Genomic DNA, 71,361 nt, shown 5'->3' with positions numbered 1-71,361 from the left:
AGGATACTAATATACTTGAACTCTCTTCCATCACTGCTGATGTTCTCGCCTAGATTTGTGTGTCTCTTACTAAGTGGTTGCTTTATTTAGCTTTTTCTCTGAATTACTGCGAGATGTGTGCTTAGCTGTGCATGAACCCATATCAAAGTATCAGTACAGCAGAGTAGAGAGGCAAACTAGAAAAAGCAGCTGTGGCCCTTGGTGGTGAACAGTCTGCATTTCCCAGTAAGTGCTGGCTGGCTTTAGGCCAGGGTGCTGTGCCACCAGCCTCTCTCACAGGGGTCCCAAGGGCAGAACTGGGTGCAGCGGCTCCCTGAGAGCCCTGACGTTTGCAGTGGGTGCTGAGGAAAGTCTCTCAGACCTCAGCCAAGTAAAGTCCACCACTCGGAGGAAATGTGCTTTTGTGCTCCTAGCCCTTTCATGTCTGAATTTTGCAGGTGAAATAGCTAATTTGCATCCTGTCTCACTCTTTCCTATTACCATTTCCTGAAGTCATGCCACTTATGATTGCACCATCCCAGCCTTTCTTCATGTACTCTCTTGTGCTGCAGCAGGAGGAGAGACCAAGAGCAGAGAGCTTAGAGCCTGCCCTGAGCCAGCCCACATCCCTGCGCAGCACTGGCAAACACGTCCCAGGATAATCCAGCATTCTCTAGGTGACATCTGGGGACAAAGAGCCCTTTCAGATGGCAACACCTCTCTTGTTCCTTGTGCTGACCAGAGAATAAAGAAATGAATATTTGAGTTCTGGCAGTTTGGGACAGAACCTGAAGATAGTATATGCATACAAAATCAACAGCACCTTATTTTGGTTATATTTGTCATCCTGGCCATTAGCAAGGGCACAGCTAGGGCAAAAAAGGCCAGTGGAAACCTGGGGAGGTTTTCCCATCTTGGCAAGCCAGCATCTCTGTCACCCAAACACTCATGCAATTGAACTCCTCAGGCTGGGTGGCTTAAAAGCAGGGCAGGGAGGGCAGGCAGCTATTGCAGCACAGAGCTGAAAAGGACAGGAGGAGGAGAGGGTGCCTGTGGGAAACAGAGGGATCCTCATGCAGGATCCCTCTGAAAAATACTTCAGGCAGAGCTAAACACAGCAGAGACAGGCTGAGTCTGAAGGGTGCTAAATAGTGATCCCTCACATCTGCTTGAGGTGGCCCAAGTGGGGCTGAGGATTGGACTGGAGAGGATGGAGAAGGCATGAAAAGATCTCTCAAGGAAGTTTACTCTTGGTATGTTGGGTAAAAACAGACATTCAATCAAAATAGCTTTTTTCAAAAGGGTGCTTTTGGATTGAAATACTTAAAAAATATTTCTCTTCTAGAATAGAGTTCTTTTAGATACAAGTTGCTGTGAAAAGGTATGGCCTTTTCATGTCTAACTTTGCCAAATATTGATTTCTCCTTTCTGTAAAAGTAAAAGCTCAGCAGCAGAAACTACTGAACTAAATACTGAATTTCTGCTAGATCCAAAACATTGGTAAATATCCTAGCAAGACAAATGAATGCCAAAGTGTTAACAGGGGCTGAGATGTTAATTGGAAAAGATCTATTAGACCTTTCAGAGCTCTGCATGAGAGCTGCCTGCCAGAACAGCTACCAGCAAACACCTCTGAGAAAGCAGAGGGCAGCGCTTAATACAGGTGTGGCAAAGCATACCCATTCTCATCAAAAAGACAAAAGGAAGAGCATGCACTAGACCAGACATCATTTAGCCTCCCAGCCAACTTCTACAGCCATTAGAGGATACAGTTTGACAGATTTTTCTCTGTATCTGAAAAAGTCTGCCTGTCTTCTGCCAGCTCCACTACCATCTGTACAGTTTTGGCAAAGAAGAAAGAATGAAATCTTAGGGACAGTGATTTCCTGATAGGAAGAATCTATAACCCCTGCCCCACTCCACACTCCAAAAAAGCAGAAAGACCCAAAACTCAGAAGAGATTAAAAAACCAGGAAATTCCACTCAAAAAAAGTCCCATTAGTCCAGAAAACCACAAGACCACGATAACTAAATGTAAGTCATGCCCGGGCAGAATCCATCAGTAACATCAGGCAGAAAAATGTAAATTAAAAATAAAGTCAGGAGAGTCTTGGTGGATTAGCTGCATAAAACAGGGAAATCTGGATAGTTCACCTCAGGGAGGAATGCAATTAACTGAGGTGGTCCTATATCAATTAACAGGGTAAGAAAAAGAGAAAATTATTATAATGGTAGAGATTAAAGTGAAGTTTAGGTTGGAAAGATAAAGAATTTTGGATCTCCTAAGTAATTCAGGGAGAGCACTTGTTTCCAGTCCAGTTTCAGGGCTCAGAAAGGGCCAGAAGCCCAATTCATCTGAGGCTTTTGAGATTTGTTATATATTAACACAGTTTCAATAGTCCTTACTTAACAAGCCAATATTGCTCAATATTGCTCCAAACCAGGCATCCCAATGGCTAATTTGGAAATGTAGTTTAGAGAGGCTTACAGTACTTGATAGCTTAAATTTATACAATCAGCTGTGCCCAGAATCAAAATGCTGCAAAACCAGAAGAAAACAGGTTTTTGTTTCATGTGGATGTGGTTATCAATGCCCTGCAGCTCTGTTGTGAGGGCAGGCTCTGGGCTTCCTGGCAAGGCAGGAAGCATCTGTGGGGGACTCTGTCACACATCTGTCCAGGCAACAGCAACTGGGTAGCTGGCATTCAAAATCAATCAACATTTGGGGGATGGCTAAAGCCTTTGGAGATACCTTTGGCAAGCACACAGAGGAACCAGAAACTGGGGTGTGTGTGATTTCATGGGGCCCGGGAAGGGTGACTCTGCTGCCGGAGCTGTGACTGCAGGATGGTTTCAGTTTGTTTCCCCAGCAAAGCCATCCAAGCCTAGCTGAGGTAGGCGGTGAAATGCATCCTGGATCCTGTGGCAAGAGCTGCTGATACAGTCTTGTAAACCACTTTCTTGACCTCAAATTGCAGCTGTAAACACTTTTATCTTGCTTGATGTGTGGCTGGAGGTAGGATTTAATTTCCACTCTTCTCATGAGACAAGGCTATTAGCATTATTAGAAGCTGTTACTGTGATCTGCAGTGTCCATTTCACTAATACATTTATGTTTGCTTTCCAGCTTACCCTGAGATCCTCATTAGCCTGGAGGAGGGCTCAGCCAATGCCTCGCAGAAGGTGAGAAATTTTGGGACAAAAAGTGATGCCTGTGACTGCCACCATGCCACCCCAGCAGAGCCAGGCACGTGAGATGAATCAGGCATAGGAGGCATCCTCCAGACTGACTGAGCTCACAGGACAGCAGGCAAGGCATTGAGTTACCATGAGGTGCCCTTTCCTCTGAGCGACTGCCATCCCAACAGCAGTGAGCACAAACCAGGGGTAGCTAAGAACTTCTCTGTTGTACAGGCCTCTGTTTCAGTTTTGGTAATGGCAAAACCTAAAAGCTTGCTGAATTGCACTGGCCATGCTTGACATAAAACATATTTATGGCTCATATGACTGACAAGTAAGCCTCTCTGGCTATTAGCTATGGTGCTTTGCTTCCTGTTCCATCTCTCCAAGTTAAAGCTTTTGATCTGCAAGTATCTCAAATCAAGAAAGTTTTCCTTGGAAACAGAGCTTGTGGGCAGGCAGAACCTTGTACTACCCATAACCACCCACTTCACACAATCCATGGGTTTTCCACAATGCAGTTGGTTCTGCAAACTGGTATAATTTTCCTGGTGACCTATTTCTGGGTGTGGTGTTGGACATTGCAGGCTTTTGTCTACACTGTCCGGATGAATAGAGCAAGGGGTGCTGCTATCACAGGACTGGGCAATAGAAACCCCCTCAGGAGCCTCTGTCTGTTCTTCACCTCCAAACAAATGGAGACTTCTTTACTTCTATTTTCTGCCTTTTTTTTTTTTCAGGGCTTAAATCTAGTGAGGATATCAGATTTCTATTTCTTCATAGGAAGTATTGATAAAGTATTATGACCTAAAAGTGCCTGAAAAAAAGGGAATGATGAAGAGGAAAATAGGAGAAAACAATTACACTACAAGCTGAGGTGTTGTTTACCATGGCAGAGAAAGAGTTTCAGCTGGATAGTTTCAGTCTTCATACTGAATGATTAACTTCTGCTGGCTTCAATACATTAAGCTTGCTTTCAACTTAATGTGAGAACCACTTTCTTTGAATGAGGGAGCAAGAGAGCTTTGTGCTGCATGAGTAGCACATGCTCTTTTCTTCTGTTGAAAAGAAGAAGGCCATTTCTCTTGTAATAGTGTTTAGTACTTAGCAGTGTCATAACCTGCTAAATAAACATAATTGGGAATGTCCGGGCAGCGTGAGGATGAGGCCTCTCACCCTACTAGTGCCCAACCCTCTATCTAGCCTTGATTTTGAGGTCCTGCCCTTCTATTGTTTGCTGAGAAATTAAACAGAGCACAAACACAGATCTTTGGAACAACTGGCATAGAACCAGGACTACTGCATCTAAAGTATCCAATTCCTTGTGATTTCTGGAAATGTCATACATATTGTGTCTGATACAAAGGTATCCAATTTTGTATATTCAACATTTCATTGGGCTAGGCAGTCTTTTTCATGGGAATTGTCTCTTTATCTGCCTAATGAAGAAAGGGTTTACATGGTAATCAGAAAGTGTCTCAATCTCGTCACACACACTGTGCCTGTTACCAGTTCCAGTGTTTTTTTGTTTTTTGTGACAAACACAAAATGAGTGTTTGTCACTGGGAACAGGACAGTGGGGGTCATTCTACATCTCTTCAGCCACAGCACAGGACTGGAGGGGGTTGGAGTTCTGATACCCAGGGCAACAGGACTGTCCCTGGGCTCTCATTCAACAGTGTCTACAATCAGAAAAGTGATGGGAGTGGGCAAGAAACACAATAAAGAGAAAGCAAGTGCTTCCTTCCAGAGCAGGATTGTGAGTAAGTAAGCACTTTCCATACAGGAGTTTGGAAGCTGGCAGCCAAGAGGGAAACGTCAGAGGTTCACCTAATATACAGACATACATATATATCTGTGTGTATATATATATATATATATATATATATGTATGTATATATATATATGTAACCTAACAATTGCCTTGTGCTGCCCCACAGCCTAATGTGAGCTGTGTCATGAGGAAGGCATTTCCCAAGCCAAGCCTCCTGTGGTACATGGACAGAGCGAGCCTGACAGAGCAGCCTGGAGGTAAAGCAACCCATCCACAGAGAAACAGCACAGCTGCAGGAGTGGTTCCCAGGGAAAGCCATGACTCTTATCCACTTCTGCCACAGGGAACCTGTAGGTGTCTATGTGGCTGAAGAGGAGAGCACCAGGCCTCCTCAAAGGAAACAGCTGGCAAATGGCTGTGACCAGAGCCCCCTGCCAGGGATGGGAAATATGGCTTGGCATGACCACACCACTCTTGCCAAATCTTTGACAGTGTCTCAGCAAAGAAACCTGCGGCTATATGAGCCTGCTTTCCAGTACCAATATTTTGACACAGCTCTGACTTTTAGTTTGGAGTGTAACAAGAAGGTCTTTTCTTTTTTTGTTTCTTTCCCAAGAAATTTCTGTGGTACAAGAAGACTTGCAAGACAGTGAAGGTTTCTATGAGTTGAGATCAACACTGATGCTGCAAGGGACCCATAAGACACATAAGACATTCTCATGTGTGCGTCTGTTTCCCTTCCTGGGAAATGAAACAAGGAATATTTCATCAGAAGAAATATTTGTTTCCTTCAGTAGGTTTTTCTTAGATAGGACATATCTAAAATGTTAAGAATACCAAACACATGTATTCTCTTGTTCTTTAAGATACTGAAGAAATGCCAACAGTATAGAAGATTTATTTTACAAGTTCATAATGCAGCTTGAACTCTCTGGCAGGTTTTTTGGCTCAAATCTCTGCTCAAGCCTCTGAATGAGCTAAGAAACTTCTGCACAAACAAAAGAACTTGTTTGTTTAGCCAGAATCTTGCTGTACTTCCCGTACCCAAAAATACTCTAGCATAGCCACATGGCACCAGTGAGCTATTATAATTACGTGTTTCTCATTGAGCACTCTTGGCTCCCTGGGAAATCAAATCCTCACACTCAGGGCTATGTTATACACCTTCAGTAAAACATGTAAAAGGCTGCACCTCTGTGGACAGTGGAGAAACTCCCCTATAATCTGCACTGTAAGAATTAGGTACATGGTTAGGAAAGTGGGGAGAAATACTGTCCTGCTTTTTGGTGAAAGCAGGAGACTTGGCAGTACAGTTTTCAGGACTTCTGAGGATGCAGAATGACTGGTGAGAAGGGCAGACAGATCTCCTTTAGCACCCTCTTGTGCATGCCTCCTCTTCAGGTGCAAATGTATATTTATATCTTTTAATTTTTTTTTTATTATGTATGCTCCCTGCTGCACAGACAATACAGCTGAGCTGCTGACCCCTTAGCAGCATCTAGGGGCATGTCACCTACCATGGCAACTACTTGCAGCTTAGCTGGGTTCTCTTGTGGCTGTGTATATTCCTATTGATATGTTTTTCCACAAAGTAAGACTGCAGCAAAAGCCATAGCTTACTCCTCTGGAAACACAGCTTCAGAGGAGAGGGAGATAAATAATAATTTTTTCCCAAAAATTACTCATTTCCCCCAATTTGCAGTTTTCTAGAAAAGTATTCACATTGAAGAGCTGTCAGTTAAATAAGTCTGTGTTCTTGCCTGCAGGCTATGCTAATGCTAAGATAGATCCACTCTGTATAAAAATGTTAAAGTATTTAGATGTGACAGAGAGTAAAGAATTACATTAATTCTCAGCCATCCCTTCTGCGAAGGTGCACAGTATAACACAAGCCCAAACTAAATTTTCAGCCTTTATAACTACTTTTAAGAACTTTAATATTTCTCTTTTTTTTAATCTTTATTCTTTCTCTTTTTTTTCCTGTCACAGACAATAAGTCTAATGAAGCCTCAGCTGAAGTTTCTACTAGCACTGTTTCAGATGGTAGGATAAATTAGAGAATAAAATAACTTGGGTTGTGTTTGAGGTGTGTTTATAAAGTCCTAAAGATGTTGTAGCATTTACTACTCTAAATGGGTAGTAAGGAACCCCTCTCTGCAGCTTTGACTTCAGAGAAAATACTATAAACCAATATTTTTGTGATGTAATCTATTATAATTAAGACCAAGCACAATTAAACTCCAGCCTTGAGGGGCACTTAATGTTATTTCTGATGCTTCAGCTGGCATTTGAATATAGCTCTTTCAGTACTGAGCTAATAAGTAAAAATAACAGCCCTGCTAAATGGTTCTACCTTCTGCTTAAGCACAGAGCCAAGATCCTCAACAGTTTTGCCATGTTAAAGAACTGATATGTTTCTTAATTTGTCCCTGCTCTTCCCCTGCAAGTTTGTCTTATTATCAGCTTATTGCAGACAGATAAATGTTCACTCCACACTTCAGCTGAAGCCCTTTGGAAACATCTCTCCTGGAGCAGTTTGCTTTGCTCTGCTCTGCATGGGAGGCAGCATGTAGCAGGGGGTTACATGAGTTTGTCAGAGAAATGCTGTAAGTAGGTGGCGTGAAAAAAAAGTCTGGGTTTTATGAAAAAACTTCTGCAAGTGCAGGTTGTAGCAGGCCCTGGGGGCTCAGCCAATACCCCACTGGGCACCAGAAAACCATCCCAGATATCAGGGAGCCCTGAGAGCAGGAGCTTGAGAGCCTCTGCTGGCCTCTGCAAGGTGAACTCTGAAAGGAAGCCTAGCAGCTTGCACCTGGCCACCACCCTGCTTTGCCTTGCACACTCTGCAGGACTCTCTGGGAGCCAGACACATCTCAAAGAGCCTCACTGCTCTGGTTTTTAGACCTGTTGCATCTTTGGTAAGGAGTCCTTTATGTCAGCCAGCTACTGTGAAATCCCTGTTAGTGCCAGCAAGGCTAAGCTGAAATGCAAATGGAAGAGCAGCAGTCACAGGAGGTACAAGTGTCAGCACAGAAAAGCAGCTGGAGGGTGGATGGTCACCTGCCTATTCTAAGATCCAGTCTTCAGTCCCACCCAATGCCCTCCACACCTGCCTGACCAAACAGAGGTACTTTCTGGCTGCCTTCCCAGATATATTTTTCTAATGAAGTATGTGAGCTTTAATAGATCACTTCTTTCATGGACCTCTTTGGAAAGACATTATCCATCCTCCTGGCCTCCTCAGGACGTACTTTGCCTCTCCTACTGGGGAAAAAAAAAAAAGAAAAAAAACCAGACATCTCAGGACATATATGGTGCTTGAGCAGGATGGTGTCTCTGCTAAGCTTGCCTGTGTGGTTAACAGTTTTTAATTAGAAGGAATAATTCCCCCTCCTCTTCTCTGAGGACTCAGTGACCATTTTTCAGTGCAGAGTGTCTCTGAAATTTCCTCTCAGAGTTGCAGCATGAGAAGTGCCTCATGGATGAAACTGTGCAGGTGCCACCACCAGGTCATAAATGTTGTTTCAGCATCTGTGCTAATACGGTTCACCTCTTTGTATGGAATAAACCCACATGATTCATTTCTGGTTTTTAAGTTGAGGTGCCAGGATCTCCACAGGTTTTTTCCCCAAAACCTTTGTTTCCCTAGGGATTTCTCAGCACAGTTACCTCAGGTATTTCATGTTTCCTTCTAGACTATTTGGCTGAGTTGTGCATGGAAAGATTATTTGGAATTTAGGTGTGATACACTTTCTTGCTCACGAACCTTTCAATCACCTACTTTCCTAAAGCAGAACAAACACCTTTCTCATGCTGAATGTTTGCTTTGATTTGTTATAGACTTCGGTAATTCAACACTGACATCAGCTGTCATGACAGCCTCAGGTAAGGGGGAAAATATTCAATATATATAGGATCTCTACGTGACCACTGCCTAAATGTCACGCACACAGAGTCAGAGGCATGACAGGCAAAGGTCAGTATACTCTGGTATACTGGTGCTGCTGCTTGGGAGCTTGTGAGCTGTGAGGTTACCCTAGCAGAGTTCTGACAGAAATTTTGCTAAAACTGCCGTGTTAGGACAGCACATAAAACGGCATGCTGAATATCATATATCATTCTTACGTATTTTTATAAAATTGAATAATATGCCTATAAACTCTAAATAAGTTTGTCCCATTGTGACAGAGAGGTGCATGTGACAGAAAAGTTAAAGCCATCACTTTTCCTCAACTCAACAGCAGGGCATCATTCCCATTCATTAATTATGTAACTAACTCTGTTGTACCAGAGCATGGACTGGATAATTACATAGAACTACCTTCAGCAATTGAGAGAAAAACTCGCAAGAGCAGGTGATGTCCAGGTGATGTGGCTGTGGCCTGTTGTCATGGATGATTTCTTGCAAGGCCCTGGCTTAGCTGGGGAGCACCACATTCAAGTGCACACTCCACCCCTCAGCAGTCAAACCAAACCCTGTGTATAGAAGCACAAATAAACAATGCCTGCAGCCAGCCAGCAGGAAAGGGTCAGCATTGATAACATCAACTTGCCTTGCAACTGCCCACTGGAGTTGTGAAATGTGCTTTGAGCATTTAGCCTTAACTCCCACAGCAGGATTTCTGCTGCACAGTCTGCATTTACCTAACATCTACTGCAAGCTCTTTGATCTAGGTCGTTTTGTGATTTATTAACATCATTTTCTGAAGAACCTATCAACTAAATGTGATACCATGTTAACTGTCTTTAGAGAACCAGTCGACATCTGTGGCCTCTCTGGATTTCAGAAGTCAAGCAAATTTGACTCCTGCTTCCACAACACAAGGTAATCAAACTGTTTTCTCTATTGCTTCAACAATGTAGAAGAAAGACACATAAACACAATAACCATCTTACTTTTTTTGAAGCAAGAAATTTAATGTCCACTGAAGTTCTTTTCCTAGTGCTTTACACACTAGCCACTAACCACTGGTTACACTAACCACTGTCAGTGTAACCACAGTTCAGGAATAAATATATGAGAAAATACTGTCTTGATTTTATTTTTTTAATGTTCTAAGATACGTTCATTAATTTTGGCAACTGAACAGACATTGAGTGTTATTAGTGTTTACAAAGAAGTCAATTAGTGTTATTACAGTGTTTATGAAGAATACCTACTGTCTTTAGTTAAATATCATACCTAAATAGAACACTGGAGGAAGATACTAAACACAAGGGTTTGGCCTGCCCCCCCCCCACAAAAGAGTGCTCTTTGGGAGCTGAATCACTCAACATAAAGCCCAGGGGCTTGCAGAGGCTTGTCTGAGATATGCCAAGGCAGGAACACAGATTGCAGCAGTGCTGAAATGAAAGTTTGCTGCTTCCCACACTGCCTTCCCCATCCCCAAAACAGAGACACTTGCCTGGCTGACAGCAGAACAGCAAAGTTCAGTCCAAGTGGATGGAAAGCCCTTTCATCTCAACAAAAAAAATTCACAACTAAAGCTATAAATTTACAATGTGGAGAGAGGATTCTCCTCGCTGAATTATACCTTTTCCCTGGTGGAGGTGGTACAAGGTCAAACTCGTACTGTAAGACAGATCTGAGCCATTTTTCTTCTGCAAGTAGCCCGGGAAGCAATTGCCTTTTAACCAGTGGTCCCAACAAGTGCCAGTCATGGTATGACAGCCCTGGGTTAGCAATTCTCCTCTCTGGCTCACTGCTGATCTTCACACTGGTGCCACCATCAGCTTCTTGACCAAATCCTTTGGGTTGCAGTCAAGACAGGACACCAAGCCTAAGCCTTCTGTTTTAGTCTACTGGTTTGGTTCAGTTCCTGTTATTTTGCAAGTTTTTAATGAAAATCTAAGAGACAGCTGAGAATGGATATGAGAGAAGAGTGCACATATATAGGCAAGAGGAGGAAGAGGGGAAGCAAAACCAAGGCTGCTAAAACCATAGCCTGGTTTTGCTTAGCTTCCACAACTGCTCCATCACTGAGCCAGAGATGCTTAGGCTTTGAGTGGTCAGTTACAGCTGCAGTTCACCTTTGCAGGTTTGTTCAGATGGCTTGATATTTTTCCAAAATGAGACAATTGTTAAGAAATATGGATTCTTTCTAGTAAATGTGAAATAGTTCTCTTGGGAAAATGAAGGTCTACGTGCTAGCCACCATCTGTCTGTGTTTGAATATCAGCTAAATACCTAGCTGAGGTCTAGAAATCTTAGCACTTAAAAAAAGCTTTAAGGAAAATGTCAAATAAGTTGGTATTTGGCATCAGACATTGCAGATGTGACTCTTATACTCTAACTTTTTCAAAACTTCCTTTTGCTAGTTGGGAAAACAGTTCTGTTTCACTGGAGCTGGTGACATCCTGTCTAAATTCTGATTTAAGTATGTTTGTTCATTGCTCTACTGGTTTAAGGTCAAAACTAGCCAGTGCACTCAAGCTCCTGAGGTTTGCCTGAAACTAAGCTGAAATATAAAAATGTTTCAAATGTTTTGTCTAAGTTTATTTACCTATCTCAGTAACACTTCTCTTGAGTTTCTAGCTTGTGATAAGCTTTCAAACTAGACACAGCGTTGTGTAGTGCCTGTTTGAGGGAAGGCAGGATCTCAAGTAGTGAGCTACACATGTTTGACCTCATTAGTCAGAAAACAAGGAAGAAAGGGGGAGGGTGGGGAATGAAAAACAAGTGATATGGCTCCCTACAGCAATTTTTGCAAGCCTTTGTGCTTTTCAGCAGGAGCACTGACTTCTACCACAGAGGCAAAAAGCTATACCAGTGCCACAGCATCCAGTGAGACTTTGACAACAGCACATGAGTAGACAACACATCTCCTTTGCTTCACAGGACTGAAACAGAGGAGTTATGAAGCCAAAGTGCAGATGTGGCACCAGCTTAGTGAATGTTGGTTTGCAAACCTACAGTAAACTGGAGCATTTTGCAAAAACCACAGCAGCAGGTCCTCAGGTCCTCAATTTGTGATGTCTTTTCTCTGTCTGTGGTGCTTATTTTCAGCTGCTAGTTGAGGGTTCCCACATTACCATGCAAAAATTATTACTAAGCATGGAAAAGTTGTGTCTGAGCAGAGGCCAAAGTCATGTGGAGTAACATGTACCAGATTTTCAATACTTCACAGAAGCGATTTCCCTGTTGAGTTCTGCTGAGTTAGAAGATAAAGGCTTGGGTTTTCAAGTTGTCAAGGATTTGCAGTGGCAAAAGAGGAATGAAAAAACATTTGAGTATCCTGGTTTCATTAGACATATTTATTTTAATAATATTACAGTTGAGATAGTTGCTAGGCAAATGTAGTGAGTGCTGAAGGTAGTTTATAGATGAAATAAATTGCTGGAGAAGCTAAATAAAATCACAGAGCAGCACTGAAATAACGAGATAATGTGAAGTAATAAAGGCTAGCTAATAGAACATTGAAAGACAGCCTCATTAAAGATCAATAAATCAATTAAAAAACCCTAGGGGTGAACATTTTTTCACTAGTCTTTCCCTTTAGAAAATCTCTGCTCAGCAGTATAAAGCCCAAAGTGACTTCCTTTTTTAACATCTTGGTTTGTCTTTGTGCTTTTGGAACAGGCAGGACCTGTCAATGTGCTTTTGCATTTCTATGGGAGTTGTCTTTTGGCTGAGGCACAAATGTAGCAGCCACTTTCCATTTTGTGAATGTATTTTTGGTAGTGCACTGGTGCTTATCTACCCTTGTATAACCCACAACCATGCATTTATACCACAACCTTGTGACAGCTTCTAATGCTTCACAATTCTGCTCCTGCACAGCTTGCTGGCTGCAATTTTTGCTAAAAGCATGCTGAATTACTCTACTATTTACAGAGGATACCGTGCATTGCTCCACTCATCCCCACATCCCTGCCATTGCTTCCCTACACCTGTGCCTGCCTGAACACCAGCTAAGAGATAATGGCTTTGAAGGGTTCTCGGTCCAGCAGCTGTAATTGAGGGCAGTTTCAGAGTACACAGGCACCAGTGAGTCTGCTGAAGCATACACATCTATCCCTGTGCCCTCCAGGGCTCCTACAACAGTGATTACCATTATTATTGTGGTCCTGGGATGCTCTAACATAAACCATTATGTAAATAAGAATAAATAGTGCTCATCAATGTGCTGTATAGAGCACAGCGCTATTGGATCTCTAAGTGTATATCCTTTTTTTTTTTTTTTGTATATAACTTTGTAAAATGCCATGCAATTTACAAATGTGAGATGTGTCATACCTATTCACATAAAATCAAATACCTAATAAGCAAGTAGAAAAGAACTGAATTAATATTCAAAAATTTCAGTGAGTTTTTAGAGTGCTCTAAAACTGAACTGATTTTCGTATGTCTTTTTAATGCACACATACACATACATACACACACATACATACACTTGAACTCTCAACTTCTGTCAAAGCCAGCAAGCATCTCACAATAAAGAGATTTTCTTGGTTCTGTGTGGTTAGGCATTTACATCATCTAAAGCTGGGTTTTTGTCTTGTTTTATAAATCAGCACTTATATCAGAGACTTTCAGGTTCCTATGTTGTTTCATTTGTTGTGTGCATCAGAGAAAGTCAAAGAGTCCAAAATAGTCACAGTAGAGCATAATGAAGTAGTCATGTACAGGCTTGTAAGATAATTGAAGGTCATTATTTCTTTTTGTACAAATTTGAATGAGTCCACCACTGAATCCCCACATCAGAAGTGCCATGGGAGCTCTGGAAATGCTGTGCCATTGTCTAGTTTAGTATTTTAACTCTTTATCGTGGTTTGACATGGAAGTGAATTTTTTTTCCAGGAAGTTGGGTCAAACTAATCAGTGGTCAGGTTTGGATATTGGCACCTAGAGTGACCACTGAAAGTATGGACACGCTTCTGAGAACACAGGGGGTTAAAAGCAAGAACTCCCAGGAGAACTCTCTCTTTTAGTTCCGGTCGTCAGAGAGTGCAGACCTCCCCTGCCTGGCCTCAGGCTGGGTGGGGGAGGGGAAGCCACGCGGCCTTGTCTGGGTAGGCCGAGGGGCTGAGGGTCTGGAACCAAGCTAGCTCCTGTGGACGGAAGGGTAGAGAGAAGCGGAGATGCCTTTGCCCCCCCCCCCCCAAGAGGGAAAGAGACAGAGAGCCTGGCGGCACCTGGAAATTTGCCGGCAGAGGAGAAGGAGGGGGGGGGGGGGATGCCTACTGTGGGAGGCGGAATGCTGGATTGAGATATCAGCCGTCCAGGGAGTCTGAACTTTTAACCCTTTCTAGGAAATGAGGGCTTTTTAAAAATATTATTCCTCCTTAATTTATAGTAGAAGAGAGATAGTCTGGGAACTGAGATGTTAGAAGAAGAAATATTTAAGTGAGAAGAGATGATGAAGTAACTTTGGCTGGACTTTTCTTGTTAGCCATGGACTGAACCAAACTCTCTTGCAATAGAGACTGCATTTTAGAGGGATGCAGTGGTGACCCAAGGAGACCTGTTTCAGCTTCGAGCAGCACAAGAATGGCGAGAAACGAAGAAACCTGAAGAGGGAATAGTGATACCCTCTGTCTTCAGGAAGAAGATGAGTCCTGTTTTTAGACCCCTCGGCCCCAGGGGAAAATGGGGGGGACTGTAGTCCCAGGATGAGAAACTGAACTGTTATATCTTTGGGTCCGTGGCAAAGCATCCTTAAAGGAGCCCTATGAGCAGTCTGTCCATGCACGGTGGTGAGAGCACTGTGACATGGAATGGAGAGTGTCACACTGGCAAATTTTTTCTGGGCAGTTGCCATGTGTGACAGGGAAACACAGGGGGGCAGCTGTGTTTCCTGGGGGTCTGTGGTACAAGAGAGACTTCTCTCTCCCTTGATAGTTTGAGTATAGATTACCTGAAGGGTGGTGATTTAATCAAGAATCCTGGGTGATGTTTCATAGCTGGGTGTTTTTAGAATTAGGAGGAAGAGGGGTGGTTTAAAAGGTCTTTATCCTGGATTTAGTTTATGTGTTTTCTGTATTAGTAGTAGTTTAATAAAGTTTTTTTCCTTTGTTATTAAGCTTGGGCCTGCTCTGCTCTGTTCCTGATAACATCTCACAGCATTTATTTAGAAAAAGTGCATTTTCATAGGGATGCTGGCATTGCGCCAGTGTCCAACCATGACACTCTTATTTCAGAAGCTGTGAATGTGGAGATGGCTAGAAAAAACAGAAATATATCCTTATGGAGCACTGATCTTAAGCATCAGTAGGAAGGGGGAAAATTGTCTATAAACAGATGATAGATGATTTTTGTGGTTCAGACAGTACTTGACAGAGGAGACTGAGGTTTTGCTCAGTCATGACAAAGGCAGAGTCTTTATGTTGCTGCTAAGCCACTTAATATCTTTACGTTTCTCATTACCATCAAAGGGGTAAAAAGCTTATCATTCTCCCAGACAGCTGTGCTGCTCAAAGCTGGCTCAATGATGGCTTGCTGGAACATCTTAACAGTCTCTCTCTTTCCTTCTTTCTTTTTCTTTCTTTCTTTCTCTCTTTCTTTCTCTCTTTCTCTCCTTCCCTTCTTCTTCTCCCTCCCCTTCCCTTTCCTTCTTATAATATTTAATTTGATAAAAGCATATTTTTTATCCAACAGCAGGTCATAGGCCAAAAATGTAGGCATCTTGCCAAGTGAATTTTTTCACCCTGATCCTGGAATTTGATTTCCTGTTTTCAGCTGGGTGAATAACAGAGGGTTCAAAAGACAACCTTCTTTTTTTAAAAAACCAAGTAAGTTACTAAAAGTGTTCTGTGCCCATATCTTTATAGGTAACCTGTCCTACAGCATGACAGACCAGACAATTTCAGTTACCAGAGGAAAAGATTTCCTTCCTAGAAGCAGCCTGCTAAACAGTACTGGTGAGACATTATCCTACAAATCCTCTTCTTTCAGCATGCCACTGTAGAAGCACGAAACCTGAGCATCACGTCCATTTGACCAGGGGATTTCAAAAAAAGGGAAAAGAGATGAAAAGAGGAGTCACAGCTGCTGTATCCTCATATCACAGGTTGTCACAGACTTTGGCATTCCAGCCTTCTCCCTCCATCTGCAACAAAGTTCCAGTGCAGGCTTTCTTCCAGCAGCAAAATTTGGCCAGTGACACTCTTGTGCCCCAGGGCAATCTCGTGGCTCATGCAGCATGGTGGACTGGCCAGAGCACTGGTTGCCATGCTGGGTAAGACCCAGCCTGAGTGACACACCAGTGTTGCCAGCCTTGCACAGGGTGGTGATGCCAGCACAACAGGAGGTGACACTGAGGCATATCACCCATGGATCTCTCTGGCACCCAAGCCACTGCTGCACCCTCTGGCAGCTGGAGGGTGACTGTGCTCCTTCTCCTTCTTCTCCATACCCAGGACCTGAGGGCACCTCTGTCAGCACTGCCAAGGGTGCTGTGCAGAAGGGGGAAAGGGAGGGGAATCCCAGCACTGCAGGGGGAGAGACAGCTGGAATGGGACTGGGATGCTATGCTGCCGACAAGAGCTCACCTCAAAAGGCAGCTGAGCCCTTGGCCAGACGTTTTGGCAGGGTCTGGTGTCAGTGGTGTGAAAAACAAACCATTGGGAAGGAGGGCTGGGGTGGGCAGATGTGCCTGTCTGCACTGTGACATGCAGGTTCTCACAGAGCAGCTCACAGGGGAACAGAGAAAGCCAATGGGTTTTGGATTAAATGCTCTCTGGGCTATGCCTAAATAATTGTCAAGTGAACCAGTGGGTGGCTGAAATCAGCTCACACACCCAGTCAGAACAAAAGTGGGCTAAGTCCATAAATCAGAGCTGCAATGCTCGGAGTTTGGGATCCTCAGCCTGGTGATGAGGGGCTGCACTGACACCATGTCATGGGTTGACATGGAAGTGAATTTTTTTTCAGGAAGTTGAGTCAAACCAATCAGTGGTCAGGTTTGGATATTGGCACCTGGAGCGACCACTGAAAGTATGGACACACCTCTGAGAACACAGGGGGTTAAAAGCAAGAACTCCCAGGGGAGCTGTCAGAGAGTGCAGACTCTCCCCTGCCCAGCCTCAGGCTGGGTGGGGGAGGGGAAGCCATGCGGCTTTGTCCAGGTAGGCTGAGGGGGCTGAAGGTCTGGAACCGAGCCAGCTCCTGAGGACAGAAGGGTGGAAAGAAGCGGAGATGCCTTTGTCCCCGCCCCAGAGGGAAAGAGACAAAGAGCCTGATGGCACCTGGAAATTTGCCGGCAGAGGAGAAGGAGAAAAGGGGGGGGATGATGCCCAGTGTGGGAGTCGAGAGTGCTGGGCAGAGATTTCAGCTGTCCAGGGAGTCTGAACTTTTAACCCTTTCCAGGAAATGAGGGCTTTGTAAAATATTACTCCTTCTCGATTTGTAGTGGAAGAGAGACAGTCCGGAACCTGAGATGTTAGAAGAAGAAATTTTTAGGTGGGAGGAGATGATGGAGTAGCTTTTGGCTGGACTTTTCTTGTTAGCCATAGACTGAACCAAATTCTCCTGCAATGGAGATTGCATTTTAGGGGGATGCAGTGGTGACCCAAGGAGACCTGCTTCGGCAACCACCAGCACAGGAATGGCAAGAACAGAGGAAAGCTGAGGAGGGAATGGTGATGCCCTCTGTCTTCAGGAAGAAGATGATCTCTGTTCCTGGACCCTTGGCCCCAGGGGAAAATGGGGGGGACTGTAGTCCCAAGATGAGAAGCTGAACTGTTGTATCTTTTGGTCCATGGCAAAGCATCCTTAAAGGAGCCCTATGGGCAGTCTGTCCATGCACGGTGGTGAAAGCACTGTGACATGGAAAGGAAAGTGTCACACTGGCAGATTTTCTCCGGGCGGTTGCCATGTGTGACATAGAAACACAGGAGGTGGCAACTGTGTTTCCTGGGGGCGGGGAGGGGGGTCTATGGCGCAAGAGAGACTTCTCTCTCCCTTGATTGACTGAGTATTGATTATCTGAAGGGTGGTAATTTGATCAAGAATCCCAGGTGATATTTCATGGTGGTTGTTTTAGAAATTGGGAGGAGGAGGGGTGTTTTAGAGGGTCCTCATCCTGGATTTAGTGTGTGTGTCTTCTATAGTAGTAGTAGTAGTTTAATAAAGTTTTTTTTTCCTTTGTTATTAAGCTTAGGCCTGATCTGCTCTGTTCGTGATAACATCTCACAGCATTTATTTAGGAAAGTGTATTTTCATAGGGGCGCTGGCATTGCACCAGTGTCAAACCATGACACACCAGCACTGGGCAAGGCAGGGAGCAGCGAGCCACAGGCAGCAAGCCCTGATTTCCCTCCTCTCTGAGGACATTGAGATGAGCTCTGTGTGTCCCTTCCAGGTGACGGGAGGAATACCAAAGCCAGTCACTTCCCCTGGCCAACAGTGGTAGCCGTCCTGCTCCTCTTCTGCAGCACTCTGGTAGCTTTCGGCATCAGGAAATGGTGTCAGTACCAAAAAGAGATGTAAGTACCAGTGAATGGATCCAGAGGGGCGGGAGGGCAGCACCAACTCTAACCCAGCTGTTCACCTTTTCATTTGAGACAACACATAGCACACAAGGCCTTTAAGTACATGGATCACTAATGCAATTTTTTCATACAACAGTATGTAAAGTAGATACTGTGGGTTGTCTTTAAAATAAACTTTAAGAAAAGAGCTGCAGTGCAGCTTCAGGGTGTAAGGGAAGAATAACAGTCAATTTTTGTCCCCAGAGCCCCCCATTTCTATTAGCCTCCCTGCTTTTACTCTCTCATTTTCTATGGTTACTTGAGGACATGTTTTAATGAAATTGTACTTCTAGGGCAGCTCTATTTGAGTTTTGAATAATATATGTGAAAGTAGGCTACCCGAAACCAATACCAGTCAAAGAAGCATTGAATATGTAATTATTACCAAAGTTTGATTCCCTACTAAAGCACTCCAAGATCTACTGGTGAAAGCAATATCTAAGAGACAATTAGTTTAAATGTTACTAACATTACTAAAATACTCAAAAAATCATAATTAATCACCTATGATCTTAGAAATACTTCTTGAAAAACAACTGCAAATCCTGTATATCAAAAATAAAAACAGGATTGATTTTTTTAACTAATTTGAGATGGGACCTTTATTTATCAATTGATCAAAAAAAAAGTTACAAGTCTTTAAATATACTTTCAGAGAGCAGTGTGAGCTAAAGGCCTGTGCAAGGGTTTTGAATAGTTCATCAGGACCATGTTCTGTTCTTTTAAAACATGAATGAAATAAAACTGTGAAGTGGGAACTAAGAAAGCCAAATGAATAGCAGGAAGTGTGCTGGGGTTATAAAACAGACTCAAGGAAGTTGCAGTATGTAAGAGCTTATGTCAAGTGCTCTTATAATGACTTGGTGCCAATCCACCTCCTCCTGTGAACATTTTACAGTTGTCTTTTATGCTACTTTCATGTGATAGTGCATTTTCTCTCTTCTATTTCAGTATGAACAGACCTCCATCTTTCAAGCCACCACCACCTCCAATAAAGTACACCTCCATGGTAGAGTCTGATGGGACTCCCCCATCCTGCCACGAACTGGAAAACCTGTAACACCACCTGCACCCCTTGTGTAGCACACAGAAGACTGATACGGTTAAAAGGCTCTGCCTTTAGAACAATGGTTACAGGAGCTTGGTGTAATGACCCATATTAAAATTCAGAGCTCCTACATGTCATTAATTTTAGAAGCTGAGCACTCCTTGGGACACTCCTTTCTTCCTGTGTATCTCTATGTGTGCACTATATTCATAGTGAGTGTCACTGTGAGATTACACTTGCTTAATTTGAATTGGATGATGAACTGGGAATTTGCTGTCTCATCCATGGTAGCAGATTAACACATGAGTCTGCCAGCCTGACTGAAGAGTGTTGAAGCTTGTCCATCTATTAAATGTATAGAGATGACAACTCTGCCATATGGACACCACAGTTACACAGGAAACAGTGTCTGAACACAAGATTTTGAGACCTACACAAGCTGTTCTTGCAATTATTTATTTTTACTGTGGACTAACATAACCCAATATATAATTTTCTATCACTGTGAAACCAAAAGAAAGAATCAGCACCATACACAGACAGAAAATTAGCTGCATCTCTTGGCATAGGTTTGCAGCACTGGATCATGGAGGGTGGTTGGTGAGATGAAAGATTATCAGCCTTGGTACGAGTGTATGCAAAGAAGTCCAACTTGTCATCAATTAAGTCACAAGAAAGTCAATTTTGATCCAGAGACTTAAGGACTGAAGAAAGCCTAAAGATAATGGAAAATTCTAGTCCTTTTGGAAGTGCTATGCCTTTGAAATAATACTTACTTTTAAGTCTGCTTTTCAGGAATTTTATTTACAGTATATGTAAAGGAGGAAAAAAAGAATGTAATAATTTTATTTTTCTTTGGTCTTAATGAGCTTCCATCATTTGCTATCTTCACATTTCCAAGACCTCAGCGGTAGTTTCCCAGGTGGCTTAAGCCTGTGAAAGAGATGATCCAGTTTTCCCCCTGTCCTGCCCAAGCTACAGATTTTCTCATATTGATAGTAATGAATAAATGATGGTGCAGAGGGTGGGCTCAGCTTGGCCCTCTGCACAGCTCTCAGCCAGGTCAGCAGCTGTGTGATCACCAGAGCAAGGCACCAGAGCTGCAGGAGGAGCACTGCTTTTGGCAGCAATTGTGGTACCTTCAGGCAGCCAAGAAACCATCCCTCTAAGCTCGTTTGGAAATGTATTGTTACCACAATGGTATTTCTGTAATTAATGCAAATCAGCTAAAATTCAGTCATGTCAGGCTTAAAATTGATATTCTGATTTAGAAATGGGATTTGTTTTATTTACTGCTAAACATTGGTCAATGAGTGTCAAGGTTCAGAGCACTGTGTTTCCTAGGACTTTAGATTAAATGTATGGCTTACTGGAAAGAATGATCTAACAGACCTTTTAAAGTATTTTTTTGTATTATTTATGTTATAGTACAAGCTGTTCTAAATCCATTATCTGTGCTGAACAGAAAACACTTTGTTTCCTACAAAATTATACCGACCTTCTATGCATGGAAAGGTCAATGTTAATTTGAGCATTTCTTGTCTGTGTTGTAGAAGCACAGCAGTTTAACTTTTGTCACATTATCCATTGCTGCAAAAAAAGGCGGATTGTTGCCCTTAAAAAAAACAAATTGGAAAAAACCTACAAACAAACAAACAAACAAACAAAAACACACACAAAAAAAACTCAAAAAAACCCAAAGAGATGGATAACAATATTCCAAGGGGTATGGAGAGATGGAGAACCAGGACGTTCCCCCTTGTCATTAGACGAGGATGACTGACGAGCATACAGGCCGAAGAGGGCTATTTTATTATCTCGGGTATCAGAATACCCGAGATAATTCCCCACGGTTGTTCTGGCTGAAGATGCTCCCTCTGACCGTGAGCAGTGCTCATGGGTGTCACCGCTTCCTGTCACCGGTGAGCGCCGCTCCCCGACCGCCCATCCCCGAAGGCGGCTGCTGCAGTCCCCGCAAGCGGTGCTCCGCAGGATAACGATGCCCGGGAGAGCCGTCCAGGCTGGGGCGCTCCCAGCCTCTCCCGAGGGTTTTCCTCTCAAATCCCTGCGCCGGGACACGAGAGCGGGCACGGCGGCCGCGCTCCCGCCGCTCACCAGCAGGTGGCGCCCCAGCACCGCGCCCGGCGGCGAGCGGGGCCGCTCCCGCCTCTCGTCCCGCCCCGTCCCTCCCCTCTCGTTCCTGCCACGTTCCTGCCCCGTCCCTTCCCCGGTCCCGCCCCGTCCCCGTCCCGTCCTCCCCTCTCGTCCCGCCCCACTACTGTCCTCGTTCCCGTCCCCCTTCCCGTCCCGTCCTGCTGGCAGCAGCGCGGGAATGCAGCGGTGTCCCTCCCCACCCCGGGGCGGAGGGACGGGCATAACGAGGGTGCCTGCCCGCCTCTGGCGGCTTCAGAGAAGGAACAGGGAAAGGGACAGCCAACAGATTGGGACCCGAGGGAGGAAATGCCCTCCCGTGCTAGCCCCATCTTCCTGGTTTTCTGCAGGTAAATTTTATGTAGGATGGTTTATGTTTCTGTTTGCCTCTATCTGCTCCTCACCACGATAAGAATGGAACATACCGTTTACTCGAGATTTGTAATTTACTTCAAAATTGACCTCTGCTTAAAAAAAAAAAAAAAAAAAAAAAAAAAAAAAAAAAAACCACCACAAAACTATTCAACTGCAGCAACTTCAGAACATCAGCTGCCCCATCGCTGGAAGTGTTCAAGGCCCAAGGCCAGGCTGGATGGGGCATTGAGCAACTTTGTCTAGTGGAAGATGTCCCTGCCCACAGCAGAGGGGTTGCAACTTCATGATAACTTCAGGATTTCTTTAAACCCAGACCATTCTACGATTCAGTGATTATTTTTGGCAGCTGCTGCCCCACTATGTAAGCTGGAATCATTGCCTTGGACTTGGGTTGTAGCAACTCTGGAATTATTTGGCCCGGATCAAGTTACCAGATGCTTGAAAGTGGCTATAGGAGCATTAGGTAAAAACTTTTCTGTAAATGGAAAACGTTCAAAGCTTGCTGTGTGGATATAGTAAAGATTTTTTTAAGAGAGTCTTAAATGTTTGTTGTGGTTTAACCCCAGCTGGCAGATCACTTCCACCAGTAGGATGGAGAGAGAACTGGAAGAATAAAAGTGAGAAAAAGACAGTTTAATAGGAAAAGCAAAAGCTTCACACTGTCAAAGAGAAGCAAGGAAAATATTCACTGCTTCCTATGGGTAGGCATGTGTTCAGTCAATTCCAGGAAAGCCAGACTCTATCAAATGTAATGGTGAATTGGGAAGGCAAAACACCATCACTCTGAATGTCCCCCTCTTCCTTCTTCTTCCCCAACTTTATATTCCAAACATGACATCATATGGTGTGGGACATCACTGTGGTCACCTGGGGCCAGCTGTCCCATCTGTGTCACCTCACAACTCCTTGTGCAGCCCCAGCCCACTCAGTGGTGGGGTGAGAGGCATAAAAGGCTTTGACATTGTGTAAGCACTGCTCAGCAGTAATGGAAATATCTCCGCATTATCAACACTGTTTCTATTATAAATCGAAAACACTAGCTCATAAATCTTCATACCAGATACTATGAAGAGAATGAACTCTACCCCAACCAAAACCACATTGCTAAATGCAAATCCTTGACACAATAAAGCCTGCAAAGCAGACCCAAGTCAGAATCTGAGGTCACGTAATAACATGTAATGTCATACTGTGAAATTAGCTGGGCCTGCTGTATATGGTCTTTAATGTAACCTGCATTACACAGCCATAAAAGCAACATACTGGAAAGCTAAGCAGCTAGCTGGTTTTATGCACATGTGGTTTTCATCTGCTCCTGAGGAGATGGTAAATGCTGCAGGGTGAGGGGAAAAAGCAACAAAAGGAAGGAATTTTTTCTCAGAATTTGTTTGCAGTCGCTAATGTCCCTATGAAGTCAGTGGCAAGGCCTGGGGATTGCAGTAGAGTGAGTCACCCTTCCCAGCGCTCTGTGGTTTGTATTCCTGCCTGTTGCGTCCAGGTGGTGCTGGGCCCTGCTGACAGAGGCCCAGGAAAGGCCGCCAGCCCCAAGCCCATAGGGTGTCTTCAGCAGACAGGTGTCCTCAGCCTGGCTTCTATCTCTCTAGCAGCAGAGAGCAGCTCTGCGCTTAGAGGATGCCCTGCTCCTGGCACACCTGACAGCCATCCCAAGCCTTAATCCCCAAATTACCTTTTGTCTCACTCTGAATCACACATTCTTTTTAAACAGTAGTACAGTGGTTTCACTTACAAGGCACCTTTTGATTCTGTAAATTAATTAAGCTTGGCTTGTTTATTTAAGAAGCACTCCCTATAGTTTGCATGGTGTGCTCCAGTAATTGGAATGCATGCAGAGGTGTGGCAGTGCCTGGGAGCAGGGAGCAGGCTGTGGGAGAGCACAGGCTCCCTGGCCATCCCAGTGCCAGACTCATTAGATAACACTGGCTGATAATAGGTTTTGCCACTTGGGATTTCCTGGGATGGGCTGTTTCACTCATTGTAATACAGATGTACTGAGTTTTGTCTTTTCAAGAATGTTCTCCTCCTTGCAGCTGTGTTGAAAGCCTTGAGAAGTGCTCCAGCTTCGTTTCAGTGTCTGTGTTTGCTTGACAAAGCTGTGCACAGAAATTATACCTGCTAACCAGCACAGGGTATTGGTTACTTTGCATGGTCTTTGCTGGATTTAAAGCCATCACGTGTTAGAAGTGGCAAACATTAGAAAGATCTATGTATGCTTTGACTCCAGAAGAAGCAGGATACAAAAGAGAAATTTGGTTTTATTTATTATGTTAGTAAGCAATTCTTCCTGACTCTGCAATTAACTTTTGAGCAATAAACCAATGGAAAGCTCCTGAAAAGCTATGTAGGGGGATAATGATTGCTTAATCCTGTTTAAGGAGATTTTAATAGAAATAATATAAAATCATATTATGTTTGAAATTATCATTTAAGGACAAGACAAAGCTCAGGGAAGTCCACAGTAAAGAGTATTTGATTTCAGGGAACATCTGATTATGTCTTTAAAATTCCTCTTCCATCTGTTTTCTAGTTTATGATGCTTCATCTTTTTCCTTTCAAAGTCTCCTGTACCAGTTTGCCCTGATAAAACTTTTAATCAGTGGAAAAATAGCGTATCTGTTTGCCCCTTGGTTCCTTTCCAAACGGGATGACTTCCAGATTGATTCTGGCATCCCGCACAGCCTGAAACACCCTCGTGTGGTGTTAAGGAAGAATTTAATAGCTTGCTATTGTCAAACATACAGTTTGCAGATGCCAGGGCTTGGCTTACAGCAAACAAAGGAGAGAGAGAAGCAGGCAATATATTGATAGAACTGACACTGAGGCTATGAGTGGTTGGCAGAAAAGGGAGGGGAAGTCAATATTACACAGGGTATATTTTGTATTATAGAAATCTAAGTATTTGCAATGGGCTTAGGAAGTGCAAAAACTGTGATAGTAACAGTGGTTTTCTGAGTTGATGTAAAATGGAAAATGAACACCACGGCTTGTGGTGCATTTGAAAGAAGTGGCAATTTAAATGTAGTAATGTCTGCAGAGCTTTGTGATTGAGCGGGTCTGATGGTTTGAGATGTTACATGATTCCATTGCAGTCAGGGTAAAAATGGTAATGAACAGCTTGGAAGAGTCTGAGTATACTTACATGAAATGTTGAGCAATTAGCTTCTCTCTCTGCAAATGAATCCTGTAGTTTTCTTCTCATCGGCAGCAAAGTGACCTTTCAAATACACAGAAGACACAGAAGCCATTCCAATAACTTATCTGATCTCTTGCCTGCTGACAAATTACATTGTAAAGATTTGGAATTTACATGGCACTGCAGACTTTGGGCTGAAAAGGATGATTTTTAAAACATTAACAGAAAGCTTACTAGTAGTAGAAATGCAGCTTGTTTAAGAATGGGACCTGCTATCAGGGTGTTCGATATGGTAAGGAGAAAGAGGCTAAGCTCCCTGTAGTGCCTGATATTATCAGCTTATTTTCAGTTCCTTTAAAGCTCTTTTAAAAGTTCATTGTTCTGGATTTATATTCTGTATAGGGCAGCCCAAATATTAAAACTGAAATAAGCCACATTAGTGTGTTTGGAATTGGCTAACAGTGAAAACTCTTGGTGCTTAAATAGCATCAGCCTGATCTGCACAGCTAATCTTTTTACTATGCATTTGAAACAGAAGGGTTAGGAGGATGGGAATGGGATTTGAGCTGCTGGATTGTCTGGGCTGCCTGTGGCATTGGCTTGTGCTCTGCATCCAGGCAAAAGGGACTAGCTGAGTTCTCAGTAAATCCACATAAGGCATAAATGTGACTATATAATCTGTGGGGGAAAATTGATAGTAAAGTTTTAGTCAGGCTATCCTCATTGCTGAATGTGATTCATATGGGAATGCTCCAACAACATGGAAAAATACAACCTACTAGTCTTGATACAGAATGAAAAAATATCAACAATATGATGTTTCCCTGTCTGCTTAGGCATTCATTTTTGCAGCCACTTAAACGCTTGCTTAAAGTGGAGCATTTGAATGGTCTCAAGTGACAAGACCCTATATTATTTGTGAGTTTAGTCTGTGGAAAATAATTATATTATTAATGCCATTTGTTCCCTCTGGCTATCTCAATTAATGATCATGATTGCAAGGTTTGGTACTGATTACAGAAGAAAATTACAAAGTTTTGTGTAGATGGAAGGAGGTTGAGGTTTTGTGGAGGCAACAGGTAATTTAATACTCTTCTTTCTTAGAAAAGGAAGGATTTTTTGGGCCACAAGAAAGTTTTGCTAGTGGTTACTGCTGGCAAGTGTCTGTGTACTACCTCTGATGTTCACAGCTGAAGTCTCACCCCACAATGCTGAATGGATGCATGTCCTCCTTCCCTTACCATTCTGATTGCCAGCTGGTGGTGTCCCACGCAGTCTAAATGTCCTATGCAGGTTGGAGATCTAGACACCATCTTAACCACAAGAGCCAGGGTGTGCTCATCCTGCACATCATAGCCCGGGGTGCTGAAACTACCTGTGCACAAGGGAGAAAGTCACTGCGCTGTGGTAGCACAGAAGTACCCTGATGCTGTCACATTCTCCAGTACCATGAAAGAGTGATGGCAAATACTGAGAGGTTTTAGGGAGGCTGTGAAGAGAGAAGGTTTGAGATTCGTCCTGCTTCAGCTGTAGACCCCTCTTTTCTAGCTGATCTGATGGCAGAGGACTGCTAAGACCTGCTCTCATGGTAGATGTGATTAGATTCCTCCTCCCATGTCAGAGCACACCCTCCTGTTCCTCTTCAGACTCTGTTGTCTGTCAAACATACCCCATCTTTATGTCCTTTGAGAGATGGGAAATGCAGGATGGGGCCTGGCAAGGACACCCAGCAGTACTGTGTCAGTAGTCAGCCTTAACAGTTTTCGTTCTAGACTTCAGTGTTTACAGTTTCCCTGCCCAAAGGCACAAAGATGTCCCTAGGAACACCAACCTCTGTGAAGTGGCTACCCCTGAACTGCAAGGCTTTTTCATTCTGGAAAGCTACACTTGGCACAGCCGTGGTTGCCCACTGCATTCAAGGCGTTCACAAGTGCTCTTTTCCCGGACAGCCACAAGCTGCAAAGGTGGGAGCATGAGAGAGTGAACAATGTACAGTAGAACAGATATTCAGAGGAGATAAACTTGCAGGGGTAGGGACTGTTTGGAGCTCCACATAACATATAACATAACAAACATAACCACTCTCTTAGTTGAAGCTATAAATTTATTTAGAAGAGAAAATGTTCACGATCTCATACACATACATGGCTTTGAAGAGTGTACCTGCTGTCTCCTCCATCGGAGCAAGTGTGGTCTTAATGGGAAGGGGGAGCAGGGCTGCAGGACAATGGAATGCATGCAGAACCTACCCTCCATGTTCTTCCTTGAGTGTGAGCTCAGGAGTGCCTTGTGAGAATTTAAAATACAAATGACACTGTGTTTAAGCCTCTTCAGTATCAAAGATCTAAAAGCAAAATGTCTTTGTTGGCTTCCTTGAGAAGAAAAATGCTGACTCATGGAAGAAGATAGCTTCTAGTTGTAGTCTATAAAAATATATAGTTAATATGTATTTACAAATACATTAAGTTTATGTATACTTTAAATATACAGTTCAATCAGCAGTTCCACTGTATATCAATTAAAGCATTCTCTGAATAATGTGCAAACTGTAATGTACCAAATGAAAAATATTTCCTTACAGACAAAACAGAGGACTTCCAAAGTACATATATTTGGTATTTTGTATTCAGCCTTTAGTAATTTGATAATGAAAAATTATCTTTCAGAATTATATTTGTGGGGGTTTTTTTTGTTGTTTTTTTGTTTTGTTTTGTTTTGTTTTGTTTTTCACTAACGTGATACAGTAGGTCTCAGTGTTGTATACCTGGTGATCTCTATATGCTATGGGAAGAGTAGGGAAATAGTATGTTTGTACATACTTTTAAGGAGCAGTTAAGAAAACTTGCTCACAAAGCATTATCCTTCAAAGGCACATAATAATGAAAGGGATGAAAAGTGTATCTTAGAAGATCGATTTTGTGTATCACTGCAAATCGAGAAATTATTGTGGAGAATACAACAACCAAATGCAGTGAAAGGTCACTTGTGACATCAGGAAAAGGGAATTGTGGAAGAGCAGGTGGTGGGAGATTGAGCCTCTGTTATCCAGCTCCTTAAACCTCCTGCTGCCCTGTTGGCTCTTGTCAGACGGTGTGTAAGTCTCTCCAGATGACACAACTCACCAGCCAGCATCGTAAAACCAAGGTGCTGACCCTCTGTGCCGGGGTAGCTTCTCAGGTACTATGGTAGATGGAATGGAAGGATTTTAAGGGACTGGTGTCTGTCTGATGTGGAACGGCTGAGGGAGCTGGGCCTGTTTGGTCTGGAGGAGCCTAAGAGGGGACCTCGTCAATGTCTGTCAGTATCTGAAGGGAGGGTGTCAACAGGATGGAGCCTGATCAGTGGTGCCAAGCAACAGGACTAGAGGCCATGGGCAGAAACTGAGTCCCAGGAAGTTCTACCTGAACACGAGAAAGAACTTCCTGTGCAGTGACCGGGCACTAGAGCAGACTGCACGCACAGGGTGGTATACTGGAGGCATACCAGACCCGTCCGGACGCCATTCTGTGCCGTGTGCCCCGAGATGTCCCTGCTGGAGCAGGGCGGCGGGCGCAGGGCCCTGCAGCGCCCCGCAGCCGCCCCATCCTGCCAGGATTCCATGGATGCCTCAATCCCAGCCCACCGACCCCACTGGGGCGCGGGGCCGGGGCGGGGCGCGGGGAGGCGGCCAATGGTGAGCCGCAGTGCCCCGTGATGTCACCCCGGTTACATAAGAGCGGCGGGTGCCGGTGCTGCCCTGGCGCTGCCGACCCGGCAGCGCCCCCCGCCAGCCATGAGGGAACGCCGCCGGGGCGGCGCCGTGGGGGTCGTGGCCGACGGCAACGCTGACTGGATGGGCTCGCTACCGCCCGCGCTGCGCTCCCTGCCGCTTGCCAACCTCGCCATCCCGGGTAGGGCGGCGGGACGGGGCGTGCGGAGCCGGGGCTGCCCGGGCGGTGGTGGGTGACTCGCCTTGGCCACGGCGTCGCGTCCCCTTTAATAAAGTGCTGAGGCTGGGGCAAGTGCTGGGGCTGAGAGGAGCCTTGACCATCGCAGCAGAGAATGGCGCGCTTAATCTCCCTTAAATACCGCTGTGAGACGCTAACCACTGACCTGCTGCTTTCACTGCCAGTAGAAAAGGTAGCTGTGACCGCTGGTGGCCGTCCTGAGCGTTTGCAGGTGCTTTAAGGCTGAAATCGGGTAGGAAGAAAGGCTCGGCTGCGTTGACCCAGCTGCGTTGGCTGCGTTGACCCAAACTGGAGGTTTATCAAATGCAAGGTCTGTTGAGATGGGGCTCTGAGCAACCTGCTCTCGTGAGGAGTATTCCTTTTCGTGTCAGGGGGCTTGGAACTATGGGATCTTCAGGATCCCTCCCACCCCAGACCATTATATGGCATGTCTTTTATAGCCTGGTTTACAGATAGATAAGCTTATAGAGGACAATAAAAACAGATGACCTGAAATTTACTAAGGCTGACTTTCTGTCTCTAAAGGGCAAAAAAATACTCTTCCTTGCAAATGACAATAGGGAAGATTTTAGGGGTGGTTACTGTAGCTCCTTCTGATGCTGGATGTTTTCATTTTAGTGCTTTAGCTTGTCACTGGCACTTTGGATATCTGTTGTAGCATACATACAGTCTCAAGTTGTGTCTGGGGAGGTACAGGATGGGGATTAGGAGGAGTTTCTTCACAGAAAGGTTGAGTAGACTTTGGATGGGGCTGCCCAGGGAGGTGATTGAGACACTATCTCTGGAGGTCTTTAAGGAAAGACTGGATGTAGCGTTCAGTGCCACAGTCCAGCTGGCAAGGTGGTGTTAAGGCTTAGGTTGGACTCTTGTGATCTCAGCATTGTTTTCCAATCTGATTTATTCTGATTCTGTATAGCAGACATTCAGAGATACCTCCCTAGAAACAGTAACTTTTTGTGTCAGAACATAGCCTCTACATGCTCAAATGCCCTTGAAGCATGTAGAGAAAGGGCTGTGCACCTCCTATGCACTGACTGCTGTGTTACCTGAATCAGAACAGTTAAAATGCCAGGTTTCAATCAAAAATGGGGCCCTTTCCTATCCTGACAGTAGCAAAAAACGTTTTATGTGACCCTGTTCTATTGAACAGGGAAGCGAGACAGAATGGAAATTCAATGTTCATATTAATGCCAGCAGACTTTGAAACTCATGGCAAAGAAAGGCTTCTCTGTTTTAATGAACTCATAAATCAACTTCTTGTTGTTGTAGCCACTTAAAGACTGTGAAACCATGCAGAATGTTATTATTTAGATTGCATTGGGGCAATGCAGCTGTCACTTGCAAACATCGTGCAACCAATCTTGCAGCAGAGAAAACAAGTAAATGAGTGGTTGTTTCAGTAATGCCATGGTGCTTTTAGAATGGGCAATGCTTCTTTTTTTTTAAAGCTTGCAGTACGTGTTTATTTGTGATCAAGGTTGATATATCTTCCCACCACTTTCCTGTATATGCCTTATGCAACCTGCAAGCAGGCAAAAGTTATTTTGGGTAGAATTTTGTCATTTTTTATTACTATTATTTTAGTCCAATGATTATTTTGCTGAAGTGGGGTTTTGGTGTTGTGCTTGACAGAGCAACCTTTTTGAGAGCTGGGGGGCTGTTCCTAGCAGTGTGCAATACAGGTGGCAGTTGAGGAATCTTTGCAGATGCTAAACAGCAATGAAGACCAGTGTTACCTTCAGAAGAGAGATGAAAGGGTGAATGAGAAGTAGTTTTGTCTGTGCTTAACACCTGTGTGTGCATAGGACAGGAGTGGCCTGTTTTTGTCCATCTCAGGATACATTTGTTTTCTTCCCTGGAATGATGGACTCGATTGGTTTTGATTTGGGGAGTTCGTTTGTTCCCCCCTCAGACTCCTTTGTACATAGGAACAGAGATAGAGCTCCAGGAGTGGAAGCCTTAAAACTTTTTTAACTTGAAATAAAATCACTCAGCATCGTGAAACAGTTGTTTTATACTTTTTGCACTTTGAAGAATTGCAGCATTTAAAGAATATATTTTTTTTAAGAAAAGAACAAAATGATAGTATCATGGGGCTATTTAAAGTGATTGAATTGAGTGTACACATGAAAGAAACTTCTTAGATTTAATTTATTATGTACTACTGTGAGTGGGTAACTCCCTTGTATATTGCCCAAGAGATCTTCATAGGGTTCTCTTGCTTCATTTGTTGCAAACCTTTTGCTTTCAGAGCTGCTTGTTTTCACTGGCTTTAGAAAAGGTAGCTGTGACTTCTGGGAATCCTTTTAAAGCTACATTATTCTATGATTCCATGAGCTATTAAATACTGGTGTGAAACACCTTACTTGATGGTAGAGAAGGTCATTCTTTCATCAGGCCTTAGAACCACCAGGTAGCAAGCAAATAATGTTAAAGAATGTGTGTTCTTGAGGTATATGGGCTGTTTACATGATTATTTAACTCTGCTCAAAAGGAAGAGAGACTTTGAAAGAGTTAAGGCCCTTCTCCAAAGCTTGTGTGTGATCAGTTCCCACATTTGGGCTTTTCTGTTTACTTCTGTTGGGAAAAACTCTAGCCAAAATGCTAAACCAATATAGTCACATGCAAGGAAAAGAAATGAGGTTTCCTGTGCAATGTCATGAGAGAAGGGATCTTTTGCAATGAAAAATTGCCAAATATCAGGTAACTGTCATCAACTTCACAAGCATATAGTATAGTCAACAAAAATAATGACCTTCAACAAGTGGTGACCTTGTGTGAAAATCTAGAGTGTTTTCTCTTAATTATAGTCCAGTAATCCTTTTTGGATGTGGGTTTAAAATTGAACCCTTAAACATTTTGACTGTAGACGTGACCCTTGGCAGGGTATTATATAGTGCTTGTTTAATCTCAAGCTGATTTACATTAAATAATTTCATGAAATCACAACTGTGGTACTTACTATTTTCCGTTGTCATCTTTTGATCTGCATCTGCTACTTTTCTTTCCATTTCTCCATGTAGAAATGGAACATAAAATTGTAGAATGCTCTCACTGATCAGCTTTCAAAGTAAATCAGCTAGTTAAAGAATTAGCTGGAGAGCCTAGCTGTTCCTTGCTCGTACTTGCATCCTAATAGTTGATAGCACCATGGTATGTCCAGTTTGTACTGTTTCATTTGAACTCTGGAGAAATTTTTAGAAAGGCTAGTATCTTGATTACCTTGGTGTTAGAGTCTGAAGTCTCTGCATCTGAAGGTATGGCACCATTTTCCAGTTTCATCAAACTCTTACATAAATATTTTTATTAGAACAGGTGAAACATTTTTTCTATCTCAGTCTCCTCTGTGTGAGGTCATGATAAGCTCGTGCCTTTTTGTTTGAGACAGCAAGGCAGTCTAGCAGATGATAACTGCCAGCTATCAGTGTTTGTTTGAGTGTTTCATTAGTCCAGCCTCTAAGGTGCTGGATGAATGTCATGAGGAAAGAGCAGGCAGTTCTCTTTTCTTTTGGGTCTTGGTAATAATACATTTACTTAATCCTGTCTGGACTAGTCCAACTTTAAATATGTAAGAGCCATGATGTAACAGGTATACTTGGAGTTTTGGATCAGTCTGTATCCCTTGATTGGTTCCCAGTTCTGGTCAGGATAGCTAGCTGTTAGTTTTTCCATGCTGCTAATTTTCTTTCTTTGTCTTCCAGAGAAAACATAGGATGGCTAAGGTAGGGATCCACTGCTGCTTGTAGGAGCACCCAGAACAGTTATGGGTGCCCTTTAATAAATAAAGGTAATCAAAAGTCTCTTCTGTCCCCTGCCTTTACTTCTCTCCTCCTCCAAATACAAATGAGTGTGTTTCCCAAGTTAACCTGTGGGGAAGGGTTTTGTGGTGAAGAGGGAATTTTTTATTTTGAGAAGTGGTTCTTGTCAGAAAAGCTGCTTGCAACAGCTGCCCATGGAGTTGGGCAAGCCCATGGGGGGGTGCTGGACTGTGTGGGTGTCCCAAGGGAACACAAAGGTTAACCTGATGTGTCATGGCGCTGCAGATGTGGACAGGAAAGAACAAGAGGTGGAATGGCTGTATGTAGAATAAATGGGTCATTGTTTTCTTTCACATTGTTTGGCTGAAACAAAGGCTATTAATAAAAACTAAGCTTAGTTGGGGAAGAATTAATTTGAACCTGAACTAAGCTGTTTGATAGGAGTCACTGAAGAGAGCTAAAAGATGGAAAATTTGGGAAAAGTAAAATGTTTTAATTTAGCACTTTGAAATGTGATACTAAAAAAAAACCGTATACCAGTGGTTTTCAACTAGGGTGTAAGATTTCTTTTTTAAATTTTTGAAGTAAAGATATTTGTGTTATAGGTAAAACTTGGTATATCTAAGGCTGATATGAAACAGCAAGAAAGCTTTTGCCACCAGAAGTAAGTTTTTCAACCACTGGTACACCTAGAGCCAAATGTCACATTCAGCAGAGTGCTCTGCTGCTCTGGAGCGTGCAGGCTTGGCAAGTGGCCTTTCCAGGGAGAGGTGGGACAGCTCTCCAGCTGTGGCTTCTGGTGGTGTACATGGCCTCTTCAATCATCTTCTAGTTGTCCCAGCTGGTGTGTTCTTGCTTCCTCAGAAAGCATGTGGATGGCTGGCCAGAATCTCAAATGCAGAGCATTTGAATTGTGGAGCCATTCCTGTCAGCATCAGGTTGGACAACAGCTGTGGAGTTTCCTGTGGGATGCTGGGTTGTAGGTAGCCAGAGCTGACAGAAAAAAAATGGGGTTTACAGTTCCAGAAACATTTTTTTTTTGAACAGCGAAAATAATATTGACCTGAATATGGCCAGAACCAAACTGGAGACTCAGAACAGTGTCTTCAAGTTGACTGTTCACTGATCCCCAAGGAGAGGTGTGTCCTTGCTCTTCTGAAATAGTAAATCTTTGCTGCTCCAGACTATAGCATAGTCAAGCTGCCTAATTCCCCGCTATGACACACGCACTCTTGCCTTTCTAGCCAACCTGTAAAATAATAACTTTCCACAGTTTGTTCATGGCAGTGTCTGTATGACTAGCCCAAAATTTGCCACAGTACAGTGTGCCACTGTTTCTGCCCTTCTCTGAGAAATTCATCCCAAGAGCCTCAGTAAGAAGCTTCCTGATTTTGATTTAAATTATCAAAGTACTATGAAATCATCATCCCTGGAAAACAAAGCTTTACAAATACAGCTGGTAGGCAGTCTTAACAAGGAGCAGCCCTGCTGACCAAGCCCATGGTTCAGCTTAAAGGAGGAGAGAAGGCATGGAGAGGTGTTTCCTGTGTTGATAACCTGCTTTAAGTGACTAAGTTGGTGCAATAGTGTGACTGTCCTCATGTGCCTCGTTCATGAGGAACACCTGGAGGTGATGGGGCCCTGAGCATCTTCTGTACAGGATGCTGTCTTCCCATCCACCAAATGGCCAACTCTGCTGTCCTGACAGTGGAACTATTCCCCAAAAGCCCCATGAGCTGCTTGACTTGGAGTTGGCTAAGCAGAGCCAAAATGGTTCTGAAAAGAAGCAGCAGCAAACACTGTCCGGTTGAGAGCTGGCCACTAGGCTCTGACTGGATTGGGTGGTTTTTCCTCTTTGTCTGCCTGACCCTGAGATGAGCTGCTGAACTTGCTAATGCTGTGATTTTCTTGTTATTTGTTCATGGGCTGGTGTGGGCTGTGGCCGTGCATGCTGAGAGGCGTGGTGGTGACTTTGAGGCTGCATCCTCCTCCCAAACAGTATTCCTTTGGAGTTCTCATTAAAAGGGTCATTGAATCATCTGAACCGGCCATCTGTTGGGTTGAAGCTCAAAGGGAAGAAATATAAGATTTATGTTCTGATTCACTAAGCTTTATTTTCCTTCTCAATTTAGTTTGCATCTACCAATTAATCAGGTAGTAACCACTAGAAGAAAGTATCTGCATAAGTATAGTGATGTTGAGTATGATTTGTAAATGCAGAATTTTCTGGAAAGACAAGTTATTTTATTACCTTGTTAGGCTATTGTAACAGCAACTCTCAAATATTTTTAGAGAGGCTAATAAACTATCTGGACTGTTACACTTGTGAGAACATTTGATGGAAGTTGTTCCACTGTTCTTAAGTAACCAAGTATTCTTTTAGTATGTCCCTCTGTGAGGAACCGGTCTGGCAGACACTGTATCTGTGCAGAAGTTCCCCTGAAAAGCCAGTCATAGGGCTTGTCTTTTTAAAGAACTTCTATCATCTGTTTAGCCAAAACCAAATTACTCTTGAAATGCTGCAAAATTTTCTTCAGACAGTATATGAAGGTCCTAATTAATTTGGTTTTTTCCTGGAAAAAATTTCTTCTTGTTACTTATTAAAATCTGTACCCTCGAGGGGGACTTAAGCGTGTCTGGTAAAGTGTCTTCAACTTGACAGTTCACTGATCTCCAAGGAGAGATGTAAATGGTAAATGAGTGCAGAACATGCCAAAGTTTTACTTCCAATGGAGAAAACTAGTCGTAATGGTGATATAAACGGTTGTTGCTCTCCTTCCATGTTGTGAAAGTCTGTTGGCCTGCTTTTCCAACAAAGATGCTAAAAGAAGGAAAAGTAAAAATTTCTCTATGGCTTTCTCAGAAGAGAATGAACCCTTAGTCCACTCAGTTCTGAGTGGTCACAAAAGAGGAGTTTAGGACTTTAAGCTGAAGGATTTTTTCCTTTTTGAGCATGTGGATCCAGTCAGGCTTTGAAATGGTAGAGATGTGCTGTGTCTTTCTTGCATTCCAATTGCAGGCAGCTGAGATTATTGATAAATGAGAAATCATTGCTAAATGACCTTAACCTTCAATGGCAATAACTCCAACCAGTGCCAAAAGGATTTCTTCTGGATGGAAAGAAAAGTAAACTATACTCTGTGACATTATGTCTGACAGTTGTAGGTTGTCTTTAAGCTCTTGCATCCCATTGCACCGCCTTAAAGGGGCATGGGGGAAATCAGGATTGTTCTTGGATAGAGAGAGGGAGTTTTCCTAAGAGGATTTGGTCTGTACTAGGATTTGTCTTACTTGATGGGACTGCATTAAGAATATCTAAAGGATTCTTGTAAGTTTCTTAAAATATACTCATCTTTATAGTTTTAGATAATTGATTATCAATAGGATGTTTCTTATTTCTGCCTCATCTCCTTTTGCTGGACAAGTTAGTATGAACTATTTGATTTGCTTTTCATTAGTGATGAACTTTTAAGATGTTAATCTTCTAATAAGAAAATCTGGATTGTTAATGACCTGAATCCTGAGGACTTCTAGACTTTGAGAGGCACTTTTGCTTATCCTGTTTTTCCCTCAGTTTTGGCACACACAGAATATCTGGTTTAAAAGAACATCAGTGGGATAGCTTTGACTCGCTCGCTCGCATCCTGTGTTTTTGGAACTTGGTTACTGTTCTTCTGCCCATCTTGGCTGTGTAATGCCTGTTGTGCTGTATCATGTGCAGTGGTTTGTAATGTGTGGGGAATGTACTTTGTCTAGTAAGCAAAGCTTGTGCTAAGAAGTTTTAGCATCACTACAGGTTAGGTGATTCTTTGGTCATAAATGACCCTGTAATGCTTTTAAGGGACGGGTATGTTTTTTTGACCTTGCTTTTTAACTTCATGTTCAGTTAAACATTTGTTTCTTGCAAATTTTGTCCTGTTAGTATTCTATTTGTGTCAAGATCAATCTAACTTATTCAGATCTGTTTAAGTTTACTCACAGCACACTTGTCTGCGCTTGTGCTTTCATTTATTGTTTCTTAGTTGGCCACATGTTTTCAGAAAGTGTCTTGAGCTTCTGACTAGTCCACAGCCTTGGAACCAGGGAGGCTTGCAGTATGCTGAGACATGCTTGTATCCAAAAAAACCCATGAGTTTTTGTCTTGTTTTTGAGTGATTGGCAGTGCACAGGTAATGTTCTATGTTGGAAGATCTCTGCACTTTACATGCTGTACAATCATACTTTTAATGTTCCATGAAGGTAAATTTACAAGGGGTGGGTGATGTGATGCTAATGCCCGTCCTTCTGCTGCAACTTTATTTGCAGGAAGTATTATGTGGAAACAAAAGATATTACCAAATGGTATAGAATCATAGAATATGCTGAGTTGGAAGGGACCCACAGGATCAAGTCCAACTGTTGGCCCTGCACAGGACACCTCCAAGAGTCACACCCTGTGCCTGACAGTATTGTCCAAACACTCCTTGAACTTTGACAGGCTTGGTGCTGTGACCTCTTCCCTATTCCAGTGTTCAGCCACCATATGGGTGAAGAATCTTTTCCCAAGATCCAGTGTAAGCCTCCCGACTCAGCTTTGTGCTGTTTCCCAAGTCCTGTCACTGGTCATGAGAGTGAACAGATATAGCTTGTATTTGTTGACATTGGAGGCTTGATAACATTCTGTTGATGAGTGTCATTTGTTTCAGCTCCACCATGGGTTACTTTGACTATCTGTAAGTAATATGACAAATGAACACACTGGGAAGTTAGATTTTACTGCAGATGTGATGATAGAAGGCTGCTGTCTAGCAATTAGCACAAGGGCTTCAACAAGAATTCATCCTGAACAGTGATATATAATCTATTTAACATATAAATTGAATTGAAAAGTGAGCTGTTTAACATAAAATTAACTTGAGGAATTAATATGAGCAGAAAAAAAAATAGTTTAAAAGATATGAATTAATTTTAATCCACAGTTGCAATTACTGGGATAAAGTTAAGAGGTCTGTCCATTATTTTAAGTCTGGCATCTGGAAGATGCCTATATAATATTATTCTAACTATAACACAGCTTTTGATAGTTAAATATCTGGGCATTTGATGGCATGTGACTTCTTTCCTTGAAGCTGCCAGTCTTTGTCAGATGAAAGAAATGAAACTGAAATAAAGCTGCCAGCTGATTAGCATTCCCCTAATTTTTGTCTTTGAATGTGCAATCTCTGTCATGGTTAAATTTAATGCTTGCTACTTCCTGCTGCACATCTTCACCCAGTTGGAAGCAATTGGCAAATCATCATCTCTTCATTGTATTTCCTGTGCCTGACTTGGTTTTGGGAAGGGCTGAGCACCAGTCTGATGCCGTGTCACTAGAGCAGCTCAGTAAGGTTTGCTGTCTGAACACTAATCCGGTTTTGTGTACAGTAATTCCATGTCCTGCACATGCAGGAACGCACTTTTGAGGCGATTCAGGCTGGGCTTCTAGCCTCTCCTTACCTAAAGGACAATGAAGATAAATTTTCTTGGCTCTTCTCTGCCTTTTGACTTCTCCGTGGATGAAACCTGGTTTTGTTAGTTGCTTTGTCCACAATCAGTAGGTTTAAGGAACAGCTTTACTGAATAGGGTGTTATTTATATTTAAGTTGTTAATTATCATGTGAATTTATTATACTGAATTGCTTCAGTAATTCTTGAGATTGCTTTTTTCCCAAGAAAAGTACTCAGCATAATTTGCAGCAATGCACATTATTTATTTGGTGGGGAACAACAGATGGTGAGGGATTTCTTACACATGGAAAAAAACTTTACAGTGTATATTGCTATGAGAGTTTTGTGGTTCTTGCTCTGTCCAGGAACTGCCAGCCTTGCTGTTGTCACTGGGCAGTGTCCAAGTACCTTCACACATCCTTGTGTAAGACATGAATTGAGAATCTGCTTAGCAAGCTCTTACGCTGAGCTCCTGACAAAATGGGGTGGTCTGCTCCATTCTTGCCATGTAGGCTCTGCCCTTTGCCTTTGAAATTTTACAGATTTGGGTTGGTTTAGGTTATGCTTTTTCAAAAAGAAATCATGCTGTATCACATGTATCAGCAACCAGTTTAGCTCCTGCCATAGCAACAAAATGGCAAGACTTTTTATGACTTTAGGGATAGAGCAAAGGAGAGCAGGGATTATTTTGACATCATGATGCAATCAGCTTAGCATGTACTTAGCATCACAGCTAAGCTATATTAAAAGGCAGTGCCTGAGCTGGTAGTATATCACAGTGATCTTAAATTAAAGAAGGGCCTGGTGGATGATGTGGGTCTTTACCTTGCTGTTACCCCACAGACCCACAAGTATCCAGTGCTGTTGCTGCAGGGTTTCAGTTTGGGTTTTTTCCCCCCTCTTACCAGAGTCAAAACATTGTGGCTCCAGGTTTGGCCTAGTTATTGTTGACTGGCCTTTTTAAATGACCACTGAAGACCCAAATGAACTTGTGCTGTTTTTTGAGCCTCAGTATTGATCATAGAATGATCAACAGAATTGGTGATGCTTCTCTGCCCTCTTTAGAAGGTGATATGCTACTAGTAGTGAAAAGGAGGATATGTTTTGCAAATGCTCCAACTCGTGTTCTATTTGATTATATCTAGGTATACGTGTTGACTTTGATGTAGGAGGAATGCTCCATTTCCTAGGCTTTTAGCAGAGCCATGGGGCAGGACTTAATAAGATCTTCTTTAACTATAGAAGCGTGTCACACATAGTTCAGTTTCCTGTTAAGGAGTGCAGTTTTTGAAGTGTTAAAAAAGTTGCAATGTGGTGATTTGTTCGAGTTTTTTGTGGATTTTTTTTTCTTTTTTGATACTGCTTTCTAGTGCTAAGCTATAAATAGGATTTGGTTTGTGATAGTGCAGGGAGAAAATATGCTCTTTGTATCCTTAAAAGTGCCTTGAAAGTGTCAAACTGCAAAGGAAAGACTTTGTAGCTGTAAAGTAAATTATCAGAATTAGGAAAATTAGTTGTTTTTTGGTTCAGATTTACTTAGACAACTCTGAGGTGACAACAGTGTATTAGTGGCAAGATAAAATTCTCATTCCTTTATAAGTCAGATTTATCAGTCTGAGGAAGCATAGTGGTGTGAGTGACTCCTATAGGTCTCCAGTATGCTGCACTGTCTTAGTTAATATGAAAATATTTCTTATGTCATTATTCTATGATGTTAAACAGTCTCCTACAGTGACCTAAACAGAAGAAAAAATAAAAATTGATAGAATTAAGAACTAGGAAAAAAGCAAACAAAAAACACAACCAAACGAACAATTTCTTTGTGCAGAGCTACTAATTCCAGGGCAGAGGCAAGCCCCTTGTGATTAAAGTCTACTTTCCAAATATTGTAGAAGCTTGAATGACTCATTCTGCTGTATAGGGAGGTAGATGAAACTCAAATATCTGTAAATTACTGTTTGAAGCATCACATGGCTTCTGAAATGTCTTCACTAGATGTTTGCTCCTAGATTTTGTTTGAGGTTGCATGATTGGAGATGGGGGAAAAAAATCTAGGTGTTGCTCCACAACTGACAGCCACTTTGTGATGTAGTTTACTGAGACAGGTACTAAAAAGTTGCTTAAGATGGCATCTTTGGCACTTCTCACTTCTGTCTAGAAGACTGAACAGCAAGCCATAACAGAGACCCACTTGTACAAATGCTTTGAAGAATTCATGAAGAATTGGTCAGAATTAGTTTTAATGTTCATTTGTAAAGCTTGAAAACAAACCTTCACACTACCTGTTCACTGGTTTTGAACTAGTTAAAATCCATGGAAACAGAGTGCATTTAAGGTTATTGAGAAGTGATGTTTAGTTTGTGCACAGTCTGTTCTTTCATCTGGATTAAAAATGCCAAGATAATCCAATTAAGATCATAATCTTGTTTGGATCTCTGATCTTGCATCACAAAAAATGCATCAGTGTTCAAGTGAGCACTGGTACACAAATAAAAGGTTTGGATAAAGGAGGCTATGAATGCCTCAAATGTTATCTTGAGGTTGAGTATGACAGATTGGGATTTCAAAGAGTTGCAGACTGAGGTAGAGGAGGAAATTCAAGAAAAGCATAGTCCTAGAAGCAGGGACAAGCATGTGGGAATGTAAAACACAGCATGGTGCTGTGTCACTGTAGCCTAGGGCAGCTGGAAAATGAGCTGCTTGGGTGAAGATGCTTTCTCTGCGCTTCAGCAAGTGGGTCCACAAGTAGCAGGTGGGGTTTGGCTTAATGGGCAAACTCTCTTCTCCTGTCCTGAAGACAGAGTAGAAAGAACTGTTATAGTTTCTAATAATGTTTTTGCTGGCTAGAACTTCACAAGGAAGGTGAGCCTGGAGCAGCTACAGCTTCTTGGCTAGATTGCTGGTGCCTGGTGCAAATAATCACAAATCCTTGGTAAACACCAGTCTGTGGTGGATCAGCTTCTGCCAGTCTTTGCTTTATGCTGTTCTCGTATAGTGCAGACCAAGATACACTGCCTCTTCACTCTTTGTTCTGTTACTGACTTGGCTAAGGTAGGGATATTTCATTGACTCCGAAACTTTTTTTTGGAGCTTTGTTACTTCTTAGGTTTTTTCCTATTTACTACTGAATTTTCAATTGGAGTTTTTTCTAATAAGCAAAAATTTTATATTGGAGTTGGCAGTTTCTCTGCCAAGGTACCGATTGTGTTACAGGAGCTTTTTTGGATGTGCATTATTTTGGTAGGGACTGATGATTTTGATTGTTGGTTGTACTTTTTTGATGAATTTTCTGTTCACCATGCCTTTGGTCACTCAGAAGCATGCCAGTAAAAGACATGTTCATGAATTTGTTTATCATGAGCTTGGTATCTATCCACACTGTAACTGGTGGTGTGTTGAATTGTTCCACCTCTAAGTCCAGTCGGTCATTGCCCACTGTTCAAACTACTGATCATTTATCTGCCATCTCGGGGCTAAAGTGAGGTGTGCTGATAAGGCATGTGCAGATCCCTCAGTCCATTACTTGAATAAAGAGACCTGTTCCAAGATGTTTGGTGTATAAGGTTACAGCTGGATATACCAAGTAGAACTAAAGTCTCAGATTTTTAAAATTAATCTGGAGTCTCATCCTAGATCAGTCATATACCAGGCTCTGGGAAAGCTTTGATTTGTAGTTTGTGAAGGAAGGAATGAAGGAAGGTTAGAAGGAGGTTTCCCTTTACCACAAATGTTTGTTTTGTGGTGTTCAGAGAACACTGAAATTGGGAGCTCATGCAAGAAAGCAGTTCAAACTGAGAACCTTATGCTTAACTCTTGTGATACTGTCAAGGAAAAGTAAGGTGTAAAGGACAATCTGAAAGAGTCACACATGAGCATAATGATTCTGTACCCCTGTCACACATGTAGGACTTTGTTCAGTTTTCAGGGCACATGTGTTATGGGATAGTCACTTTTTCTAAAATTAATTTTTCTTGGCTTTTTTCCTAGGATCACATGATTCTTTCAGCTACTGGGTTGATGAGAAATCTCCTGTGGGACCAGACCAAGCAACAGCCATCAAACGTTTGGCCAGAATTTCCTTGGTTAGAAAGATCATGAAGAAATGGTCAGTGACTCAAAATTTGACTTTCAAAGAGCAGTTGGAAGGCGGGATCCGCTACTTTGATCTTCGTGTATCTTCCAAACCTGGGGAAATAGGACAAGAGATTTACTTCATACATGGCTTGTTTGGCATCAAAGTATGGGATGGCCTGAAGGAGATGAATAGTTTTCTTGAGCAGCATCCCAAGGAAGTAATCTTCTTGGATTTCAATCATTTCTATGCCATGGATGACAGCCATCACCACTTCTTGATTAACAGGATCCGCTCAGCATTTGAATCCAAACTTTGTTGTGTAGAATGTGTAGAATATGTGACGTTACTGTACATGTGGGAGAAGAAACACCAGGTAGGGAAAGGATGTTTAATGTTTTTCAAAATGTTAAGATTTTAAAGAAACAAGCCTGGTGTAGCTCCCACTCACAGATACTGGACCAAAGGTGCTGCTGATGGTCAAGTTAAAGCCCACTAGGGCCTCCTCTATGTAGTGTGCATGTTTCCCTCCATTTGCTATGTATCCCCTCATCCATGGTGTGGCCAGTCTGTCCTGCTCCCAAGTACATTTGTTAAATAATTAAACTATGGTGTCCTTGGAGCCTCATGCTCCTTACAAAGGGTTTTCTCTTGTGGAAGGGCACATAATGCAGACTTGTGTTGGTGAGGATTTGGTTAACTGTTGTCTTTCTGGCGAGTGTGAAGCATATAAGCTTTAGCATGACTAAGGTATGGACTGAATTTCTTACCTTCTTTGCAGCCATCCAGATCTGCAGAGGTGAGGTAATGCCTCTTCTCCGTGGTAACTGCTCCCATAGGTACAGAAAAACTGAGAACAGGAATGGGTTTCAGCAGCAGCACATAATTCTGAAACTGGATATGAGGCTTTGAGGAATTGTTCTGAACTAGTGCTGTCAAGTGTTAAGCTTCAAGATGAATCTTGTGTAAGTGTGGGTGTTTATAAAAAATGTTGCCTCTTTGTGCTGTAGAAAAGCACCTTACAAGGTAAAAAATATTTACTTTGGATTTGGCGGTTTTGCTGACAGCAGGACTGGCTTTGGTTTCTCATGCAGCAAGTGTGAGCACAATGCCAGTATGTCAGTCATGTGCCAATCAGCCCAGCATGTTTTGCCCTCTTAGAAGGAGGTCTTCAGAAGATGGCAAGACTGCTAAAATCCTTAACTTCAAGTACAGATACAGTATTTTCTGGCATTAAGAAGTTGCAATGCTTTTAAGCTGAGCTCTTTAAATGACAGAGGCAACTTTGTCGTTTTAAACCGATGACCCATAAAGCCTGAAGCAATCCTGTCCTCAAAGCTGAACAAAATTATCTCCATCTCCTTGGCAGTAATGCAACAAATACACTGACACTCATGACTCAAGAGCAGCTTTTTTGCTTGGTCCTCTTCACTGCTATGCTAGCTGCAGCAGTACTATATGAACATAAACCAGTGCAGCAGCCTATTCAAATAAAAATACAGTAATTGTAATTTTTTTTTTTTTTTTGGTTTGATTTTTTTTTTTTCTCTTAGGTTCTCATATTTTACCATCACCCTTTGTATCAGGAATATCCCTTCCTGTGGCCAGGTAATAAAATGCCAGCACCATGGGCTAATACAACTAATGTACACAAACTGCTGCAGTTCCTGGAGACCACACTTGGGGAACGAAGTCGTTATGGGACTTTCCATGTATCTCAAGCAATTCTCACACCTCAAGTGAAAACGATTGCACGGCATCTAATTCGTGGTCTGAAGAACACACTTGTTCATAGGTAAGGATTTATCTTGATTGTCTTAGTTCTTTATTTAACATGTCTCGTGTTGAAAGAGGCACTGAGCAAGGAAGAAACTAGGAAATGTTTGCTTAGGGTTGCTGAAAGGCTGCAGTTTTGCTCAGTACTGTTGTGCATGAGAGATATTTGCAATCATTAAAAATAAAGAATTAGTGCAAATAATAAAGCAACAGGCTATATATGTTTCCTGGTAATTGGAACTTTTTCTGAATGTGATATGATTTCATAAAATGTAGGATGGATGTGTGGCTTCAAACCAGTAATTCATTTCACACTGGCTGAAGTTGGATTTGGGGGGAGCAGGGGATGTTTAAAAAGCTTGTGCCACAGAGGAAAACTGGTAATTTCTGGACTTAGTGTTGCGATTGTCCATACAAATGAGTCAGTAATTTCAGTAACGGCCAGAGATGTATGACGTAGGGCAGTATTTTAAGGGGGCCGGGGGGAGGTTTTCCAAAAATAAGATTCACCATTTGACTTTTTTTAATACTACTGACCATTCTACAATTAATTTTCCTCTGAGTAAGGTCGCTGTAAGAGGGTTTTGCTTTGATTTGTTCAGAGTAACAGTGATTTTTAATAGCATTGACAGCATGACCAGAGTAGTTCCATATGATTTACTTTATGGAATTATCACCTCGTAGCCAGTTTGCTAAAAATTACCATAACTGTAAAAGTCCTCTTGGATATTAGGAAGAAATCTTTACTGTGAGAGTGGCGAGGCGCTGGTACAGGTTGCTTAGAGAAGTTGTGGATGCCCCATTCCCTGGAAGTGTTCAAGGCCACGTTGGGTCGGACTCTGAGCAACCTGGTCTAGTGGAAGGTGTCCCTGCAAACGTCAGGGGCTGTTGGAATGCGATGATATTTAAGGTCTTTTCCAACCCAGGCCATTCAGTGATGCTGTGAATAAGAAAACGCAGGTTAGGTATAAATCTCGGCATTCTCAGTCCCATTGCAGCTTAGGGGCGCTAGTCTGGTCCCGCTGCTGTTGGGTTCTGTGTCGCGGCCGCGCTTGGCACCAGGTGGCGCTGGGGACCCGCGAGCGCCGGGCCCTGCGGGGCGTCCGCGCCAGGGCCGGGCGGAATTCCTGGGCCAAAACTGCCGAAGGATCGTTACATTTCGTGGAATGGGCGAGCAGCTCTACTTCGAGGGACTCCTGGCACAGATCTGTGTTCTAAGCCACTGTTAGCGGGAAGCCTGCCTTCACTTCATCCCTTTCCCTCATCCTTACCACTTGTTTGCAACTAGACCAAAAGTTGCAGATAGATGCTGCTGTTTGCATAAGCATGATAATGTGCATTTGCACAAGCTAGCTGATTTGCAAATCTATCCTTGCAATTTTATGTAGATGCCTGCCTTCTTGTATGGGAATTTTGCCCTGGATTTGAATATTTAAATATACTCAGCTGTTGCTAAAGGAGACTTACAACAAGTCACACTTAGCTGACTGAAGTCTGGTGTGTCCCTTGGCAGTAATTATGCCTTCATTCGTAGTTCTTGATAAGTTTTTTTAATTGTCCTGATGCAGTAGGAGTGAAGTGTTTTTAAGTTTTTTGGGTTTGCTTTGTTTTCTTCATCACCCTGTCAGCTAATTTGCTAGCCTACCATCTTCTCAAATAATGTATACATGTTACAGCACTAATCTAAATAATGTTAACATATTTAGCCATTTGTGTCTAACTGCTGAAAAGAGTGGTGTTTCTTGTTAGAGTGCAAGAAAGCTGGTGCAGACTCCTGACTTGCACTCTTGTCCAAGAAATACTTTTCTCCCCATAGCAGAATTTCCAACTCAATTTAACTCAGTTCCTGACACACCTCTCCTTTATCTAGTTATAGTGATATATAGCAGGATGTTCAATCCCTATGGAGCTGACAGCTTCATTCTAGGTTTGGTTTCCCTGACTCCATTGCTCTGAGTGGGTCTGGAGGCTGGGGAGTGTTTGGGAGAAATGCAATGTGCTGCCTCCAACAACTTTTTTCCTGCCCATCCTGAGGCAGAGAAGGGGAAGGGAGCATCTTGGGCCATGTATAACCTTGCTTTGTGTTACACTGGTCTGCTGTGAAATTGAGTGTTTGACTTAACATGTACTTGGGTGAAAACAAACCACAGTGGAGAAAAGTGTAGTGCCATGCTAGATCCTGAAGCACAGACTACCCAGTGAATATAGAGGGGTTTTGTATGCCCTCTAGTTGGGATTGATGACTGACCAATATGTCTGTTTGATAGCTAATGACCACGTGCTGTGTTAAGCACTCATTAGCCAGTTGCATTTAGGATGACAGCCCTGATCACAAATATGAGATAATATATTTTATAAACAGCGTGTTGTGTTTGAAATGAGTAGTGTATGTATAGAAAAGTGTCTCTTTTAAAGTGTTTCATTTTCTTTATTTCAATTTCTTTAGGAACCTGCCCATGATTTTGAATTGGGTGAAAGCACAGAAGCCTGGTGTTATGGGTGTTAACATAATTACATCAGACTTTGTGGAGCTGGTTGATTTTGCTGCTACAGTTATTGCATTGAACAACCTCCTTTTGGAAGAGGACGAATTTGCAACTTAAATCCTGATTGCTGTGTTCCACATGTGCTCCTTAGTGGACATCTTTGAACTATGCTTAATGTTTTACTTGTCAAGTGAAACCTATTGTAATTTCTCTTTATGAAAAAAAGTTTCCTTTAGGAAATGTGGTTAAACATCATGTACAGCCAGGTCCCTTCTCCTGGAGTCTGTGGACCTGAGTGAGTGAGTGCTGTGTGCATGCTGCTATGTCCGCCTGTCTGTCTGTGTGTGCTATGTTTGTCTGAGCTGTGCACACAACTGCTGCTGCCAGGGGCTGGCCTCTGGAGCAGATGTACCCCATTGTGGCACACATCTCCCTGGTGACCACACTCCCAGTGCCCCCGTGTGTGCATCCTGCCCGCTTCCCATGGCCAGGGCTCACTCCAGGGATCACTGCTGATCCCATGGCAGTGTGATCAGGCTGGCCGGGTGGCATTGTTCTTGGGCCACCTCTGGCATACCTGGGCTAGGCTGGAGGCTGCTGCTCTCTTCATTATGCTGTTTTAGACACTACCTCTGACTTACTTGAAGAGACAATACTGCTGTTATTCAGGGGGAAGCTGTTAACACTGTGTTAACTATCCAAACTGTCCTTTAGGCCTGAGAGGTGAAGGCTTGGCACAGTTTTTCTTCTGGACCTCTTTATTTTAGTTTATTACTTCAATAAATCAGTTGCAACCGTGCTTAAGTATATATCTTTCGGCATTAATTTGGCATTAATTCAGTCTTCAGATTTTGAAGATTATAATTCAAGTCTGAATTCCTGTTTCCTGTGACATATAGGAAACATTCATTTTCCTGAATTCCTGGGACACTTAGGAAACTACAGCACTTGGGGTTTTTTAATCCATCAAATTTTCTTTGGGGAAAGTCTGTCACCCAGGCAGCCCTTCTCTGGAAGGAGGTGGGCCAAGTGGGGGTTTGTTTGATATTCGGAGAATTGGAGCTGACATGGACTGCTCAAAGCCCAAATATTGGATCACTGTGATTTGTAATGGGACAGTGAATTCTGCAGTCAGACCTGAAAACTGTGTTTTTAGATAGAGAGCCACACCTATTAAGGGAGCAATTTCTCCAGCCTTCACCTGCTTGTGACAGAGTAAGCAATAATCACAGAAGCACAGGTAGGTGTTAGTACTTCTTCTTTCTTTAGTCACACTTATTTTTGTGCTGGTTCACAATGAAATGTGACCATGTATGTTTGAGCCAATGCAATCATATGTTTGTATGTATCAGCACTTAATTTACTAGCTGATAGATACTATGGTCTGATTTATCGTTGTTGTTGCTTTTTAAAAAAGCACAAAAGGGACTGATTAGCAGATACTTCTCTGCTCAGTCATCTTCCTGAAGAAACTATTGGTGCACTAATTATTCCTGATTAAGAATTTGTATTTATCTCTAAGCTTATTTATTATAGAATAGGTTGTCTTTATACATATTTAATTCAAAGGAAAAATTCATCTCCAGATTTATTATTTCTTTTGTTGTTTTATTCTGTATCTGCCATCATGGTTTGACAGCTGTGAAAAATTCCAACCTTCTTAGTTTGCTTGTCACAACTCAGGAGAAATGTAAAGGTTTGCAAACCTTCCATGTGAACCTTGGCCGAGTTCAGAGCAGGCTGTAATCTGATTTATCTGTTGTTTGCATGGCTTTCATTAGAGTTCCTTGAATTTTTTAACTGAATCGTTTCTCAGAGGGAGTTGGGGGTGCGGGAAGTGCTTGTCATTCATTGTCTTTCTCCTTTCCACTTGTGTCTCAGTGCTAGGGGACAAGTCATAAAAATCAGGCTTTGGGAACTATGTTGAAATTTCTAGTTTAATACTTCCTTTTAAAACTACAGCAGAAGGTTTTTATTTGGTTTGGTACTTTTTTTTTCCCTTGTTGATGAAACCATCAGAACCTGTTTTGAACAGTTCTGTTCAGTCTGCAAGTTTTTTTAAAATACCTGGATTTTCCTTAGCTGAATTTTATGTTTACTTTACTACTGCTTTACTCATGGTCCCAACTGAAACTCCATGTGGATTTGGTTTTGTTGGTTTTCTTTTGCAAATTGTCTTGGTGCTCAGAGCTCAGTTGGGTGTTAACACCAAGGCTGTGAATGGCCTGTATGGGCCATTCATTTAAGAGCTGGATTCATGACCCTTACGGGTTCCTTCCAACCCAGAATATTCTGTGATTCTGTAACTTGGCTTGAATGCCAGCGAGGCAGAAATATTACTTTGCAAGGTTCCCCTGCAGAACCAGAAGACAAAGCAAGGTGAAGTGATTATGATGTTTATATTTGACCCTTAATATACTTTGTGCTGTACGTATATATATATCTGCCTCAAAAGAGATTTATTTGGCTTAACCAATATTTGTATTGACTGTGCACAGTAATTGTTAGAAACAATGACTGTTATTAGTCCTTCTGCTGTATTTGAATAGAGATGGGATGGGCTCAGGGCTTTGGTTAGACATTTTTAAGTGCAAACTCAGAAGTTTCTCTAATGTATTGGCTGTTAGTTCTTGCCTCTTGAAACATGCTGGGTGTTAAGAGTGTTAGCAGAGAGAAAAGAAATGGAAAATAGATTTAGTATTGATGATTTAAGTATGTGAGGGGGAACATTTCTGGAAGTTTGGCCTGTCAGAAGAGACTTGTGTGTCATTTCAGAGCAGTGCTTGATGGTGTGCTTCCAGTGTGAGGAACCTGACAGTCTTAAATGGTGAGTTGGGCAATTGGCAGGTAACATTTGTCTATGACATGACATCTCCCTTCGCTACTCTGGCCAGCATTCATGCCGGTGTTTAGAACTGATCCTAGAGTTGTCCAAAACCATCCCAAGCAATATGAACTACCTTTCATCTATTCTGTTACACAGAGAAAAGCTATCCATATAATGGGCTTATCTTGCTTACTCAACACCAAAACATATCCAGACTTCCTCATGCTTTGCAAAATTGAGCTCATCTAGGCTTAGACTTTGGGCTGTGGACTCTATTTTCCAGCATTACAAAATTAAAAGGTGTGCTGGGCAGGAAGGGAGGATCAAGGAAGTAGGGCAGTAGTTTGCATCCAGTGCCCACATGGAAGGTGTGGCAGTGCTTAACCCAGTTCTGGGCAGCAGAGTGGAGCAGGTCTGGCAGGTGAGTGACAGCACTGCAGCTCACACTGAGGCACTTGGCCAAGTCTGGTTCCTGAACAGTCTGCCCCTGAGATCAGCAAATAACAGCCTGCAGGGTCAGGATGTGTGAGCTTGAGGAGAATAAAGATGGGTATGAGCACAGGAGAAGGCAGGGGGTTCTTACTGTTGATGTAGATGCAAATCTGGTGAATACAGTGGTTTTAGTCTTGCTTATATATCCCCAAAGCAGTAGAGTTCACTTTTAAACAGGCTGGGAAGAAAACTTCCCCAGGAGAATTGTTCTGACCTCTTGACCATTTGGTAGGTGCTGGGAGAGGAGAAGCCAGAAAACAAGCAGCTGTTTGAGGCAAAGTACTTAAACTGTGTATTCTTGAATAATTATGCATATGGTTTGTTATTAAAGATTCAGGTTAGTTTATACTGTTTTATGACTGTTATTTCTCTTCCTGGTGTGCAGTCTCTGAATGCCGAGCACACTGGTGGCATTTCTCTTCTCACACTATGGCTGCCATGTGCAATTTAAGGGCATATTTGAGGCACAGTAGACCTCTGTGTGTATTCCTGATGGGAAGTAGCCAGTGCTTGTTATGGAGCATCTATGAGTTTTTAGCCTCTTACTGTGTCCTATAGGTGAAAACAAAAAGGAGTTAGTACTAGATTTTGCAGACTGACAGTCTGTTGGCTCTTACTTGGGGACAACTGTCATAATGTATTGAACTGCATAGGGAAATGGTGGAGTCACCATCTCTGGAAGTGTTCAACAATGTGTGGATATGGCAGTTGAGGATATACTGTAGTAATGAAAAGTGATGGACTTGATGGTCTTGGAGGTCTTGTCCAAGCTTAACAATTTTGTGATTCAGAGTAGAAATGCTGATTGCTCATATTCTGTTAAAAAGCCTCTTTGGAGGAAAGAATAATAGGGAAATGGTGTCTTTGCTCCTAACACATGCTGGGTTTTGCTGTTGTTGCTACTGACTTAACTGAACGTTGGAGTTTAAAAGCACCTGAACTGTGAGGTTGAAAAACACTTTTGAGCAGGGATTTTGACTCAAACAGGAGTAGGGCTTCTCTCAACATGTTCGTCTATTCTCATCTGACTAAGCCTTTGGAAATAATTTCTTTGTGTACCCGTCTCAGGTGTCAGAGATCATTGATGCATCATTTAGCAGACCAAGATTTAGGACTTAGATAGAAATAGAGGGCATTGATATTTTGATTTAGAATTGGGTTGCCTATGGAAGTCTTACTGAGCATGTGTGACTTGAGGTTTACTTGAATATGCAGTATTTAATATGACATCCATATGCTGTTTTCATAAGACTTTCATCTTGACTTGAACACATAGTTACCAAACCCTAATAAGCAAATTTTTTGGTCAGAGGACAACTGTTTGGAACAAAACTTCAGACAAATGTTCAATGCTTGTTAAAACACAGAGAAATTGTCTAATGTAGGGAACAGAACTGATTCAAAGATTTGTTTGAAGTATAGATCAGGTTTAAATGAAGTCCTTTTGGCAATGAAAAGTAAGAATTTTTTTTTCCTTCTTTGACAAATTCTTGTTCCAGCTTTGGTTTTTAGCTCAGCAGATGGGTAGAAGAGCCAGAGCATATGGTAAAAAGCAAATCAATTTTATGCTAGGGACATGTACATAGGACTAGCTGTGGTAAGAGTATGATTATTTACTTAATGACACCTTTAATGGTAATCCTATCAGCTCTTTGGTTTAGGTTGTTAAATCAGTCTCTATTTTGCATTTAAAATAATCAGTCCTACTAATGCAATACATCTGTTCTGTTGAAGTGTGTTTACTTCTGTATGCATATTTATTTTTCTAAAAGTCTTACCAAGTAAACTGTTAATTGTAGGGACTGGAATAGGAATGTCAACTATAGAACTGTATGCTGAATCTGCTTACATTTTGTATTCCTGAATATTTATGCATTGTGTGTTGTCCATTTAAATAGTACTTCTCTTACCGTTTGTTAGACCTGTCATACCATTTACTGCATTGAACTGCAATGTATTCTTAATTTTGAAAGGAATGTTGATCTGCACATCCTATATAAAGATAATTTAGATGGTTCTTTGATTTTTCTCAGTGTCAAATGTATTTTCTAGATTTTTTTTTATTATTATTATTGTTTATACTGTGGAAGGGTGCAGAGGGGGCCAGGTGAAGAGCTTACCAATTCTCAGTATTTATTTTGTGCAGTTTGTCTTCTTTTGGCAGTTTGTGCTTTACCCACCTGTGTGATTCAGTTTTGTGAAACCAAGATGCCTCATCTGAACTGCATATAAATTTGGGGTTTACATCTGTTTCTTCTGCTTTATATCATTGGGGGGTTTAATCCTGAAAATAAAAAGTACAACTTGAGCTAATAATCTTTGCTGTGTGTTCTGTACTGCTGACATGCTGATTACGTTGTGAGTCAGCTAACATCAGAGAAGCTACTGATGCAGAATGGTGTCATGGAAGGTTGGTTTGGGATTTTTTTTGAGGTGCTAAATTTTGCTGTACTCGTGTCCCCTGAGTAGGCAGACCCAGACAACACCCTTATTTTTAGGATGTGCTGACAACTTCTCAGTGCAAGTAGTAGAGCAAAATAATTAGAAATTGGTGTGTGCTTGCACTTATGTGTACACACAGCTAACATCTTTGCCTGATTGCACTGAGACATGCTAATGCTCATGCATGCTAATCCATGGATCCAGTTCTGTCCCGGAAGGCAAGTACCACTTCTGTGCAGCCTCTGCTGCTGTAGCACAGGTGCTGAAGCTCCACTGTAATACTTGATCAGGAATCAAAGCATTGATAATGATTCTTGGAGCCTGGGCTAATGTCGGATGCTTGTAACCCAGTGAGATCAGATACACCCTTCTTTCAGCATGCCTGTCTTAAAGATGTGGGAGTACTGGGGGTGGGGAGAAGAGAGAATGGATGGTCCTGATTCCCTCATCTTTTCAGACAGTGGTGACTGACAGAAAGCTATCTGTAGATTTTTATTTTTTTTTTTTAATCCCAAAGTTAGGGCTGGAAATTCTGAGCTAATCACTACCTGTTGTTTCAGATCTCAAAGTAGGTGTTTGCAAACCAGCCTTCATTAGCAGTGACTCACACAAAGCTAACCATTGGTGTCAGTAATGTCTGCAGTGTGCTGTAGGCAGTGAGTGTGCCACTAGTTTTTTCAGAATATACATATGCAGCATGAATCTAAAGTGACTGGCATAAGCTGCCAGGTGTGTAAAAAGTTGATGGTTAAATAGCTTCCACCCCCCACCCCCATATACTGTTTCCCCAGGCCAGGAAAATTATGTACCATAGAGGGGACTTCAGGTGCAAGAGTGAGCATGATTTCATCATATTGCTTCCCCAAAGGATTTAATGGAATTTTTTTTTTTTAATTTTTTTTTTTTTTTTACCCTGTGTGCCTTTAGCAATGCTGGACAAGGTCACACGTATATACATGGAATAAATTGTTATTTTGAAGCTTGCAATGGGACAGCAAAAACTAGAAGCATGTTCTGTGACAAATTTATGTACGCCCTTTATACCAAGTTTTGCTGTTGCCCCAAACCTGTGATTAGTTGTCCAAACAAAACCATTCCTGAATTGCATGTCTCTTACTATTCATCTCTTTGGGGATGCTGCTGAACCTGTATGCATTTTTTTTAGCTGTGGAGGATAAACTTCTCCATGCTGTCTGAAGGACAGCCAGTTTGGAACCTGGTTTATGCTGCCAGCAGCTCTCGTTCCACGTCCAGCTGGAAGGTGAGCAAAATGCTAGCAGGCTCTAGAGCTGAGTAATGGTAAAGTCACTGATTCTTCTCATCAGTTAGGTGACACACTTGCATTAGACTAGAAGAGCATTTGACCAAAAGCCTCTCTCCAATTTAAATGTACTAAATGGGGTCAGTTTGTCATGCTCTTGGGTAAGCAGATGCTGGAAAAAGAAACCAAGTGAATTTTGAACTACTGCTGGTTTGTGAACCCAGCTACTCTTCTTGGGGATCAGGGTTTGATCCACTCAGCTGATTGTGCCACTGCCTCAAGACAAGACAAAGTGGATTCTGCTGGAAAAGATGGTGAGTGTGACCAGGATCATTAACAGGTAACTTGCTGTATGGATAAGCTGTTAATACAATCACACTGAAAATCAACTTTCCCTCAGTTTAGGGATTTGTTTAAACTAAAAGCAAAATTTGCTTAGAGTAGAACATGGTTTGTTGTTTTTGTTCTTTCTTGTATATCTCTTATCTGCAGTAGAAATAAAAATACTTTGGGGGAAGTACTTTGGGATGGTGCAGAGTCTGCTCAAGGGAGAAGCTACTGTTGTACACATAACTGTGTACAGGTTTATATCTGCAAGTTCAACAAAAATTTGGCCTCATAGTCACTACAGTTCCTTTCAGCAGCCAGTGAGAATGCATATCCACGGCAGAACTGCTTACATGGCCAAATTTGTGGATTCAAGTTTCCAACATAATCTGTGGGCTGAAATTGCATAGGGCTGTAAGTTGGGTAGTGCTTCAGAGAGGTGAATGCTTCTCATGTCTGCTTTGAGATGATTTTTTGTTCTCTATAGCTTAAAAGTAAAACAATCCCATTTGTTCTAAGATATGATTTCTTAGCCTGGCTTCTCACCTAAAATTGGTGCAAGGGTAATTTTCTGCTGCCTTATCTGTAGTGGGCCGTTTTTTGGTGGAAGAAAGGAAGCAACCGGCAGGACCTTAGGCACTAGAGCATCAAGGGAGCTTAGCTGGTAGCTGCATAAAGTGGGAAATGTATGGTACAATGCCAGCACAGACTGTCCCTTTATGAGGCAGATGGATGAACCTTTAAAAGAGTTCTAGTGGCTCAGGAGATGCTGAACAATGTGTTGGTCTTCATGCAAAGACTTTCAGGTTTCAGTGAAATGGCATAAAAGCTTGGCTGGTGTGTGCAAAGCCCAGATGGTATCTCATGCTTGGGTTTGAAAGGGTATTTTCTGTTTGACCAGAGTTGCAGGTGCCATGGTTGTTTCATCTCTGTTATAATCGAGAAAGTTTTGATACAGTTTGTGCAGATGTTGTTTGGGTGACTCAGCAGAGGGACAGGTAAATGGCTGACCCAGCCATGTCCCCTCAGCCCCTCACTTTATACTGTGGGACAGCACCTTGTCACTTCAGGTATGTTTGCAACTCTAATACCAAATTCTTCTTGGACTGGACATTTGTGAATGCAAAATGCAGAAGAAATTGAGAGCTGAGTCACTTCTATCGTGTTGCTTCTTGCAAATAGTCTCTAAGAAAGGGAAAACAAAACACTGCCTAGGAGGTGTGTCTCCCTGCATCAAAGTCATCCTTTGGCAGATTGGGTGGAGAAGAACACATTGTTTATTTGGTGAGGTCTGTGTAAATGAGAATTAAAGGTGGCAAAAATATTTTTCTTTAATTTTTTTTTAATGAACATTCACTTTTCATTTTGTTCATAGTAACTGAGCAAAGGGTTGGGTTTTGGAATTCCTGGATTTTCTTCCAGCTTGAAATTGCAAAACCTAAAATCATGAATACAAGAAAGAAACAAAAACCATCCAGGGAGGCTGGAGCAGTGGAAAGGGAGGAGGAAAGGTATGCAGCAGTGATAGTGCTGTAACTTGGCCTTTGGAACAGAAAATAAAGCTCTTGGTTTGGAACACCTTTTTTTGAGACAGAACAAATTATTACACCAAGTTCACTCTTTGAAGCATATCCAATACAAAGTTAATTTAATACATTAAATGCAGTTCCACATTTACAAATATGCTGAATTTTATTTAATTGCATCTTTTGGAAGGCTACACTGGCATGGCAGCAAATATAATGCGTGCCAGGCATTTCTCCTGAGAAAAATAACAGTTGCTAGTATTTCAGCCTAAATATCTCAAATGCCAACAGTTTTAGTTCTTTATTTCTGCTTTTCTTTAAGAATCATAACTTGAACTCTAAAGCAAGGGAAGCAGCCAACTTATCCTGTGTGATAGTGGATAGTGCTGGAAAATGTGCTTTTGGTCATTGCCAAAACAAAAAATAAAGTGTGTACTACAAAGAGAATCCCCTTCTGGCCCTCCATCAATCTGTCTTGAAAATTGCCCTCAGTAACAGGGTTGTCTAAGGATCAGTGACACACGCTGTCTCACCAGGCTGACTCCTTTGCTGCACACCACAACCCGTACTGGGAGTGATGAACTGGTATTTCTCAAGGCTGGTTTTTCCCCTGTCTGCTGGGTATGTTCACTGTGCAGGCATGCACAATGCTGGCAAAAACACTTGAAGCCAGACATATCCTTCCAGGCATTAAGATCCAGAATGAATCTGAAACTCAGTGTACATTTCCTGACATATATCCACAAAGGAAAAGCAAGGCTGCTGAAAGAAGATTTTACACTAGCAGAGTCTATGTAATTTGGAGGATCCTAGGAATTCCTACCAAGTAATTGCTTGTTTGCACAGTACTAGTTCTGGAGAAAGTTATGGTGGTGCTAAATGGGGAGAGAGAACTGGGGTTGTTCAGCCTGGAAACGAGAAGGCTTGGAGTGACCTAATTGTGGCCTTCCAGTACTTGAAGGGAATCTACAAGAAACATGGAGAGGGACTTTCTACAAGAACATGTGGTGACAGGACAAGGGGGCTATGACTTGAAACTGCCAGTAGGTTTACATTAAACACTAGGAAGAAATTCTTTACTGTGAGGGTGGTGAAGCTCTGGCTCCCCAGAGAAGCTGTGGCTGCCCCATCCCTGGAAGTGTTCAAGGCCAGCTTCAATGAGGTTTTGAGCAACCTGCCTGTGGCAGGGGGACTTGTACTAAACATGCCTTAAGGTCACTTCTACATTATATGAAGATCACAGCCATTCTGTGATCTTCATATCACCTGGATTTTGTGCACAAAGGAGATTATCTGACTGTCATGTCCTGGAAAGATTTACTAAAAACTAAGCTACTAAAAAATTGGTTATTTATGGCAATAAAAAAGGTAATTACAATCTTCTCTTCTTGCATTTATTGCCAAGAACAAGAACTCTTAAGTAGCTTAATTTCCCTTCCACATGTTCCTTCCTGCTGTCTTGAGGTTAAGTTTGTCCCCTTTCCAAGGCTGAAGGATAATGTAGGCAGCATTAATAAATGTACCAAGGAACTTGCTTCTCAAGATCAGGATTATAGTGCAATTCTGTTTACCCAAAACTAAAATGAGAGACTTGGCCAGTGAATTTTTTCTCTGCTCTGTTACAACCCTGTAACTCTTGGAGCAGAAGAGGCTGTTAGAGCAAGGTTTTTAGCAGAGACTGAGGAAAACAGCTGAAAATCAAGCTTCCAGAGAGCACTGGAATACTCACTAAACCTGTGTGCTTTTGTAGATGGCTAACAAGTAATCAGCTTGAAATCCTTGGTTTTTTGCCCCACTCTCTGTGAGTGGTTGGTCAGGGCACTTTAGAAAAGATTAAAAGAAAAATCCTTCTCACTGTCCTTATACCGACTGAAATGCAGTATTTAGTAGACAGGTCTGTGCTGCTGTCCCCTCTGCTTCTTGGGGGCCTGGGCTGGCAGATGCCCAGGCTCACCAGTGTGTCCCAAGTGCCTGCCATGCGTTCTGTTGCTGTTGATGTGCAGTTGCCCTGTCCTGTTCCTGGGACCTTCCTTTGGGGACCGGTATGGCTTTAGGTGTTGTCACAAACCCTTTGTACCTGTGGAATGGATAGGCAGGATTTCTTTCATGGGTCTCAAGCCTTGTCAAAACTACAAAAGGTTTTGGAAGTGGCAAACTGAAAACCTGTGTCATTATGCTTGTTTAGAAGAAAACACTGACTGTCTTCTCATATGCTGCAAATGGCAGTGGTGATCATTATACCTGATGAGATGAGAGGTGTTACACTACATTCATTAAAGCCTGAGGAACACTCCTGCTCCAGTGCTGAGGACTGCAAATCCATAGCCTGACACAGGCACTAGTCTAAGCAGACCGAAACCAAACTCCCATTTATAGACTTGAGAACACCCTCTGTGAAATGCTGGAGTGCTGTCTCACCTGGCTCTTCCTGTGACACGCCTCCCTGGGGAATTCAGACCTCCAGGGTCAAACTTAGGCTCAAGCATGTGTTTTGAGATACCATCTCTAACATTTAAGGGCACCACACCTTATTCTTCTTTTCTTTAAGACTCCTGGATGTAGTAGGACAGGAGAAGGATGAGCAGACACTAGCTGTTGGCCTAGCTCAAGCTTAGACGTCTGTCTCATTTCTGTCTGTCAGAGTCAATCTGCTCTGTCCAGCAAGTCTCATCATTAATGCTTTCCTAACTCAAAGGTAGCTGGCACGTGTAACTGTGTCCCGCAAGAGAATTTAACAAGGTATGGCTTTCTGGCTCCAAGCTGAGACAGTGTTTGGGCTGATTGGGTTTTTTCCAGATCTGATTGGTCTAGGAATAGAGTCGAAAGCTGCTTTTTAGTTTCAAAACACTTAACCATCCTACTAAATTATTAGCATTGGCAAAATGCCACCAAGTGGGACAGAGTCCAGTTCTGGCAAGGTGGTAGAACTGCTCTCTTACTTAGGTGGTTTTCATTGAATAACAACCACAAAAGACCAGCTAATACTCATCCAGATTTTTCCTTCTGATCTGATGGGAGCAGGATGTATAAATAGCACTGAGTCTGAGGGAAATGTGGGCTCTTCTCTCCCATGCCTTTCTCTTTAGTGTGTGCCAGGTTAAGGAAGAGGAGAATTCAGAAAACGCAAGGAATTCTTATTTCACTTTTCTCCTTGCTTGTTTTAAAGTGCCAGAGTGAGCAGTACCTTAACATGTCTTCCATTTATTAATCACATTTATTTGTGATTTTGATACATGGAGAGGAAACATCCTCCCCCAGGGGTATTTTGGACTCCTGTTATTGTATTTGCTGATGTTTGTAAAACTCCATTTGCTGTCCTGTCTGTTAGTTGTTCTGTTTCAACACTCCTTTAGCTGACCTATGCTCCAGAGAACTGTTAAACATTGCAGGCATGCTTGAGGAAGGAAACTAATCTTTCTTTCAACTTGGAGTGCAGCACTTAAACTCACTGGTGTGGCAGAAGGAGCAGTAGATGTGCTGTGGGTGGTGCTAAACTGGTTTGGAGAGAGTTAGGAACAGCATGAAAAGTGGAACAAAAAACTTTGTGATGGGATGGATAAATTGGCATCTATGTCCTGGCAGACTTTGTTGTGTGGGGGTGTTAGAGCTTTAAAAGCATTGTGGGCTATCGAAGGAGCACTTTGGAAAGTCTTTGAGCCCTGGGTATGCCTTTGCCTTGGAGAAGGCAAAGGAGAAAGTCACCAGAGATGGTTAATAAAGCTTTCGCTGCTGAGCTCACTAAACATTCTTCCAGTTCAATGGCCTATGCAGAATGATGTGTTTAGTCAATGTTTAATTCATAAGCAACAAATGGTGATTGTCATACTAGATGGCACTTGTGGTGTTGACTGAAGCAATGGAGGCCAAGGATTAAAAAGGTCATCCAGGGAGATCACTTTGGCAGCCTCAAAGCTCTCACCTCTAGGTCAGGTCCCTTCTCAGCAGGAGAAAACAAGGAGAAGTTCATGCTGCCTTAAGGCCAAAAAAGGTTTTCCAATAAGAAAATAAACTACCTGCTTAAAAAAAAAAATTGCTGTAGAAAACAAAACAAAGGGAAATGTGAACTGTGGATAGCTGAAGGAAGGCAGGGGAAAGCAGGAAATGAAGAGGCATTTGCTCTTTCCCTGGTGATGGGAGAGCAGGAGTGGAGCATGTAGATAGTCAGCAGAGGCAGGCTGTGACTGACAGCAGGAGGAGAAATTCGCAGCAACTGTTGAGGAGGTTGAGGGCTGCTTGAATAGTTCAGACCTGGAGAAGAGATGAGAGGACTGCAAACAATGCCTTCACAGAGCAGGAGAAGACTTGGATGGGATGTCAGGCAGAAAACTCAAAAAACTTGTTAAATAAGTCAGAAATGAGAAGAGCCCTCTCAGCTGAGAGCCTCTAACCCCGTGTCACCTGCAGCCTTCTCCAAGGTCTGATTGTCAAGGCCTTGACTTTGGGCTCTGAGCAGCCACCAGGGCTGTTTATCTCCAAGCCTGTCCGGGTTTTGTCTGAAGCTGCTTTATCCAAGGATTCTGTTAACTCAAGCTTGAAGGGGGGGCTGGGGGAGTAGGCATGGGACATTCCTGTCTCCTATGACACTAACTCAAAGCATGTGAAGTTTACAAGTCCTTATAAAGTTTGGCCCAGGCCAATGAAACTAGCTCGGCTGTTTCCTACATATAGCAGTTCACTTCTGTATCAGTGCTAGGAGGATTGGCATGATTTGCCCTTTATTGTTCTTTATTTTCCATGTTTTATACATCAATGTGCATAATAGCAATTATTTTGTGCTTTTCCAACTCTGCTGGGTAAAGTACATGGGGATTTTGTGATACAGACAGACAAAGTGCTGTTCAAACCACTGCACTTTCCAGGTTGTGACTCAGTGTCAGGATTGCTTTGTCTTAAAGACAGATAGAGCTATAACCATTTTTTTTTGTTGTTTTTGTTTTGGTTTTTTTTTTTTTTTTTGTTAGGCTGTTACTGAGCCTGGACATGTGTAATGCAAACCAGAGTTCTGCTTCAGTTTTAGAAGATTAAGGCAAGATTGAGTAGATTTTCTTTGATCTACCAAGACCTCCACTGCTGATCTACTAAGAGAGGGCAAGATTGCAAGCTAATAATAGGGCTTACTTGTGGCCAGGACACACTACTTCTTCCAAGCTGGATATTGACTCCAGCACTTATTTACTGGGCACCAGGAATAAGTTTTCGCCCATGCAATTTCCAGCTTCAAGATGGGTTTAGTTCTAAATTACTGATCTATGATGATTTCAGTCATGGCAATGATGAATTTTGCTGATGAGTTGATGGTTTTGTAAACATGTAGGGCAGCTCTGCAAAAGTCATTGTTTATGAGGTATTTGCTGCTTTTCCTTTTCAAATTTCATGCTGTTTACCTTGAGAATGAAGAATGAATGCTGTATAAAAGTTGCATGTCCTATGAGCCAGTACTACTTTGCTCAGTGTTAGCAGGGCTAAGCTGTTCCAGCAGTAAGGGTGCTCATTCCAAAGCAATTAGAGCAATTTCATAAATAAATACTGCTCAGCAGCTGATAAAATGCCTTTCAGATGTCTTCGTAAAATACATTCAGGTGACCAGTAAAGAACTACTTTCTTTAATCTTTGCAGTCAAATGTGAAAATACTTATTTTGATTCTTAACAGGTTATTCATTTAAAAATTGCTGTGAATTGAAAGTAGTTCATTTGTCTTGTTGAAATAGCCTGCAACTGAGTCACAGGGAAAAGAAATGTTGACAATCATGGATTCCCCACCCTATGTGCTTCGTCAGGGTCTCTGCCCTCTCTGAGCATAACCACACATTGAAATAATTTCACGCTTAGCTTACTGTGAGTATAAAATCTTCTAGGGTGGAGGAAGAACAAGTGTGAGGGTGGAAACCAAAAAAAAAAACCAGAATTTCCTCTGCTTATAAACTGGTGTACAAAATTGCAGTTCATCTGGGAAGCTCTGCAAACTGAATCATGCCTGTTTTCTGCTCAGAACAAGCATGGCTTCAGTCTGCAGCACTGATTCCCAAACTTCTTGGACCAGCTTTTACCCATGTTGTCCCTTGTCATAGAGCTTTGAATTCTCAACCTCAGAACAGGGGTGTAGTCTCCAGGCCCCTTAGCAGGCCCACCAGCTATCTGTATTTCCAGCTGTGAGAACACGTGCCCTAGGGCACACTTTGGGTAAATGCATAGGATGTTGGCCATTATGTATGACAAGACCAAAGCTAAAGATCTTTTTCTAGAAGCATTCTTTCAGAAACTAAACAAAATAGTCTTTTAGATGTGGGTTTGCTTTTCTCTTTCATTACCCCTGTTTTCCTGATTTTCATTCTCTACTATATTTTATACCTCTTGGATAGTGTTAATTTCTGCGGATTGTTTCCTTTTGTTGAATCATAAAATAAATGGACCTTTAAAGGCTATCTAGTCAAAAACTCCTGGAATAAGCAGGGACATTCTCAACCAGGCCAGGTTGCTCAGACACCTGTCGAGCTTAACCTTGAATGGTTCCAAGAATGAGGTATCCACCACCTTTCTGGGCAACCTGCTCCAGTGTTTAATCACAGTCATTATAAAAAACTTGCTCTTTATAGCTGATCTAAATCAGCCTTCTTCTCGTTTAAAACCATCATGCCTCATCCTATCACAACAGTCCCTGCTAAAAAGTTTGTCCTTATCTTTCTTATAATCAGAGAATCATCAAGGCTGGAAGAGACCTCTAAGATGATCAAGTCCAACCATTAACCCAGCACTGCTAAGAACCCCTTAAGTTCTGAAAGGCTGCTCTGAGGCTTCCCCAGAGCCTTCTTCTCCCAGGAAAAACAACCACAACTCTTTTGCTTATCCTAACAGGAGAGGTGCTCCATCCCTTAGATCACCTTCATGGCTTCTCTACACAAGAAGGTAGGTGGGGGGAAGGCAGGGCACTCACTGGAAACTCCAGCTGCAAGGATGGAGGAGGCCAAATGTGAAGGTTGTGTAGGGCTGAGTGCTGAGCCTAAGGAGGTAGAGAGTGGAGGTGGGCCACAAGCAAAGACAGCTGAAGTTCAGCCTGGGCAGTGCATGAACCAAACTCTAAATCTGTTTGTTTTAACTGAGAAACTTAAGACCTGCGCTTGGACACTGTGGTCCAGGCCCTGGCCAAGCATGTGTAGCATTAGCCTGTGTGAGTATGAGGAAGAAATAATCAGCTTTGACAGTCCAAGTCCCAAGCCTGTCATATAAGCACACCCTGAACTTTAAACCTATGTGTAGCCCTTTTTCCAGTACATTTGAAAATGTGTCTATGCTCCAATCCTTCACCCTGATGAAGAAAACAGAATTTATAAAGATTTTAAGCATAAAGTTGCCTTTTGTTCTGTATTGTACTGGAACAGACAGATAGTAATCATACACAAAGATCTGTTTAATTTCATTTACTCCAGTTAGCAGAAGTAGAACTAGCATTGGGGTTTTTTTTTTTTGTTTGTTTGGTTTTTTTGTTTTGTTTTGGTTTGGTTTTGGGGGTTTTTTTTGTGTGTGTGTGTTTTTGTGTTGGTCTTATTCTGTTTTGATGTGGTTTTCCAGGGGCTGGTTGGATGTGATGTGGTAGCATGAGAATTGTCAGTCAAAGAACTGGCTTGGCAGTTTTCTGTGGATATCCAGGAGGTTGCTAATTGCATGTATCTGGTGAGGTTCCAGATCTGATCAACTATCAGAAGATATTCCTCCTGACTCTTGCCCAGATGCTTTCCTCCCCTTGCTACCTCTTCAAACTTTCTTCCAGAACAGCAGCTCATACTTATACTTGGTAAAGCCCATTTCTGCTGGAAACCTTGGCCAGCTCTGTAGAGTACCTCCAGCCTGATGTGATATCCAGGTAAGTCAAATCCACTTTTTATCTTCCTGCCTCCCAAGTCTAAATATAAAAATCTGTGTTTCCATGTGGTGTTTCTTTTATAATCCCAAGTTAAACTAAATAGAGAACCCTGTTGATTATGCTATGCAGTTGTATTTATGGCATGATTGTCTTCCTCAGCTAGACTCAGCTTTTTTAAAATATAAAACAACTAACTGAGTATTTCCAGAATGAGGCGTCTAAAGCTTTCCAATACCTCTGGAGCCTTGAGTTCACAAAAAGTGTCCTGATCCTAGTTTGCTGTGAGTTAAAACCTAAACAAAATTTTAGGTCAACCTCACTTACACCACTGATCTCCACTATATTAGAGGCAAAGATACAAATTTTACCTGGATTATTTACCTGGAAGAGCTTTAAAGGACCTACCTCAGTTTGGAATTCTTGTGGAAAAATTAAGTTTCTATAATTTTATGTTTAGTTTCAAGCTGGAGTCAGAGCCTTCATGGTATTTTCTGGCTTTGGTTTGGAAAGGGAGTTGCTTTGGCTATTGGCCAGCTGGTATGGGATAGCTTTCAGCCCTCCCTATGGAGCCCTGCTCTCTGCAGGTCAGCAGCTGAGCCACAGAGTCTGGCCACAGGCAGGAGAGTTGGGTCCTGGCCAACTTGGCTTGCTACAGCCCTGCTGGCCAAGAACTGAGCCTCTGGGAATCAGGAGAGGGCCTATAAGGAGCCTACCCCTGCCTCCCTTGAGAGGGTGCTGCTGCTTCATACCAGCAACAGTGTGGCAGGAAGGAGGTGTCTACATCATTCAGGACTGGATGGGAGGATTTTTATGTCTCTGTTTCCTAATCCCACACTAAGTGAAACAGGGTTGAAATCTGCAGCAAAATTAGCTCTGAGTCCTACAACTCTGAGTGATATTCAGATTGTTAAAAAAAAAAATTAAAGTCCTGTCATGGTTCTTAAAATCCATGTGTTCTTACCTACTTCAAAGCTCTGGTGTTGGCATGACCAGCAGAAGTCCTATATGTGGTCCCATATGATGAGCAATGTGATTCGCCTGCTGAGGAGGAACCTCCAAAGTCCTCTTCTGCTATAGATCAGAATCATAGAATGTCTCAGGCTGGAAGGGATCTTAAAGATAATTTAGTTTCAACACCTGTGCTATGGGCAGTGATACCACCCACTAGACCATGTTGCTCAGGACCCCATCCAAGGTGGCCTTGAACACTTCAGTAGATGGGACAGGCTTCCCTAGGCAGCCTGTTCCAGTGCCTCATCACTCTCACAGGAAACAATTTCTTCTTAATGTCTAATCTAAACCTTTCCTCTTTCACTTTAAACCACTGCCCCTTGTCTTGTCACTATCTGCCCTTATAAAAACTCCATCTCCCTCTTTTTTATAAGCCTCCATAATGTACTGGAAGGCTGCAGTGAGGTGTCCCTTGAGGCCTTCTCTTCTCCAGGCTAAACAGCCTGGAGAATGGGCTCTCTCAGCCTGTCTTTGTAGGAGAGGTGCTCCATCGCTCTGACCGTCTTCACGACCCTCCTCTGGATTTGCTCCAACAGGCTGATGTCTTTCCTGTGCTGGGGACCCCAGAGCTGGATGCTCCCACCCCAGGTGGGGTCTCAAACGGGGAGAATCCCCTCTCTTGAGATGCTGGCCAGGCTGCTTTGGATGCTTTTGGGCTGTGAGAGCACATTGCCAGGTCATGTCCAGTTTTTTGTCCATGAGAACCCCCAAGTCCTTCTCCACAGGGCTGCTCTCAATGATTGCTTCTTCCAGTCTGTGATTTTGTCTGGGATTGCCCAATACTCAATCACTTGAAACCTGGATGGTCCTGGTGGATCAATGTTGCTGTTTTGTTCTTTGCTGTGGGCCACAGTCTTGACCTCAGATACAAAAGTGTGTGGTGAGATCTGCAGCTTTGGAAGTCTGAATGTGGTTACCCCAGCTAAACCTGACCTGTGTTCCTTGTGCCTTGAATGCAAAGGTAGATCTTTCTCATTTTTAAACTTGTTGGTTTTCCACTTTGGTATGTTTCTGTTTGAATTGTTTCCTGGGAATGAGAATGTTAAAAGCTGCTCTTTTACCTTTAACTTGGTAAAGTAGGCTGAGTGCTGCTAATATGACAATGCTTAAAGGGATTAGTTAGCACATTAACAGTTTCAGTTGCTAATCTCCTGTAGAACACAGACGTTTGGAAGGGAATAACTGCTTCTCCCTAGTGACTTTCAATTGCTTGTTCTGCATGGATACAGGTATTTCCTCAGTCTCTGTAGAAGGCTAGCAAGCAGTGTGCTGAGGTAACAAATGGTGTGATGCTTCCACAAAAATTGGTAGTTGGCTGAGGTGCTGAGTTAGCGTTAAAATCATCCTATGGAAGACCACTGGTCATAGTCAAAAATACAAAATGCTTCAGGGCATGACAATGTCTTCACTTCTCAGAAAAGCCAAGAGCAGCTTCTCAGTCACATACGGCCCATGATGCCTAATCACATCTCATGACTAAGTTAGAACAAAGAGCAAAAATTAGTTTCTCCTGAATTGCTGCTTTCACTTCCAGCTGGTTGAAAAATCCGTGCTTCCCACACCCCCTTGAATTTGGTCCATGCATGCATGAACTACATGGTGTTACTTTGCACTTGTTCTATGTAAAGCTACATACCTTCTGCAAACACATTTTTCAGCTGGGATGGTAGAAAACTGCTCACTTTCCCCCATGTCCCACATGCTTTTAGTTTCAAAGCACAATGATAATGGGAATTTTGAATCTCTGGGTTCCTGTGGAACAGGTGCCTGCTGCTCAGAGGTGGTAGGTCACGAAGCAGAGTGCTAGCGGGCAGGATACATTTGTGGTGGAAGATGGACAGAGGAAAATGAAGTCAAAGTTCCCTCCTTAAAGAAGTCTTTACATGTTGTTTACATGTAGACACAAATTATTCACCCTATCTCTTCTGCCTTAAATGTGTAATATTTTTTTTCCATTAGAGAAACAGACATCTCTGGCTACTCGTTCAGAAGGAAAGTAGTGAACTTCAGTGGGAAGCCAGAATTAAAATCCTCTTGAGATGTGCAGTGTATTATGTAACCTCCTGGATTCCCTCTTATGTGCATTTCAGAAGAGTGTTTGCCTGTAATCCAGAGAATGTCCAATCAGTATCTCTCTATGAATTGCACCTTTTTTTTTTTTTTTTTTTTTTTTTTTGGGTGAAGGTTTAATGCTGTTTTCTCCAGTATTGTTTCCTGTTACTGCTCTCAGCTGTGGTCTCCTACTACTTCATCTCCTTAAAGCTCACTTGTGTTACAAAATACTTCATTGGAAATTAAATATTCAGGGAAAAGTGATAAAATGAAGGCCTTGCAACATCTTCTGATGTTTAACAAAAGGTTAACAAATGCAAAAATGGCTCCTGAAAGCTGCAGGCAATTTCAGGCCAGGTTTGCATTTTTCAAATTCTTACTTTACCTTATTTGGCCATGCAAAATGGGATCCAGCAGTCCCCAGGGATTTGGCTGCACAGAGATTGGGCTTTGTTAAGAAGTATGTGTTTTCTCCTTGGGAGACACATAGCTAAATATGGGCTGTGTTAATAACAAATGAGTCTGTTTGCTGGCAGAGTTACAGATTCCCAATGTCCTCCAAGTTAAAAGGCAGGCACACAGCAGCCCTCTAGAATCAAGCTTTTTGACTTTGACTGTGGCTGAATTGAAAGGTGGGGGAGTGGAGGGATGTGCTAACTGTCATGGACCTTGGGAAGTAGCTTGGGAACAAGACAGCTACAGTTGTCTAAATTAAACCAAACAGGTCAGAGAATCAGAGTTGAGTGATTTTTGTGAGCTGAGACTATATATCTTCTTTTCTTCTTTTTTTGCAATATTTTTCTTTTTTTTAATAGTCTTTCTTGTGAACAATTAATCTGAAAAATACAGGTAGATAAAACAAACTGGCCAAATAATATGCATAGTTTTAGGGAATAAATATTGACTTAGTATCTGATATTGGTCAAGTGATATGTTTGAGGTATGCCCTATAAAATGTACCTCTTGGGACAGGAGTGGTATCAGATCAAAAGCTCTGCTGACTGCAGGTTTTATTCACAAAGGTTCACCTCAGTGCTTTGTTAGGCATGATGCTTGGGCTGAGGTGAAGAGTGTAAGGTGGACAGCAATGGAGAAGTATTGGTTAAAGTATGTGCTGCATAAAGCAGTAACTATATAACCACTTTGGTAAAATCTAACAAAAGGTTAAAGAAATCTTGCTGGAACAGGGGGAGTCATAGGCAGTCAGGGAGCTATCAGGACCAAGGCAGACATTAGGAAAAAGGTGTAAGTAGTTAAAAAGCTCCTACTACTTACTTACAGGGCACTGCTGATGGGACAATATGAACTAGATCCTCTTGCTAGAGCAATTTTTAGCTCTTCAGAAATTATTACAGGCCGAAATCCTTATAGATGATTCTCTGCTCACAAAACCAAAACCCAGACCAACCCAATATATGAAAAAAGGCCAAAAGCAAAAACCAGTGAAAGTTCAACTTTTCTATTAAGTGCAACTTGAAGCGAATCATGGAAGAAAGGCAGAGAGCGTAGGTCCCACTGAGACCTTGATTAGGAACACACTACATTTCAAGCTCAGTTGTTTCACAAGCTGAGGGGATGAAAACATAAATTATCTAAAATGCTCTTTGAAGATGTTGGGAACAGGACAGCCCTCTCTTGATATCTGGTCTTCATAAAGTAATTCTAAACATGCTACAGTCTCCTCATGTGTTTATATATTACCACATGGATTGTTTTCACTAGAGCTGGTTGAAATTTTCTTGTAGCCTTGCAGAAAAGGATTTTACTGAAAAATAAAAATTTCACAGGGAAATGGAAAACTCTTCCTGGGACATTGCTTTGGACTGTTCTTGCTATCTCTGTTCAAAATATTTTCTGTGAAAAGAGAAGGATTTTAAAGTTAAGGAGTCTTGCTTTCTGACTTCCTGTGAATATTTGTACTTCGCGGTGGGATGGAGGGGAATATTGGTTCCCATAACTGTTGTGTGGATTAAAGACTTGGCAGACCTGTGAACATGTGAAGCATTACAAAACTTCTTTTATTTTTTATGTGAATGACATTCTCAGTTATCATGCAAATGGTTTTGAAAGCCAGAGAGCAAAGAGCTCCAAAATAACCAAGTGTATTTGCATGTCCAAGGGAAACATAACTACCAACCACTGATTTTTTGTCTGTTTGTTTTTTGGTGCTCAGGTTTGTACCTGAATATTTGTCAGAGTGAATGACTTTGGTTGGAGTTGAAGGTGGTTCAGGATTATCTCAAGTTATGCTGCGGCATCTCAGGCTCCACACCTGGACTAGGGATATTGCCCTGGAAGTTTTACTGCAATTTTTCCTCATAGCTGGTGCTGGGTTTTTACATCACTATTGAAGGATAGTGAGCTGATATTTGGAGAAGATGACTGTGTCTGCTGAGGACTAGTTTCACTTGGCTGTATGGTTGTTATAATTTGGAAATGTGTGACCAGTTCAGGAGGTCCTGAGGTAGCTGGAGAATGGGTGAATGAAGGACTGAGAGCTGAAGACAGTCAAAGTCCCTTGAAATGGTGGCTTGTTTTATTCCCTATGGCCTGTACCCAAGGCTAACAAATTTGACAATTTCTTCTTCATCCTTTCTATGGACAAGGTATAGGATTTTGATAAGCTCAATCTTCTCATGCCCTTGGAGACTGTCAAAGAACTAAGTACCTGTGCAAAAGTGGGGATGCAGCAGGCTTGTGGCTTTTCACAAGAGCCAATCCATTCCTCTAGTTCAGGCAAGATGTGCTACAGGAATGAAACCACTCCTGCAGCCTCTGTGAGCTTCTTGGTAAGATTCAGTCAGGCAGATATCGGATTTCTGCAATACTGATGTTATCACTGTTTGCGTTGCCTCTGTTTTGATTCCGAGCACCTCCCACATTCTCAGAGATGGTTTTTGAGGCTTTCACTGCCGTCTGCCTGTGCCCACATTCTGGGGTACGTTGGGACAAGGCTGGGATTCGTGCCTGAAATGCCTGGTGCATACCAACAAACGCACTCCCACTGCCTGTCTGTTTGGAGGAGGCACTGGCAGACCAAAGGGCTCTCGTGGCCTCTGATAAGCTAATTACTGGTGGCTTAAATGCTTATGGGGTGGAATGTTCCTCCCATTCAGCATCTGACCTGTGCTGAGAAGCTGCCTTTGACATCTTGTTTCATGGGTGAATGGTTTAAAGTGTCTGTGCAAAGCTGAAAGTTGTTTGAATGATGTGTTATCAGTGCTCCTTTATAACACCGAAGTTTCTTTGCTGTCTGATTTAAAATATGAATAAGCCCAATACACTGGAGCTGGGGATGTAAGCTCATCTGGCACAAGGGTTTCTCTGAAGCAGTCATGTAGCCTCTTCAAACCCAGTATTTTTTGTGTGTAATTGTGTTATTGCTAATTACAAGGTAGTCATTGTTTATATCCTCATCTACCCTTCCGGCTTCCTCTTGGAAGAACGGGCACAGCTCCAATCTCCCTGAGGCAACTGGAGGCTATGGCTCATGGTGGTTGGTGGCACCAGCCAAAGCATGACATTTGCGAGGGGAATGTCTGAGTTGGGACCCGGCAGTTGCCCTCTAGATCATCCTAAGCCAGAGCAGGACACAGAGGAACGGCCCCGCATGTGGAAGGGGAGGCTTCCAGGGTGAGCAGTAGCCTTAGGGAATGAGGTCTTGTGCAATGTACAAAACCTCCTTATTCTGCAGTAAAATAGAATATGAATGCCATCAGAACAGTTAATTTGAGATAAATCTGTGGATAACTGATTTGAATTCTTTAATCAGGGAGTAGTTTGGATTTTAGTTTTCCTAAAAAAAAGTGAAATTGTTTTTAAGGAAATGAGAAGAAAGAAGGGAAGCATGCTTTTCCTTTGGAAACAATAATGAGGGATTTGGATTATCAAATAGCAGCTGTGTTGATGCAGACACAATAGCTGTCTGTCAAGAGCTTGCAGACAGCTTACAGATGAAATTGCTGTGCTTCAATCTCCCAGCAAACACTGGTATCCACTGTGGAAGAAACTGATGATGCCATGGATGAGGCACTTCCTTAGTAGGTTTCTCCAGCTTTATAGCTTAACATGCTGGGAAGAATTTTGATGAAAAGATTTTCTGTAGAATAGAGAATGCAGTTTTATCAAAACTAAAATACCTTCTATGAAACTGTGGATTCTGGGAAAAAATTATTTGAAAAAAAAAAAGAGTGATTTGTTTCTTCTGTTTGGTGAAAGTGAAATGTGTATACTTAATCAACTGTGTTTTGGGAAAGCAGTGTGTTTCATTTGTTTTGTTGAACAGTATACTCAACCCCAACTGCATGGGGTATCTTAAGGTGGATTTGAAAGTGAAGAAAGAATGTTTGCCACAAAGTTTTGCTTGACTGAAATAAAAAATGTGAATCTAAAAGATTTTTATTGATCTTAGAATTGGGAATTTTTCAGACTTTTTTGCTTGTTAAAACTGAATTACTCTTCAACATCACAATGATTTTCAAGTACAAAACCTGATTCTTGACTGGCTTATCCACCATGAAGCTACCTAACTGCTAAACAGATTTCAGGACACTAGTGTTTTAATTATTTCATTTAGGCTGCTAACCTCACTTGAAGTAACACCTCCTCTCCCATCACAGTGTTTTGCCAGGAGGTTTTTGTACCACATGCAACAGGCAGAGAGGACAAAAGCACCCCAACATCACATCTAAGCTTGACTTGCTTTAGATTCTTGGAAGAAAAAGCCTAAATGGTGCTGCTCTGGCAAGCTGTACAAGATCAAACTCCCCACCGGTGTTAGTGTGAATAGAACTCCCTTTTAGCAGCATCCTGCAACAGAAGGGAACACAAAAATCATCATGTTTGTGGGCACCTCTTTGTATACTTGATATGCTCATTGTCCTCAGACACATAGAAAAGACAACATGGATGCAGGTCTTCAGTTGTGCTGC

The 71,361-nt window shown here is 42.3% G+C and overlaps 2 protein-coding genes across 3 annotated transcripts in view; both read left to right on the top strand.

Moving 5' to 3' along the window:
• The window catches only part of CD96 (CD96 molecule), a 29,772-nt gene extending 10,175 nt beyond the window's left edge, over positions 1-19,597 (top strand). Inside the window, 9 exon segments of the mRNA XM_053971011.1 lie at positions 3,107-3,162; positions 5,100-5,190; positions 5,550-5,726; positions 6,923-6,976; positions 9,684-9,758; positions 11,661-11,738; positions 15,704-15,793; positions 18,235-18,358; positions 19,355-19,597. Of these exon segments, the coding sequence (XP_053826986.1) occupies positions 3,107-3,162; positions 5,100-5,190; positions 5,550-5,726; positions 6,923-6,976; positions 9,684-9,758; positions 11,661-11,738; positions 15,704-15,793; positions 18,235-18,358; positions 19,355-19,463 (854 nt within the window). The 3' untranslated portion in view covers positions 19,464-19,597.
• An 8,790-nt stretch (positions 19,598-28,387) lies between these two features.
• On the top strand, positions 28,388-47,379 carry PLCXD2 (phosphatidylinositol specific phospholipase C X domain containing 2). 2 transcript variants are annotated; one of them, XM_053970490.1, is made up of 5 exons: positions 28,388-29,018; positions 42,287-42,747; positions 43,153-43,170; positions 43,925-44,166; positions 46,594-47,379. In XM_053970490.1, exons 1-5 carry the CDS (start codon positions 28,901-28,903, stop codon positions 46,748-46,750), a joined length of 996 nt encoding a protein of 331 aa, XP_053826465.1. In that variant the 5' UTR covers positions 28,388-28,900; the 3' UTR covers positions 46,751-47,379. The 2 variants fall into 2 exon arrangements, with proteins under 2 accessions (XP_053826465.1, XP_053826466.1); XM_053970491.1 differs by lacking the exon at positions 43,153-43,170.
• Positions 47,380-71,361: the final 23,982 nt, after the last annotated feature.

The sequence above is a fragment of the Vidua macroura genome, chromosome 2 (assembly GCF_024509145.1).
Source record: "Vidua macroura isolate BioBank_ID:100142 chromosome 2, ASM2450914v1, whole genome shotgun sequence".
In the NCBI taxonomy this organism is placed as follows: domain Eukaryota; kingdom Metazoa; phylum Chordata; class Aves; order Passeriformes; family Viduidae; genus Vidua; species Vidua macroura.
The sequence above is the reverse complement of the archived record's forward strand: the minus strand, read 5'-3'. Positions and strand labels throughout refer to the sequence as shown.

Bases quoted from the DNA above. Each gene is read 5' to 3' on its own strand.
- PLCXD2 (XM_053970490.1), top strand. From the start codon at position 28,901: ATGAGGGAACGCCGCCGGGGCGGCGCCGTGGGGGTCGTGGCCGACGGC. The intron at 29,019-42,286 runs GTAGGGCGGCGG...CTTTTTTCCTAG, and splicing joins TGCCAACCTCGCCATCCCGG to GATCACATGATTCTTTCAGC. The intron at 44,167-46,593 runs GTAAGGATTTAT...CAATTTCTTTAG, and splicing joins AAGAACACACTTGTTCATAG to GAACCTGCCCATGATTTTGA.